Source organism: Phyllopteryx taeniolatus, chromosome 10 (assembly GCF_024500385.1).
Source record: "Phyllopteryx taeniolatus isolate TA_2022b chromosome 10, UOR_Ptae_1.2, whole genome shotgun sequence".
In the NCBI taxonomy this organism is placed as follows: Eukaryota; Metazoa; Chordata; class Actinopteri; order Syngnathiformes; family Syngnathidae; genus Phyllopteryx; species Phyllopteryx taeniolatus.
This window is the reverse complement of record NC_084511.1, coordinates 29,168,821-29,224,714: the sequence shown is the minus strand read 5'-3', so window position 1 is coordinate 29,224,714 and position 55,894 is coordinate 29,168,821. Positions and strand designations below refer to the sequence as shown.

Sequence of the window (55,894 nt, the reverse complement as noted above, 5' to 3'; positions counted from 1 at the left end):
TATTACTCGGCGATTTCATGTCGGGCCCGTCGAGAAAAACTGCAGCTGCTGGTCTCCGAATGTTGCATTTTGGTTTGTGTTTAAAACGATGATTCTCACCATTGGGATTCTAATCGTGACTTTAAGCTCGCCGCGTCACTATTTTTGGGCAGAATTCTTTTCAGCGGGCCCAAATACTTTCATCCAAGATAACGTTGCAACATTGAATTCCCACCCAAAAAAAACATCTACGTTACCAAGACTAACAATGTCTTCCCATCCTTTTAGGACACAGTGAGAACCACTCAACGAGTGCACAGTTTTGCCTCACTAATATCATATCATATCAAAAGTGGACCAAACGTGTACATGGACCAAAAGTTTCAGGTAATCAAAGCTGTTTGAGCAATAGCCTTGCTAGCCAGCTTAAGGTTGAACTAGTAGGCCAAGAGTGGCACTAGTAGGACACTAGTGCGCTGAGTTTTTCTCACCAGTGAGGACAAAGAGCGTACTAATAACGACTATGAAGGATATTGAATAAATGAAGAAACGAATTGCCATACGACTACCACTAGTAGTACAACGACAAATGTATCCGGTGTGCCGAAGCTTCGCATATGGCGACGCCGCGTTCAAGAGTGAGCTGTTCTCCAATTTTGAGGTTTCGGCGATGAAAGCGTCGCGCAGTCACTAAAAGCTGCGTGTTGCCTTGCTCCCCGCGAGGAAAACATGGCCCATCGTGTTTGACTCGCTTCTCCTCTCAGCGAGCCCCCTGTCGCCCTCCCCTTCCTTCCATATCGTAGCGGGAGGTCATTGAAGAGATGTTGCTGCCAAATGACCCAAATGGCGCTGGCGGACACAAACGGCTGACTCAGCGCGCCGGAGGATTCCTCTCGCGAGGCAACAGGAATCGGCGTCGAGGCCGACGAGGACGCGGGATCAAGAGGGGCCGCTCGTTCGTTCGGGGGAACGTTGCTCCAGCTGCACTCGGGAAAATGATGGAAATATTTCGCCGAGCCAAACCCGAGTGCGGAAGGTGTATGGTAATGGCGTCGAGGAAGGAATGTCAAATATGCGTGTGAGAACGGTGCAGTGACCTGAGAGCTGCAGGAATTACGGGCCAAAATCCCACAGACCCAGCAGACGCGCGCACACGCACAGATCAGATACCAAACACATGTTACACATAACATGCTCCCAGAATTTGAAACATTCCAAATCAAGAAAAAACACATTCCCAAACAAACTCCACCCTCTTCAATGAACAATACGTAGCCACGTTCTTGTACCAAGTCTTTGCTTCCAGCGCCCTGTTGTATTTATTCAAACATGCATTCTTCTCTAAGTTATACAAGATGGTGTGTGCGGCCTCCTGTAACAGGTTGTTTCTGACCTCACTGTGGCAAATGAGCGACTTTATATTGCCATCTAGTGGACATTTTCCTCCCCCGCGTTCCAACCGCGGTTGTGGTTGCAAATCGTCCCAATGACCTCAAACTGAGTCATTTAATATCGTCGCCGATTGACCCACGAGGAACGTTTTTATCCTGTCACGGCGGCGGAAAAATCTCAACCCGAATTGAAAATGCTAAAGGGATTTCCCAAACGCAATTTTGGTGGACCGCCGCTAAATCCACGTGCCCGAAATCCGGCACAGCAAAAATTCAAAGAAAATGGCATTTTCGAAACATACTAATGGCGTTTTGAACGATGAACGTTTCCTTCCGCCTTCGTGACGGAAAATCCCAAATCAAATGAATTCATGACATGAAATCTTGTTTTGCCACGAGTTGGGCTTGCGTCGGCCTTTGAACCAGTGGCGAGTGCGCAAAGTGCCCCGAGACAACAAATGCAAATAAACGCATTCTTCTATCATTTGAATCAACAATAACCCAGAAATGCATCATGGGATATGTTGCGTTTCTCGTGACCGTCGTTGTCGGCTCCCTTTCCAGATGCATTGTGGGATACATCGACTAGCGAAAAATAGCACCTTGTTGTAGACTACATCATGGTGTAAATATGAAAGCATGACATAAGCCACATCACGCGCACGCCCCTGAAAGACGTGCACGCGGGCGCAAGTGAACTCCACAAGCAACAATTGACCCCCAAAACGTTTGTAAATCCATTTTAACGTCGCTAACGTCGTTTTTCTTCCTTCAATAAGGGAGAAAATCAAACGTGCATAAACCTCCAAATGATTCCCCCCCCCCCCCCCCCCACCCCCTCAAAAAAAAAAAAGCACGAAATGAGATGAAACCGCTGAAGAAATGAAACCTTGACGATCTACTTCAAGTTTGTAGCAAGTCTCAATTCAAAATACAACTACACCGACTCAAGTTAAGCCATTTTCATTCACACTCATCTTCATCTTCATCCCAGTCAAAGGGCACAAAAGCCTCCGGGGCGTGTTTGTCACGTGTCACCGCCTCTTGAATTAACTTTGCACGTTTGCAAACGAGACGATGGAAATAATTTGGATCAAGGTAAAGACTGCACAAGAAATGAAGAAAGGCCGCAGGATGACGAGCCCTGCAACGTTTTGCAATGCCGAGTAGTTAAAAAAAAAAAAAAAAAAAGACGAGAAAATACGTACACAGATCCAATTTCCAACTTCTGATCAGAGACCTCCAAGTTGGCTTGAGATGGAACGAGGAAGTTGAAGCATTGCAATCACGCACTGGAAGAAGAAGAAGAAAAAAAAACAAAAAAAAACAAAACACTTCATTTTCGATTGCACACGATTAAAATGCGATAAATTGATGATGACATTTTCCAATTTCCTCCCAAAATGTATTCATTCTCATTTGACTTTGGATGTTTTTCAGTGTTGTTTTGCACACACACATATATATATATATATATATATATATATATATATTTGCGTCTGATCAGGCAGCTGGAGCACACACAGACCACATAAAAGCTCGAGCACAATGGAGCCCTTCATGAAAAAAAAAAATGGGCCATTTCTGATGCAGCCGTTCAACGTTATTTAAAATAAAAGGCGTCTCTGCCATGTGTGTGTGTGTGTAGCGGAGCAGCTGTTGTGAACAATGTTACGAGCGATGCTCAGCTTCGACTTCATTCAAGGTCATTCAAGGACGCAGCCCTCTGATCCTTACTGCCGCTTCATTTCTACATCAAGTGCATCTGAACTTTGACCTCGGGGGTCTTTTCTGCCGTCGTGCTATGTGACGAAGCGCAAAGTGTGGGGGCGGCGTCCAGCAGTCACGTGATCCCTTTCCCAAAAGTGAGGCACGCATGTATGCGCCTCCTGTAACATTCAAGAAACATTGTTGTCCGGGAAGAGAACATATCCATCCATCCATCCATCCATCTTCTCAGCCGCTTATCCTTACAAGGGTCGAGGGAGTTCTGGAGCCTATCCCGGCTGTCACCGGGCAGGGGGCGGGGTACACCCTGAACTGGTTGCCAGCCAATCGCAGGGCACATACAAACAAACAACCATTCGCACTCACATTCACACCTACGGGCAATTTTAAGAGTCTTCAATTAACCTGCCATGCATGTTTTTGGGATGCGGGAGAAAACCGGAGTGCTCGGCGAAAACCCACGCAGGCTCGGGGAGAACATGCAAACTCCACACAGGCGGGGCCGGGGATTGAAGCCGGGTCCTCAGAACTGTGAGGCAGATGTGCTAACCAGTCGGTCACCGTGCCGCAAGAATGTATTGTAAAGGATTTTTTTTTTAAATCTCAATGAGGCTTTCCTAGTTCAATAATTAATATAATATATATATATATATATAACTTTGAGACAAGTGGTTAAGAATGCGGCCCAATGACCGCAAGGCATCAAGGTTTGATTCCCCAACCAAAGGCTGCTTCAAATTAGCTTGTCACGCACGGCTCCATCTTGTGGACATATCTAGTATTGCTCACTCTGCTGACTTCAATAATGATATTGCAAATTAAATATATTTTGGACCGAAATAAATGTTTGAAAAAGCTTTAAAAGACTCAATGCAAATGTATTCCACTCAAAAGTATTTTTTTTAAACAAATGAATTTGAGCTTGAACAAACAACTACTGTAACAATTCTTTCACCTATCACATTTTGAGAATCACTGGGTTAGTCCTAACGTCATACAATTCTAAAAAATAAAATAAAAAAAATTCGTTGCATGTATTACAACAGTTTTACTTAAATTGTGAAATATTTTTTCCATTACTTTATATTTTAAAATATTTTTATTTTGTTGAAAAAATACAATTGCTCTTTAACATCATCTTGTTTAGCAACATTTAGCTCTTTGATAAGTGTTATTTCCAACTTAAAGTCACAATGACCTAATATAATTTCAGTTTAACTCACTATAAAAATACTTTTGGACTTAGTGGAAGATCAAAACATGTACTTCTATTTAACTGAAAATTATTATTGAAAAGACCTTTTTAAATTGTCTACCATTTTTACAGTGACTTGTTTAAACAAACAAGTCACAAGTCAGATTGTGCAAGTATTGACAGCTGAATTGGCCAAAATATAAGTGCAAGTATAAAATTGTTTGCACTAACTTCTCAGCATGTTCTGATACATCTCCATTTATAGTTATGAACACTCAATGTTTTTGCAGGTTTCCAACAATAGTAAAAACTAAAGACTTGGCTGGCTAATATGTTGTCTCGTGCAATGTTTTCGTCAGATATAATTTTTCCCCCCCTCAGCTTGAGAAATAAGGTAAGCAAAGAACTTCTCTCCCCTCGGCTAGAAAAGAACTTATACATTTTATTTAGTCCTATAAAAGCAGAGGACAAATCTGCCATCACTGTTGCAACCAACCAAACATAACAATAGACAATCATCCGTGTTAGTTGGCTCAACGCTCACTGTCAAGTACTTTATTCACAATAAGGTCATTTTTCTTCTTTAAAAAAATCATTTTAATATACAACACAATTTCAGACAAAACAAGTCCGTTTACAACTAAATTTGAACAAATTCCAGCTTCTCTCGTAAGCAAACAAGCTCAATGATGGAGTGAGAGGGACAGATGAAGCAAAGATGTGAGGCCAGAAGAAAGAATGACGACAGACAGCAAAAAGGGGAGAGAACTAGGATGAATTTTGTACTAAGAACCAAAACATACTGAAATAAAATTAGAAAACAACAATTTTATATCTATATATATATATATATATATATAAATATAAAACAGTAAGAAAAGAAGAGTTAAAGAGAAAAAAAATAGCTCATTGGTGCCAGGACGCTGTATCCGCGGCAACCTCACATGCATGTCTGACGCTTTTGCTCTGTCCTGCCAAGTCCATGTAAGCGCACACACTCACTTCTGTGTGTGCCCCCATATTCCGAGCTAGTGTGCATTTCTGGGGGGGGGGGGGGGGGGGGGGGGGACATGAAGCAGGAAGGGATGGGCAGATATTGATAAACAGAGGAGGTGAGAGGGGAGCGTGCAGACGTGCACACACGCCTCACCCTCGTGCACTCCCTCCATCTTTCCCATCCTTCCCCTCCTTTTCCTGGAGCTGAGTAAAGAGTCTCTTTCTCCTGCGTCATAGCTCCGGCCATCCTCTGTCCAGCTGCGCCACTCGTTGTGCATTTGCATGGATGTATATGTGATATATAAATAGAAGTAGAAGCAATTCCTTATCTGTAGAGACTGTTTTGGCAGGGGACGGGGGGTGGAAACTGAGGAGCAGAAGCTTCGTAAATTTGGGGGCGGGAGAAGGGAACTTTGTAACGTATATAAGGTCTGTTAATACTGTCATTAGTGTACAAAAGATAAATTAGTAGAAGGTGAGCTTCCTGGGGAAAATGGCGTCGGTTGCCGTGCATCCTCAGCGCTGGTAGAAAACGGGCACATGTTTACAGGTCCGTTCAGAGTTGGGCGGAACGGACGGAAAGGAGGTGCGAGCGGGCCGGGGTGGGGGTGGACAGAGTGATGACGAAGAGGAAGGTGAAGAGATGGGCTCCGGTCCATGATTGACGCAGCCATCGGCCGAATCCGCCCGGGGCTCCGTCAAGACGGGCTGCGGGAGATGGAGCCACCTGGGGGAAAGAAAACACGCTTATGGTCTGCTTAGTGGCCATATACACCTGCTGAAAAAAAAAAAAAGAGTCAACGTAAAGTGTGTACGCAGGGCCAGCGTTTGCAACAGGTGCAGCCACAATTTGTTGTTTTGTTTTTTTCAACAGACTTTGGTTCTTGCAGCCAATTGTTTTCTTCTAGGGCTCTGGGAGGGGCATGTGGCCATTTTTTCTTGTGTGACAATGGAGAAAAATAAGAATACGGTGAACTACAGTTCAAAAGTTGCATTCGGGCGCAGCGCCGCAGTGATGACAGCCGGCGCGTCCAATGGGAGGGGTGCTGGAGGAGTGACTACATCAAGAGATTTTGTAACTGTACATCCAAACAGGCAGCAAAAACTACCGGGCTACTTCCTGTAGCTTAGCACCCAGTGCCAAATACGGACATGCTTGCACTGTGCCGTCGTCGTCATCGTCCCTGCGCCCTATCCCGTGCTGGCACCGTGAGAACAAAGTAGAATGAGTAAGCGCCTTAAGGCAACCTGAGGAAGTTAGCATGGATTGGCTGTCGCTTGACTTCCTATAGTTGATGTCATGTTTTTATTTCAGGGCGCAAACTAGTTGAGAAAGAATCAATAGCGCCTCAGCTGGTGGTCACCAAGTAGCGCACTCAATTTGGTATTCATTGCATCAAGACACCTTCCACACAAATCAACGCAATTCTTACCAATACAGTAAGCAGTTATTAAGCAAAGCCTTCGAAATGGATGCACGGGAAAACAAAGTCACTTGACATCCCGACAGATGTGGCAACATTCCTACATTGCTGTTGATTTGTAACAGTGAGCACAGATGGAAAAAGCTGTTCACGCTGCGGAGGGCCAGATGCGCGTGGGACGAAGCGCACACTGTGGAATCATTCATTGACGGGCACAATTGTATGGAAACAGAACATTTGAGACACTTGAACGAAATCAGCATTTCAAAGTTGGCAAAACCTCTATACACTGAAAAAAAATACAATAATAAATCACATTACTAGAAGTAGTACGGAGAGCTCTCCTGAGGCCAGAGACTTAAAGCTGATCGCACAGTGTGGAAGGTATGCTTATGCATCTTTTCACCCAATCGGCATAAAAACACATCTCGAAGACACAAAGTGGAAGGCAGGAATTTTTGTGGAGCGCGCGCGTGCTTGCGTACCTGCTATCTAGAAATGTAAGTGTAGGTGCGGGAGGGAGACCGCCCCTCTGACTGGCCGTTAGTGGAGACGTTGAGAAAGTCCCAGATCAGAATGGTGTCGTCGTGAGAGCTGCTGATGATCTGGAACTCATCAAACTGCAGACGGAACACGCGGCCAGAATGCTCCTACAAACAGAAAGGAGGACAACTGTCACAATATGAAAAAGGGTTAGTGGCGCACCGATGCCAGTATCAGGTATCAGTACCTCTGCACAGTATCTATACAAAATTATCCGATACGGTACGCGCCGATACCACATCACCGGCCTGACATATACCTCCCAGGTTGTCCGCACAAATGTCTCCTTTCTTGCTCACTTCGCAGTCCCCGCCGTTGTTGTTACTACGTTCACATCGCACAGTGTTCTTACTCTCTTTTAAAAATGAAAAATCAATCGTTTGCCCCCTAGTCCTTGAGGGCGTGCGCTTATTGTGTCGCCTAGAAGCCACGTCATCCGGCCAGCAGCGTCTTCGTTTTGGTCGCCGGGCCTACTTGCCGCAAAAGTCCGTCTTTACGGTGGACAATCAAGTCACCCCAGAACGTGCGGCAACGTCTGGCCTGCTTTATTGGGATCACATCCGGCTTACAAAGTTGCAGCTTAAATAAACAACGAACCCATAAACACGTGAACCCAAAACGTTACATTGTGTAATATAAAACAGAGCTACTGCTTTTCCATTTGGTAGTATCTTTGCATTATTTTGTCGCTTTGTGACCTTTAAATGTAAAAAATAAAAAAGAAATAACCTATCGTTTTCAGCGGAAAATCGCGCGATCGGGCCCGATTACCGATTCGTGCTGGGATCGGGACGACCCTATAGCAGACATAAACAGAAACTGAACTGCAGGTGTGAACACGCACCACTAGAGTGCGCAGGCATAGCGTGCTCGCTGGGGCTCGTGGGTCCAAGGCTGCCTGCAAGTCCCACACCTTGATTTTCCTGCAGAGAGAAAAGCGCCACCACATAAGCCACAAATAGTGGGCGCTACGCTACATAAGAAAGCAGAGCGCTTGTTGAAGTGGAGACTCACCCGTCATAAGCGCCACTGACGATCCTCTTGTTATCAAAGCGGATGCAACGCACCAGCTCTTCATGGCCCTCCAGCACTCGCAAACATGCCCCGCACTCGATGTCCCATAACCTGGAAAAGGGATTGTTCACTGTTAAATGGCTAAATAGTTCCAGTTTTCAGATGGAGCCAGTCGTCACAGCTGCTGACAATTCTATTGTTCAACGAGAAATACTGGAATTTTAAATTGGGCTCGGAATGGAGAACCGTTTTAAACTTGGCTTAACACAGAGTGAAAGTAGGACAATGGCACAATTTTTGAATGACTAGTACTCAAATTCTAACATGCTAACAACAGGTAGAATGCTGACATAAAGCTAGAAAGCCTCCTTTGGGATACGGTCAATCAAAAATATCCAGGTCCCCATAAAGGTTGAGAACCACCATTTAAGAGTGGAGAACGTGTTTATAAAGAGTATGCGAGAGGTTAATAGGAGTATGGGGAAGATTACCAAGAGTCTGGGAGGTTCATTCACTCTAAAAAATATGTGGATCGCTACTTTGTATACTTCATAACATTCCTTTTTTATTACTTTTCGTGGTAAAGAGCCAGCAGGATTATATTTGTCTTCAATTTGTCTGTTAACATTTAGGCCAGGAAGACTTGTTCAGTCTGAGAGTATTAAATGTACCTAATTGTGTTATCAGATGAGCCGCTGACAACCAGTCGATCCCGGTATTGTAGACAGGCAATGCCCCGCTTGTGACCGTTTAGAGTGCGGACAAATTCACAGGTGCTGGTGCTCCATACCTGCACAATTCGACAGATCAAACGGGTAAAATGATTCGCACAGATTACATCTGTCAGGAAAGCAATTTTAAAAATAGTCTGAGTCAGATTCTGCTTTGACTTGAAATGAAAAGGTCTCATCAGGCAAGCTTTGACAGGAGAATGTAAAGATAAAAAGGCTGTCTGCTCCAATGTTATCAGGTAAATAGCATTTAATTAACCCTACCCGGCGGCAACAACATATGAAAAATACATCCATTCACATCGTTACCTTGATGGTGCGGTCCCCTGAGGCTGACACAATATATTTGTCGTCGAAGTCGACCACGTTGACAGCCGCCCGGTGTCCCACGAGGACGCGCCGTAAGCTAATGTCGGTTGGAGAGGCCATGTCCCACACGGCGATCGAGCGGTCCTTGGAACACGTGACCATGAGGCCGTTGGCGAAGCGTAAATGAAGAACGGCCTCGTTGTGGTGGATCAGCGTGTTCAGTACCTCGCCCGTCGTCACCTCCCACACCCTGCAGAGGAAACGGGAGCAAAGAGATGGAGATGGCAGGAGGGCAGAAGGTTTAACATTGGAATTGGCCAGGAAAGGACAGCAATGCGGTCATGTTTTACACTGAGCACTTAAACTCATGCAACGGAACTGTACAAACCCCAATTCCAATCAAGCTGGGACATTGTGTAAAATGTCATTAAAAACAGAATACAAAAGTTTGCAAATCCCTTTTGACCTACATTCAAATGAATACACTACAAAGACAAGATATTTCATGTTCAAACTGATTTTTTAATGTTTTTTTTGCTTAACTACTCGCTTATTTTGAATTTGATACGTGCTTCAAAAAAATCTGTGACAAGGGGGCAGCAAAACACTGGGAAGGTTGAGGAATGGTCAAAAAACACTTGTCTGGAACATTCCACAGGTGACCAGGTGAATTGGAAACAGTTGAGCGTCTCGATTGAGTATAAAAGGAGCATCCCCGAAAGGCTCAGTTGAGCAAACAACATTTCTCAGCATACAACTGCAAGGAATTTCATCATCTACGTTCCATAATATCATGAAAAGATTCGGAGAATGTGGAGAAATCTCTGCACGCAAGCAGCAAGGCCGAAAAACAACTTTGAATGCCCGTGACCTGCGATCTGCATTCAAAAAAAAACGGCATCATTGTGTAAAGGGTATCGCCACGTGGGCTCCGGAACACTTCACAAAACCATCGTCAGTTAACACAAACTCCTCGGACAATTATTTGCATCGTCCAAACAACATGCTGTGATACACAAAGTAACAAAATAAGAGTCATACCTAACAGTTGAGTCAGATGACCCAGTGACGATGACCCTTTCATCATACTGGAGGCACAACACCGAACCTGTGTGACCAGTCAGAATCTTCAGACACTCCAGTGACTGTTTATCCCATATCTGCAGGTAGAAATAACACATAAGGAACGGAATCTATTTGTGATTCTTGAATGGGCACAGATTTAGGTCATGCAAAGAAAGGCCATTTGTCATTGTGATGCTCATGTTCTGTTCACGCCCCATTTCCCCACTGCTGAGGCGAGCTGGAGAAAAATTTAGAGCAGTCCTGGGTGCGCGCCAGCCCTCCTGGAGAACAATAAGATGACAAATCCGCTTCTCTCCCACGATTCCTCTCCTTTTCTTTTTTTTTTTTTTCCAGGCCAGACATACGAGTGGGATATAGAACTGCACTGTCGTTACTTCAGCAGGGCAATTTACAGTCTTCAATTAACCTACCGTGCATGTTTTTGGGATGTGGGAGGAAACCGGAGTGCCCGGAGAAAACCCACACAGGCACGGGGAGAACATGCACACACAGGCGGGACCGGGGATTGAACCCCGGTCCTCAGAACTGTGAGGCAGACGCTCTGACCAGTCGTCCACCGTGCCTTGGGGGAACCCATTCTCCGTTATTCTTTGAAAATCTTGTCCATTTGCTGTTTTTGTGCTCAGATCGAAGCAATAAAATGAATACTTTGGAGCCATCCGGTGGAATCTTTGTGTGTTGTTCGGTATCATTGATTCAAACATTGGCACTACAATTGGACTGCATTGGCCAACATTTATTACTGCGTGAATGCCAAATGCTGAGTTTAATGACTTAAACACTGTTTGCTAGTGTGCATATTTGTTTGCCCGTGTGTGATGTCAAATCACTTGGAGCTAGCGGGTAGTATGCTAGCTAATACTACTGACGAGTCTCACGTGAGGGTGGTTGTGTTTGTGTCGAGTAATTTAACAACTGAATGTTGTTTATGTAACATGGGTTAATGGCTGCGTAAACGCATGCCGTCGGTGCATTGAGATCCTCTGCGTTTTAAGTGCTTGGCTGCCATCTTGTTTATTCGTCCATAGTAATACACAACCTCGTCTCTTTCGAAACACAACAACCGGTTCTTTATCCTGTAATGCAGATTTCTGGTGATGGCTATGGAATACACTGCTGTGCAACAGTTTAAATGCTATCAGTTGTTATTCTAATTTTTGGTTCAAACTTATGATTGACACAACATTCACATAAAGAAACTCAACTTTGCACATCAAAAAAAATGGTCCTAATTCGAAACCTGCAGCATTAACAGCAGAGATGTAGCAAGTCACGTACAAATCCTAAAGGCTTCATACAAGCATATTTTCACAAAGGCACACACACCTTGATGGAATTGTCCCTAAGGCCACTGATGATCTTGTCGTCATCGTACTGGAGACAATAAACCCCTTTACTATTTTCTGAGCGGCATTGAATCCTTTGCAAATTGTGTCTGCCACACCGCCAATTAGCCTCAATTGTCTGAAGGAAAAAGAGAGAAGCAATGAGAAATACATTTCTCAAGACTAAAAACAGGACCAAAAAAAGAAAAAACGGACAAAACCGCTCTTTTGGTAAGAGCATGTACAAAGACAAGTCATTTAAAAACAGGCAAAATAAAAACGTGAATAAAAGGAGGACTTTGTATCAAATGTTTTGTTGGCAGTGTAGAAAATATGATTGCTAAACAATGACCTTTGCTTTTGCATTCGCTTACCTCTATGTCTTGGATGATTTTGGGATAAAGGGAGTGATAATAAGAGTTGGGCGGGACTTCAGACGTGCGATTTTTGAACAGATACTTCTCCCTAGGAGGGAAAGAACATTTTTATGAGGCAGTAATATAATCCACCTGCCCATTAATGTGAATGACAAACACTATAAATCAAACAAGCTAGACTTTTTTTTTTTTTTTCATGTTTTCTTTAAGTAGACACCGTGAAGTACTTGGACTAAATTAGATGAGTGCGTTTCCAAAGTACAGCTTTGGGGGCCTTCCTCACCACTGATGTCTTTCGGACAGTCCTTTCCACAGTGGGTCAGTGCGGACCATGCGTTCTATGAGCTTCTTCCATAGCATGCCCTCAGAGATGACCCTCTGCCACTCCTTACACACCAGCTCTGCTGCACAAAGCGAACGCGCATCCAGGAAAGACAAGATGTTTTCTGCTATGTGATCTAAGCCTTGGGCTGAAGGAAGGAAGAAAGGAGAGGGGGGGTTACATACACCATGTTGCAAAGTGAGAAGAAAATAATTGTTCAGTATTTGACCTTGTAACAATAACATCTGTCAAATTTCTCGGAATGTCTTTTAAACCGGGTATCTGCAGCCAATTTAAAATGGGTTAAACCTTCTATCACAATATTTTAACGGGAGCGTTTGCAGTTTTTCGTTTACGAAACCACCACGCCTGAGGAAGTACAACGTATGGACAAAAAGCCTGACCGACATGATGTCATTCATTTGCCGTGCACCTGTGGGCACACCCCTCGCAGCCTCGGCCTGACTTGTTTCCTTGGGCTTCAGGAGCTTTGTTTTGGAATTTGGTGGCATACCATCAAACAGGTAACCGGCCCATGCCTAGAGGTGGGTAGGGACTAGTGAAGTGAGGCTACATTTAAATCTTGATACCAGTTTTAAAACTGCAAACTTAATAGAGCATTACAAGGTCATTTACTGAAATCCAAAGCTATTTTAATCAAAAAACATTTTTACACGTCAAGTTAACATTTTAACATAGGACCCCTTATTTGATAGCAGTTAGCAGCTTCACAATTCTTACGCCAACAAAACCTTTTTTTTCTTCAAAGAGTTTCTGCTTCAATATCTTTGCAGAATGTCAGAATAACCTCCTAAAGCTTCTGTTTGGATGTGAACCGCCTCCCTGCCTCATAAATCTTCTGGCTTGAGGATGCTTCAAAGGTTCTCAACAGGGTTAAGGGCAGGGAAGGAGAGGGGCCACACCACGGGTTTTATGTTAAAATGCAACTTGACCTGTGAAGACGTTTTTGATTGAAATAGCTTTTGATTTCAGTAAATGACCTCCTAATCCTGCAAATTCAGCATACGAGTATTCTCAGTTTTTTTTTTTCAACCTATAAAATGATTTGAAATTGTTGCGCACAATAATTTGGAACAGCGCATTTAAAGTTTTGAATTTTTTAAAGGATACTGTTATCATGGGGGGGGGGGGGGGGGGGGGTTGTTCAAAAATATTCCAATTATGCTCAATCAGTTGATAACTTGGACATTGCTAATTAGCGCTGACCATTTCAATAATTTCAAGTGCAACGTAATTTGTGTTGATATATTTATTGTGGGCATTACAGAGCACAAGAGCTTAGCCCGCGCTGAACAGTTCCGAGGTTTGGGGTTTGAAATCTCGCCGTAGAGCACAGTTGTCAAACTCGAGGCCCGGGGGCCAAATCTGGCCCGCCAACTCCTTTTATGTGGCCCGCGAAAGCAAATCATCTTGCTCAAATTCTCCTATATAATAAATTGTATTGTTGAGCTATTGCAAGTTACTGTTACTGTTTACAGTAACTAAGTTGAACAAACTATTACACTGATTTCAAAACTAGGTATCCATCAATTTGTTGTGTGTATGTAATAGTATTATGAAATGACTAAACAGTTATATGGTTTCACAGTCAACGGCCCGCTGAGGGAAACCGTGACTACAATGTGGCCCGCGACAAAAATTTGTTTGACACACCTGCCGTAGAGATTACACCTTCTCCCGTTGCTTGTGTGGGTTTTCTATGGGTACTCCAGCTTGTTCCCGCATTCCATGCATGTTAGGATTCTTGAGGACTTATTACTCATCCTAGTGTAACATTGTGAGTGTTATTATTATTATTTTATTTTTTTTTTACTATATGTGCCCTGCAATTAACTGACCATTCCAGGGTGTACTTTCACCCGCGGTCAACTGGTTTAGATTCCAGCCCACCTGTGGCACTAATGAAGACAATTGGTATTCAAAAAAAAATAAAATAAAAATAGATGGAAGTTTTGCCACTGTGCAGGACAGGTGTTGGTTTTCATACCTGGCAGCGCTGTGATGAAGTCTCTCTGTAGCATGGGTTTGAGGTAGGAGTTAATGTGGCCATGCTGGTAGTGGCACATTCGGGAGATCAGACGCTCGACAAACTCTACCTGGTCAGCCTCTGACCACTGGTCAAACAGGGCAATGCAGTGTTCCTTCTCTTTCTCGTAGTTCCCCTCTGACGGGCGCTTGCGGGACCCCACAACAGGACCATTACTAACCTGGGAGGCCAAGAAGACATTTCAGTGACTGGTTCAGAACAGCCTACAGTGCTTCGCAAACTTTTTACGCCAAGTACCAGATTAAAAAAAATAATAATTTACCGCCATATTGGCCAACATTACAGTCAGAAAATACACAGGCTGGGGTTTTAGTCCTAAAAAATAAATCTACTGCAGTTAAGTTCAATACAACTGAACTGTATTTAAAAAAAATTAACTTTACTAAAAACTAAAAAATACTGTAGATGAAAGGTTTATTAAAAAAAAAAAAAACAGCACTGTACTGGGTTAAAAAAAAAAGTCTAAATTAGCTGTTGTTGTGTTTTAATGTTTGATTGTATTTCATGTTGTAAATGTGAATTCTGATTGTATTAAATTCAGTGATTCTTTTGCGTACCACTATCGAGAGCCCACGTACCACGACTGGTACTTGTGAGCACACTAAGAATCATTGCTGTACAGATTATCCTAAATTTGATTATTCCGTGGGGCTGTATTAAGTGTGATTTTTCTTTCCTTCTATCTACTTGGAAAATGTCAGAGGCCGACAATCATAACTTCAAAATATGTTCAATAGTTGCGTGTTGTGGAATAGAATAAGAAAACAAGAACTGATGCCAACTCTTAGTCAAATTTCATTTATGGGTATGACTGTGTACAAACCCCACTAAAAGCAAGGCATTGCACTTGCATAAATGAATGTTAATATAATAAGAATAAGTAAATACAAAATTAAAATACTTACTGTATTTAGCAATGATAGTCCACCAACGCACAGATAGGGCTGGCCAATATGGAAAAATCTTATCAGGATATTTTTTTCTTTTCCCCCCTATCAGTCAATATCAATTTCACGATGTGAAACAAATCACATTTTTCAAAATGTTAAATATTCCCAGTTACTCTTAACATTTTGATTTAAATATCTAGATTCTGTCAAACACTGAACATTACACAACTGTGTCAGATAAATAAAGCGTATGTACTTTATGCGTCTGATGTATCCTCTGTGGATGTCTCACAGCTCCTCGACGGTGACGTATGAAAAATGGCTTGCATCAGCTGGATCGTAAACCGAGTAGAATTTCCAATTGCATAGTAAATCGTCTGTTTTGTCATTCCTTGATTATTTTAGTTTAAGCATACATATTTTGCTGAGCGCCTGTTCAATTGGGGGCAGTGTTTGATACCAAAATGACCGCTTAGCCTCACTAGGGTCGCGGGCGAGTTGGAGCCTATCCCAGCTATCTTCGGGCGAGAGGCGGGGTACACCCTGAACTGGTCGCCAGCCAATCGCTGGGCATATTAATTAAATAAATCATCAGAAAAGCCCCCGCGACGTGCACCCGATCATGGCGGGCGGGAAAGGTGACTTGACCGCTCAAGGGGGGCCAGAAAAACGTGATTATTTTACAATTAAATTTCGATGATTCGCCCAGCCCCCGTCCGTCTCTTACACTGTCATTCGCCGACTCCAATGTACATGAACAGACACACATTATATATTGTTTGCCGAGTTGTACTGTACTGTCTGTGGTTACCCAATTGATACATTTGTACGACAGTGGGAATGTTAAAGTGTGCATAAAGCTAACACGCCTTCGGAAACGTCCCCTCTCCTCACTTGTGTGTTCGTTACTTTTCAGGCATGCTTCAAAAGGGGGAGTGTAGTCATTTTATTTTAATGTAGGCTTACTATACAGCGGATATATTGTTTTTACACTTGTTTGACAGTTACGAATGCTTATGCTACAGTTTGTACAGTTAATAAAGCTTTAATGACGGCGACAGTTTGGCTCTGAAATAAGTAATTCTACATAATTCTGTCTGGGAAATGCGTTTTAAAACACACTGAAAGGTCGACTGGCGTACTGCAACACAACAGTGTGTTCAACTTTGGACGTTCCATTGTACTTTTGAACAGCTACTTGGTTTTGGATAAGAGGAAAAAAAATCAATAGGGTTCTTCCACTCAGAAAGAAAAATGGAACATATGAAAATGATGGGTTTAAAATTGTGACACAGTGGTAAAAAGGACCTTTCTCTCATTTAAACATTGACATCAGCCAACTTGTGTCATTCAATGTCGAGTGTGTTCATGCTTTGAAATGGACGATTACTGAAAGTTGGAAGACAATCAAGTTAACGTTGAGATTTGTCAGTGCTAGAGAGAAGAGTCTAAATGTGACTATGAACAAGCACTGAAAGATACCTTGAGAACCGTGTTCTTCTTTGGCGACAGGTCGTCCACTAGATTCTGTGACTCCATCCCGGACGTGTTCTGTTCAAAAGGGGACACAACAGATCAAATGTGCTGGTTAGCGCATTATTTTCTCTCTGTTTGCTAAAAGCACCGTGTTGAGCCAGGACAGCGGTGTGGTTAAAGCTGGACAAAGAAGTGCCACGAAAACAGCCAAGGAAGGGTAACCGTCATGACTACTGACAATTGCGTGCACATAAACATGTACGCACGCACGCACGGAGCGGAAAAACCTGATCACCACAACAAACATTGTCTTGCAGATGATGCCAGCGCCAAAGAAACATAGTAAATGAAACAATATTTTGTCTGTTACAGAGCAGATCTAGCGTGATAAAGAAAATAAAAATCAATCAATCATAATGACAAGTGTACAGAATTCGGAGAACTATACTAGCAGATATAGTACAGTGTTTTGAGGTAAGTTATCACAATACACTCCAATTCTTCTCTCTAATTCAATCACAATGGGAGGGGCCGCCTTCGAGGCGGAGTTATACCGGTAATACAGTGTTCAAATACATGCCTGACTGTGTGGGCAAAAATGGAAAGAAATAAAGGCTCCCTCTTGGTGCGCTTCCAAATCCCCATTTTGTAAAGCAGGCTAATTTGTTTATCAAAATCAACATTTCTCAAGGAAACCCAGAATATTCCCCCACCAAATATGTTGTGTGTATGCTGTGGGCATCAAACAAAAAGTGTCCTTGATTGACTATGACAAAAATCAAAATCGGTGTTTCCATTAGGGGTTTAAAGACTTCAGATTTTTTTTTGTAGTCGACACTTAGGTGATGATTGCAGAGTCAAAGTCGATTAATCGATGATGTCATTGATATTTCTTTCAGTTGTCAACTTTCTGTGCGTTCTTTCACCTCCCAACACAAGCTCGCTCACTCATTTTCCCCACACCCAACTCATCCAATCACGTTCAGTCGCTCATCCAATCACATTCAGATAGCTTCATAGCCTCGCAGACAGTCGGAACTTGTATAATTAACACCAATTCACTTAAAGCTGCATGGTCGCTACTCTCTACAGTATATAATCGTAGTAAATATTTCAGGAAATGCTTTGTAATAATGGCATATAATAATAATAATAATAATAGCAAAGCTGCAGTTGTGTTAAGTGGGTTGTTAGAAGAGTTCTATGAGAGCCGACTGTCTGTGAGACCATGAAGGTGTCCGAGTGTGATTTGTGTTTACTGGAATCAGGGGGATTGCTTGTGAACAACCGAGTCTTTCGGGGATGCTCCTTTTATACCCAATCGTGACACTTGTCTGCTAACAATTAACCCGTTCATCTGTGGAATGTTCCACACCGGTGTTTTTGGACCACTTCTCAACATTCTCAGGCTTTTGTTGGCCCGGTCCCACCTTTTTGGGAACATGCTGCAGGCATCAAATGTTATATGAGAATATTTCTCCCCCCAATAAAACAAAACACCAATGTTCATCGGTTTGAACATGAAATTTCTTTGTAGCGAATTCATTTGAATATAGGCTGAAAAGGATTTGCAAATCATTGTATTGTTTGATTTACATTTTACACAACGTCCCAATTTTCTTATCTTTGGGGTTGGTCGAATCGCCATTGCGCCGTGGTAACGTCAACATGTCAAGCAGTCAGTTCAACCCCTTGTAACGATTGTTGGTATTTTTAAAGAGAAGGGAAAATAAGTCTGAATGTTCTGAACTCCTGAATAGAATAAAGGTTCTCAGATGAGTTGTGTCACAGCGGAGGTCTGTGTGAATGTAGCTCAAGTCCCATAGCTAACACGTGCCTCTTCTTTAGACAGCAAACGAGTTGACACAGAATCCACAGTGCCTCTGCTGGTTTCAGACAAGTAGCGCACCTTATGTGGCCTCTACTGCTTCAAGATGTGACTATCAACAATCAATTACACACAATCAACATAAACCTTACCATTTGTCCTTCCCTACTGAATACTGAGCAAAAAGACAACCAAACTTATCGGTGGTTGCCACAAAGGTATCCTCACAAAAGAAAGAGGTGTGGTGCCAAGACCCAAGCAGAAGGGTTGAGAAGCCAAGATGGGCTTGCTGGTGTTGATGATCATGCAGAGCAGGAGAGTGAGAGAGAGAAGAAAAAGACAGACCAAGGTTGACCAGGCAGGCAGACAGGCAGGCAGGCAGGCAAGCAGGCAAGCATGTAGTCTCTCAGGGTTTGAAAGAAGACCCTCCCCACCTCAGCCCTCACACCTCCAGGCAGAAGAATGAAGGTGGCTGTTTCTTTTCACTTGAATGTGCAATAAGGAAATGGCCACTTGAGGAAGGCCTGATGCCAAATGTGTACAGTGGCCATGACCAGTTGTGTCTGACTGATTATAAAGCCCGTCAATTACAGTTTAGGATGCTTTAACTCATGTTTTAAGCAGAAAGAGGCGGGCAACACACCGGGGAGGGACCTGAGAGCAGTGTGCTTCAAATATGGACTAATGGACAACGTTGGGTAAGTAGGTCAGGGTGGGATAAGGGTTTGCATCGATGTTGAAAGAAACGTAAAAGAAGATGGCAGGGGTAGGGTGGGATTTAGGTAGAGGAGGAGTAGCAGAATTAAGAGGAGAGAGGCAGAACCTGGTTGTGAGCCCGGGTGGAGGGGATGCTCTCCAGGCACCTGAGTGCACACAAACTCTCAGCCACCGAGGAGCAGCCCAGCCAGAGAGAGCGAGGCACAGAGCACTGTGAGAGAGAGAGAGAGCGAGAGAGAGAGAGAGAGAGAGAGAGAGAGAGTGGGGGTGAGGGGGGGGGGGGGTGAGGAGGAGGGGACCCAAGTGGACAGGGTGAGGGAGGAAGAGCAAGAGAGAAATAGATGTGAAGTAAAGGAAAAGCAAAGGGACAGAAGTGATGAGAACGGGAAATGGACGGAGGAAACAGAGGAGGTGAGTGAACGGATGGATCATGGATGGATCAATCAATTGATGCGTGAATGCAATTGGTCAGGAGTTCATGTGGTGTAGTGTCAAAATGCAATACAAATGAATAAATAAATGATGTTTAGTTTAGCGGTCGATCTTCGTTCCTACCCTCACCTATGGTCATGAGCTGTGGGTCGTGACCGAAAGAACAAGATCCCGGATACAAGCGGCCGAAATGAGTTTCCTCCGCAGGGTGTCCGGGCTCTCCCTTAGAGATAGGGTGAGAAGCTCGGTCATCCGGGAGGATCTCAGAGTAGAGCCGCTGCTCCTTCGCATTGAGAGGAGCCAGATGAGGTGGCTGGGGCATCTGATTCGGATGCCTCCCGGACGCCTCCCTGGTGAGGTGTTCCGGGCATGTCCCACCGGGAGGAGACCCCGGGGATGACCCAGGACACGCTGGAGAGACTACATCCTTCGGCTGGCCTGGGAACGCCTCGGGATCCCCCCGGAAGAGCTGGATGAAGTGGCCGGGGAGAGGGAAGTCTGGGCGTCCCTGCTGAAGCTACTGCCCCCGCGACCCGACCCGGATAAGCGGTAGAGAATGGATGGATGGATGTTTAGTTTAGGAATCAGGAGGTTGTGAGTGTGTGTCCATCAAAGGTGAGGAAAAGAGTTAGGGGGGATTTGGGAAAGAGTGAAGGGGGGGGGGGGGGGGGGGGGGGACCAGTATTAGAGCTACGCACACATTCCACAATGAACGCAAGAACACACTCATTCACACACAAACTACTGACAGATACACACAGAAGCAATATTAGATGTGAACTAGTGGGTGTGTGTAGAGGAGTGGGAGGGAAATTGGGATTAACCGGTTAATCATTTTTATTTGGATGAGAACCCCACCCATCGTTTCGGGAATAATGCTGTGACAGAAATTACAACTATACCGACGAAAAAGAAAAACACCTGACCCCAAACTACACACAAAGGACAAAGTGTTGCTCAATTTAAAATATGTAATATAATACAACAGCCCAAAAGCGTAAGCATGTGTAATGTAGAATGCATCCAGGTCTCAAAAGTTCAATCTGTACTTTTAAATTGAACTTTTGGATAAATCGCATACTAAATAAGGATCACTTTTATATACCACCGAGACTGGCCTAACACTGTAGATGTGGGCATCGACATCATTTCCTTTTTCAATAGTGTTAACAGTTTGTGTTGGTTGAACTTTTAGCCACTCATCGGCATATGTTGAGAGGGTAATGCACTGACAATACATAATAGATAAGTACAGTTGCTGTTGCACTACTGCCCGAACATTCCATGTGATTTAAAAGTTAATGGTACTTTCTGTTTTGATGTCTTGTCTGGAACCTCCATCAACAACAGACTTTTATTTTCAAACTGTTTCAAGTCCACAAACCAGCTACACAGACCAACCAGTAAAACGAAGGGAACCTGGATGCATCGATGATGCAGTAATAATCAAAAAGGACTATCATATCTTGAGAAATCCTTCAGTTCGATCTGTAAAATTGTAGCACTAGCTATTGTTACGCTAACGATACCCTCCCCGCCTAGCTTTTGAATTGACTAAGTAAATAGCAAATAAGCCGCACATTTATTTAGAATTGCGTTTATTAGCTATGTATAGAAAGCCACGCAGCTATTCCCGTCTCGACTAAATGTCTATTTGGATATTGAAAGGAATGTCAAGTACACTTAGCGAGCTAGCTACATTAGCAACTTGCCATCTCGCTAACGGTAATGCTATATGAATGAAAAAGCAGTGCACTTCCTTCTACGCACTTCCAAAAATATAAACAACCACGCTTGACTTTCTAATCGATTCAGCAACATTCCCAACGGCCCCGGGAACGACTGATCATGTCCGCGTATCTTTTACCCCGAGAGCTGTCGCCATACAGCAGATATGTAAATACATAAGCGTACATTGGAGTGGTGGAGTGCTAGCTGGAAGGCTAATGCCCAGACAGGGCCCAGTTCAAGTGGCGCAGCGTCACCGCAATGAACGCTTGCCCGAGAAACCTCAGCTCCCTTCGGCCGAACGCTGTGCGAACCTTGCCAACCGTAAACGAATACATAGGTTGCTCACCACCACCCGACGACATCAGGACCAAATGACAGAAATAACACTAGTTATCTGTAATATGTATCGATCATTTCAGGCCCTCCCTTCCATTCCCGGTCCCCACTTTTCTCCTCCACCTCTCCAGATCAACCGCTTCGGTTCATTCTCCCTTTCCGATCAGCGACATATTGGTCGGAGTACACTTGCTGAGTCCGCGATGCGGCATCGAAACGGATCTTACCATCAGATCCAACGTTTTGTCCTCCATCTCCGGCTCCATGTTGACGATCCCCCCCGAAACTCGCTCTGAAAATGGAAACCCAGCCCTGCGTCGGCGGCCCGCAAATGCAGACGTCATTCGCTTAGCTCGGCCTCACAGCATTGGGTAGGACAATGTGAAAGGGAGGGTGGGGGATGGAAACGCCCATGCGTCGAACCAACGCGCTGATTGAACCGTTTCTTCCTTAAGGGGCGTGGTTGCGCGATTTTATTGCTTGGTTATTGGCTCAGCGAGCTACTAAGGCTTTCCCCGGTGACTCCCCCAAACAAAAGGGCATTTGCTCAAGATGCTGTTGCTATCCTGAAGAGGAACCAGCAAAAGCCAAATCAATCGTCCACATTGCTTACTGAATGGGTGTGAAGGTACTTTAATGTCGTGGGCGATCCACGGCAATCAAATGTGGAAACTGCTTGATTTCAATTCCCTTTACTTTAACGAGCAGTCAGCAAAATCATTGTTTAGTGGGCAATATAAAAACGTTCATATCTGAAGTATTCGTCTCAACTCCAATGTACCCTTTGCAGCTGACATTAAGGGCTAAATTTGACAGATGTATATTTTTGCTCAGCGTTTAATTAGTTTTCTACCTTGGCGTTTTCACCACAAAAAAATGTTGGCAGTTCTTTCACGTGTCAGTAAAATAACTGCAAGATCTATTTCAAGCTTAATAGGTACACCAAGTCATAGTCCATTTGAAATACAAACATCTCACTAGTGGAATATATGTTGGGATTGATAGTCAAAAACAGGAGCGATTTAATGTTGGTAGTATAGCAAATCAAACGAGGAATACTTCCAAAACTTGGGATTTCTGCTGCTGGAATTTTGGAAAGACATTCATTTTCAACAAAAAAGTTGCATAATGATGATTGTAACAACTGGAATTGCTGTGGAGTCATGCATACATCACATCTGACAACAGGGAAATAAAAAAATCTTCAGACTTCTTCAAGAAGACGGGCAGGTTGACGGTAGAGGTTTGAGAGCACAGGAGATGAGGAGGTAGCAATGGTTTTCAGCAGTTCAAATTTTAATACGTTGTCTCTACAGAAACCCAGGTTTAAAAAAAAAAAAAAAAAAAAAAAAAAAATAGGAAAAGAGAAAAAAAAAAATCCCCCACGCTCATAAAATACAACAGCAGCAGTTGCCAGTAAAAAAAAATAAGCATAAAGGGGAAGCCATTGGGATGGGAGAAAATGAACAGTTTTTTTTTTTTGTGTATTTGTAGAGTCAAATGTTCATCTTCCATCTGTGTTGAGGGCAGAAAACAATCTGGAAACTTGCTGTTGTGGAGGGAAACGGGGCGCAAAAAGGAACAAAAATGAGTTGAGTCCAATCCAACTATGGGAAGGAACCAGCACTCTAAGGCAGGGATTTATTCAGGAAAGGCTTTCTCCCTCTCCGGAAGAAATGAATTTTCACTCCTCTTCAGCCTGTGTGTTGTACTTCAATGTGTGTACAGATGAAATGTATGTGCAAGGTTGTGTATTCAACAAGCAAATTGGCTGTCATTTACGTGGTCAACATAGTTGATCCCCTAACTTGCTGCGAGAGGTGGCATTTTTCTTTCATTCTTCATTCATTCCTTTGCTTTGTTTTTTTTTTTCTCTCCCAATATATCAGTCCCCGACTACCTAGTAGTCATCCAAATCAAAGAACTCGTCGTCCTCTCCTTGGTACTCCATGCCCTGGAAGTCCACCCTGTACCGCAAGATACCTGGAGGGAGAAAATGTTGACATATCACATTAACAACCAATGCGTGAACAATGTTCTTCACAGTCACATCACTTCTAGAGCAAAAGCAAAGCTGCTTAAATAATTCTAATTTACAATTGGCCTTTTGTTCATTATATACATCAGCTAATGCAAATAAGAACTATTTAGCGTGACTAACTTTTCTGATTTATCTGCATTTTTAAGAAAGTCCAATTCAAGACATTGTTATATTTGAATTTTCGGCCGCAAGTGAAAAGTGCTCACCCCCGATGCCCCCAAAGCCCTTGACAAACTGAGATCCTTCTTGACTCTTGTCCGTGACTATTTCCAGCGTGGCTCCAAATTTCTTGTAATTGTTGGCAAACCACTCTAACAGCGGCATGCTCTCAATCAGTTCGTGTTCTTGCCCCGTCTGTCAACACAAAGTCAGAGGGATTGAACACTTTAACTCAACACCATTGAGGTAAGCGTGTGCAGTCGTCACCTCCTTGTCTGTGAAATGAGACTTGTCTTTCTCCTGCTCTGGCGTCAAGTACAATGTCTTCTCATCTGGGAAATGAACAAAACACATACAGCATGAAGCTTTAGGATGCGATATTGCTGGGTTCACATTCAGGTGTCTTATGGCATATGCGGTCTGTGTGTACCATTCTCAGCTCCGTTGCTCTCGGCCCCATGCACACGTAAAATGTAACGCATGGTGTCTAAGTTCTCGTACACTATGAGGATCTCCACTGCTCCCATCTCCAAGGCTTTCAGTGTGTCCTCCACACCAAAGCAGTACTTCCCAGTGTCCTGACTGATCTCATCAAAGTATCGTCCTGGGGAGACAGAAAAGAAAGGCTTATAAGTGTGTGGCTTTTTATTTTTTTTTATTTTTTATACAAGTCAAAGATTCGGCAAATCTCACAAGCACTTATTTCTCTTGTTGAGAGCTCTAAAAGTTACTCCACCTTGCTAATAAAACCTACCTATTAGCTTCTTTTCTTGGATGAACTTGACATTGGAGAGAACCTCTGCTGAGAGCTCAATGGCCTGGTTGAAACCATTTTCTCCACCATAGGAGATGTCCACTAACTTCAGAACTTTGGCCTGTAACCTCTTTTATTTAAACACAGAAATGTCCACTTGTTAAAAAAAAAAAAACAGTGACAATGTCAATCAAAAAAATCATCCATCCATCCATCCATTTTCTTATCCTCTCTAGGGTTGGGGGCATGCTGGAACCTATCCCAGCTGACTCTGGGCAAGAGGTGGGGTACACCCTGAACTGGTCGCCAGCCAATCGCGGGGCACATATAGTCAACCATTCGCAGTCACATTCACACCTCTGGGCAATTTAGAGTCATCGATCAACCTACCATGCATGTTTTTGGAATGTGGGAGGAAACCGGAGTACCCAGAGAAAAAACACACACGCGGGGAGAACATGCAAACTCCACACGGGCGAGGCCGGCTTTGAACCCAGGTCCTCAGCGCTGTGATGCACTTGTGCTAATCAGTCACCCACTGTGCCAACCATTAATAAATCAATCAATTAAAAAGCATGTTTTCTATGTGTTGCTAATTATATTACAGTTACCTCCGACCAAGCAATGCGATTGGAAAAGATTCAGTCCATGATTGATGATGTGCAGTTGAAGAGTAATTTTCACTTCACGGGTGTTCAACCGTTATTTTGGCCCACATCAACAGTCAGTGGTTATCTAACATCACTGTGTGTCGTTAAAAAAGCTATTTCATATTTCCAGAAAAAACATGTCATTTAAAGTATGAAGGGTCATCATATGAGGACAAAGGCAAGGAAAGAATCCCGCCACAAACCTCCAGGTGTGTTCACGTCATTAAACAACATTAAATGTACAAACAGGAGCAGACACTGGGCTAATATGCTAATGCAGCTAACGAGTGCACAATCTATTTGCTTCATTTTGCATTTCCGGACTACTTTGTCTAACTTTTGATCATCGTAGAGTGCCCACTAAATGACATTAATAGGGTGACGCGAATTGATGTGAAGTTGGACTAATCCTCCAACTTGCTCGGTCAGTGAAACAGTAAAACCAACTTCATTTGTTTAATTTTGTTGTCGGTGTTGACGCAGTCACTTTGGCTGGTTAGCGTGTCACGCTAACGCCACTGTTTGCTGTTATTTATGTTGGCCGAGCCGAAAAACTGGGGTGGAACGGTGCGCAAAATCCACGGTTCACTTCGTATCTCGATTTTGGGGTCACAGTTTTCGGTTTGATACACATCGACTTCAGAAAATCATTTATGTCTTGTATAGGTAGGGTAAAATTGAAAGTACAGTGCTGTGAAAAAGTGTTGCCCCCCCCCCTTCTCAAATTCTAATATGTTTGCATAGTTTCCCCATTTTAATGTTTAAGATCAAACATGTAAATATCAGACAAATATAACCCAAGTGAATTGAAAACGCTGTTTTTAAATGGTGATTTCATTTATGAAGGAAAAAAAATTCTGTTACCTGGCCCTGTGTGAAAAATAAATTACCGCCCCCTTGTTAAATCATGAATTAATTGTGGTTAATCAGAGTTTTGGGTCATTTTTCACTGATCACCTCAATCAGTCAATCAAGACTTAAATAGAATCGGTCCCAATAAAATTAAGTCAGACAAATGATCTAAAAAAGCTGCAACCAAATAACACGATCCAAAGAAATTCCAGAACAGTCGAGAAATAAAGTAATTGATATCTATCAGTATGGAAAGGGGTACAAAAGCCATTTCTAAAGGTTTAGGATTCCACCGAACATCGTAGAGTGCCCACCAAAGCATCATTGACTAGAAATAACCAAGTAAAACTTAACATAGAGGATAATCTGAGCACATACTTACTGGGTCAAACATGTCAGACTGGCTGAGCTCAGTCTTAAAGTCAGCAGAACCAGCCAAAACCATTCCTGCCACATTGACTTTGTCGTTGGACACAAAGAGCTGGACAGCCGTTTCAGCCACTTTCCTTACGTAGTTGTGCCTCTTCTCCATTCTTAGACGAGCAAAACGCAAAGCTGACTGTCCTCCTCTGCCTGAAACAAAGATGAATGGAAAGAGTCAACGTTTCATTGAGGACAAACGAATGGGAATACAATAATCATGTCCTTGATGGGTTGTAGCAAATGTAAAAACGTCTGTTGTTTGTGCGAGCACTGTGGTGAGGTACCGTGCTTCTTAGGTAGGTCCACAGTGAACTTGTGCAGCACCTCCCTGGTGTTCCCCTGCAGTGTGCCAAACAGCGCCCCACTACCGTCAATCACAATAAAGCCAAACTTACTGTCATCCGAGAGCAGGGCTGTCAATGCCTACATTTAAAAAGGAAATATAGAAAGTAGGAGTCAGAATGGAATGGGTACAAATTCTAAATCAACCAGTACAACTGAAGTCCAATCTACACAAAAGAGCAAACACTCACCTCAGTATGGAACTTGTTGTCACAGAGGTACAGGGAAGTATTGATTGGTTTAAAAGGCTCAAAGTCGATATTAACTTTTTTCTCCTTTCCTTCGTCTGTAACAATGGTGCCGCAGTACACAACTAAGCCATTGGGTGGCACTGTGGAGCAAGTCAAATAACATTCATTCAAAATGAACTGTTTTCAGAGGAATATTAAACGTCAAATCTTGCAGAGGCTTAGCTATGCAATCATTTCACCCTTATTCAGTATCTTTGTCACATTTTCATTCAGATGGGGTGTTTCCCGTAGGGTGGAATTATTTGTATTTTTTGACATAATTTTATGGCATAGGAAATCATAGCATAGCTCTGAGTAGCATGTTGGAGTTGCTCAGTCCCTTTTGCCCCAGTTTCTCAGCACATACTCTGGCAGAACATAAACAAGTGAAGGAAGGCTTGTTGCTGACTACTCAGGAAAACAAATCTAAAGAGATTAGACCTGATATTTATGAAGGGCGAGTATTAGGAGCTTTTACTCAAAACATGAACCCTATAAGTCTACTCTGATCAATTAACCACCCTTAACCACACCTTAACTGAACGACAAAAAGTAGCATTGGCTTGATGCATCAACAAGTGTAACTGCATTTTTATCTGCTAAAAAAAACACACACACACACTGTACATATATGATTATGTTTTTGTTATCATGAATAGTCTTCAAGTGTTAAGATATTAGCAACATGACTCAATTGGGCATCATATTTATGCCCCCGCGTAAAGTTGCTCAAAGGCACTGAAACCGCCAGCGATGAATGTGCAAAAAAAAAAAAAAGTGTTTAAATTTAATTCCCAATTGAGAGTTTATAATCAGCATAATAAATTCTATTAAAATTAAAGATTGCATGGCATTACATTTGTATTTTCGGTGCAGTACTTACCTTTGTTATAGAGCTTTAGTCTTTGCTGTACAGAGGTGATGGCCCCGAGAACGGAGAGTCTGTTGACTCTACTCTTGATGTTGGAAGCCGTGCCAAACTCATCGGCCAACATTTTGGCCACTCTGGAAATCTGGTCCTTAGGTGGGATGATCAAGGAGATCATACTGGTGCCATTACTAGAAAAAGGAGGACAGGAGTATGCAGTCATACCTCGACTTACAAGTGGACCTGCCTCGAGTTTTTCGTGTTATGATTGTATTTTTGTCTTGGGCAAAAATATTAATTACGAGGGCCAGATGGCGGGAAAAAAACTTAACAAGCAGCAGTTTGGCACCTAGTGAACAATTCCTGAAAAGAGGCCAAATGCTAGCGGCAACGTGTTTATTGCCACTCCCAATTTAAGATGACTGGAATACTAAAAATAAGACAACATTTCATGTTGTGTATCTAACTAAACACTGTACAACTGTCTGACAAAAGTTCACTAGCTCAATGCTAGCACCCGAAGCAAAATGCCATATATGAGCTAACAAAACTAGCGATTTATCTTGTCCTTTAAGAAACAGATATCTGAACAAAGGGTGCAGCGACATGTATACAGACTACATAACAATCATTTATGTTATACTGTATGTTTTTATAGAGTGTAATACTGTAGAATGCCATTTTCTGATCAAATGAAAATACATTCCCAAATTTTTTGTTCTTGTTTTAATAGGGTCTGAAACAGATTAAGGGAATTCTTATTCATTTCAATGGGGAACGATGATTTGATATTTGAGTGTCAAAGTGAATTCAACTCATTAGACAAGGCACCACTGTACACGGTTTGGAACACAAATGTCACATCACTGTAATTGGGGGGTTATTAAAATGCTCCTTATACATGCCTCATTAGGAATAAACAAGATGAATCCGAATGGAATTTCATTTACATTTGGAGGGGTGGAATATTCCTTTTGCCAAACCATTCAGAAATACATTTTCATCATGAAAACGATGAGTAGGAATGGTGCCGGCCTGCGTTCTATCTGCGCGCGCTCTGTCTTGATGCACGGTGACGTCCTCGTTTACGTATGCAAATATGGCGGCTTCCAACCACAGCTCGTATGAGAGACAGATTTTTTTGGAACTACGTGCAACTACTTTTTATCAAGCCGTTGTTTTATTACGTGTCAAAACAATCCCAACTACTGTGCTAAATAGACGACGGACCTCCATCTTGATATATGACGTGACGTTTATGTCGCCGTGTGCATGTCACATATCTGTTTTGATTAACTAGCATGCACATGTATACACCAGATCGGAATACATCACGTCACATGTAAACAATTTACCAGAGATCTTCAATTGGAATGACAAAAAGGTCTGCGCGTAAACAAGGCTACCGTCTCCAACTGTGTTAGGCTATGTCCAACAGCTTTAATATATAATTACATTTGTGTTACTGGGGCAGACTATGAATGCTTCAAAAGTACCGTAGTTGGTGAGAGAGTGAAAAAGCATAGGACAGAGAAAAAGAAGACTTTTCAGTCACACAGGGGTGAGTACAGGTATGTGCCAAAAAAATAATATGAAGGGAAGGTCAATTTATTTCAATAATTTGTTTCAAAAAGTGAAACTTGTGTGTTATATTAGGTCACCACACACAGAGTGGAATAGTTCAAACCTTTAGTTGTTTCAATTTTGATGATCATGGCAGAAAGACAAAAAAAAAAAAAAAATCCAGTATTGCATAAAATTAGAATATCACGTCAAAGTCTCCCTGTGTCTCAATCTTCTCAGCTAATTATCACAAAACACCTGCAGCGGTTTTCCTCAGCCTTTAAATGGTCTCAGTCTGACTTCAGAATCACGGGTAAGACTGCTGACTTGACGGTTGTGCAGAAAACCATCATTGACACCCTCCATAAGGAGAAAATGTCTCAATAAGAAATTATAAAATCAGCTGCATGCTCACAGAGCGCTGTATCAAAGTATATGAACAAGAGTGTTAAGAGGAAGGGGAAAATGTGGCCCGGAAAAAGGACGACCGCAACCTTGCGAGGAGTGTCGAGCAACGGCGATTCAGAAATCTGGAGGCGCTTCATCAGGAGTGGACTGAGGCTGGTGTCAGTGCATCGAGAACCAGCACATACAGACGTCTGCATGACGTGGGCTACAGCTGTAGAATTCCACGTCTCAAGCCACCCCTGAACCAAAAACAGCATTAGAAGTGTCTGCGCTGGGCTAAGGAGAAAAAGTACTGTTCTGTTGCCCAGTGGTCCCAAGTCCTCTTCAGATGAAAGTCAATTTTGCATTTCATTTGGAAATTAAGGTCGCAGAGTCTGCGGGAAAACTGGAGAAGCACAGAAGCCAAGCTGCTTCAAGTCCAGTGTGAAGTTTCCGCAGTCCGTAATGTTTTGGGGAGGCACGTCATTTGCTGGCGTTGTCTTTTATCAAGTCCACAGTCGCCGCAGCTGTCTACCGGGACATTTTAGAGCACTTCATACTCCCCGCCGCTGACGAGCTTTTTGGGGACAATGATTTTATTTTCCAATACCTGGTTTAATAGCCGTGGAATAACAGTACTTGATTGGCCAGCAAACTCGTCTGATTTGAACCCCATTGAAAATTGTTGGGGTATTGTCAAGAGGAAGATGAGGGAACAGAAACCCCGAAATGCAGACGATGTGAAGGCCAATATCAAAGCAACTTGGGCTACAATCACAGCTGAACTGTGCCACAGGCTGATCACCTCCATGCCAAGCTGCCTTTATGCTGTAATTCGTGCAAAAGGAGGCCCAACAAAGTACTGAGGGCATGTTCATTTAATACACTTTTCAGATGGCCACCTGAAATATTCTAATTTTGTCAAATACTAAATATATATATATATTTTTGTCTTGCTGCCATAATCATCAAAAGTAATTTAAAAAAGGCTTGAAACATTTCACTGCGTGTGTGGCGAACTAATATAACAGTTTCACAGTTTCACTTTTCGAAAGACATTATTGAAATCAATGGACTTCCCCTCGATATTCTCATTTTTGGGCACATACCTGTAAAATAGTAAGTTCCCCCTCTCCCAAATGAACTGGCCACAAGCAGGGTGGCTACGGGGGCCAACGACCACTGTGCGCGACGGACCAACTTCGATGTAAAAGCCGCTGATTCGCTAATCTTTGCTTCCGGCCAAACAATTACGTGATATAAAAGGAGACTTGCTTCATAGGCTTGTAGGTCATAATACCCGCTTGACATCACGTACTGGAAGAAAACGTAGATTGGGTGACTAATAGATGGGAGTGTAAAATAACCCAGCTCCGATTTTCACCAACTGCCTGAGCTCTCTCGGTCAAGACATCCATGGCGGCCTCCCTCCACAAATGACGTTTATAACAGCATCGCTCTTCTCGTTCTAGCTGCCGGGTTCAACGCGTTTTAGGTTCCCTTCGTGTGTGAAAACGGCAAAGTGTAAACGTCGAGGTGGTCACAAAGTTCCAAAGGTTCTTTTCCTTTCCAGGCCGGCGAATTGCAACGACGGCACTCCTTCGCTAGCAAGCTAGCAATGCTCAGCTAACCACTCCCAAAGTCGGCCCTTCGTCGCTGATGTCCAGCTGTTGCAACGGGGCACGTCGACGCAATAACCTCAGCCGTGGAACGTCCTATTAATGACCTGCCTACGTCCATCGCGCGGACGAACACTCCACAGGGCGTCCTTACCCGCGAGCAGCTTCCAAACTTTTGATCAGCTTCTTGATTTTCCAGATCTCCACGTTCCTGTCCGCCGCGCTGGGGTCGTCCGCCATCTTTCTGCTGGGGTTGTTCAGCACCTAAAATGTAGGCAAAGGAGCATAAATACGGTAGAATGGTCGTCGCAAGCAAAAGAAAGGTTGACATACATTCACGGTCGTGGACCTCGGCAAATGAATGGGGCGGTGTTCTTTAAGACACCGGGCCAGTATTGGAAGCTCCGACTGACCGCCGACGAGAGCCTCTACCCGGGCTCTCTCGCTCAGTAAAGCGCGCGGAGAGCTAGCAGGCCTACAGTCTGCCAGGCCCTAAAGTCCACCCGATTCTTACCTCATTCGACCTACTTCTCACCCCCCGTTCCACAAGACAGCAACTGCGGTGTTGCCATTAAAGCAGCAGAAATCCAAATAAATACCGTACCTGCCTCGGACAACGCCGCTCCGCTCGCTGTTTTCTACTCTACGTCGAGTCGGTGGTCCGGGGGATGACGTCGCCTTTCCTGCCGGTTTCTCTCCTCCACACGCCGCGCGTGGTGCCGCCGCCTGGGCTCACATGTAGGAGGTGGTTCCAAGTGGCGGCGTTCACTTCCTGGAAACCGCATAGAAACCAATGGGAGGATGTGATCTGTGCGTCAATCGCAACACTCGACGCAACCATTGGATGACTCATGGCAAGCTCGCGTCATAGAGGAGCAGGCGCATTTCGCAGGGGGTTGTGGGATATGTAGTCAACTAGAACTTCTTCGTCTTCGGGGCGCATACAGAAAAATCGAAGGATGCGAGGGCACCTTTGACATTCGTCACCTTTGAATCATTGAACACGCTAAAACCGATCTATCGGTGCAGGCAAACATGCTAAGCACTCATTCAGTACATTGTTGTATACAGTATAAAGTTTGTAATATTTGCTTAATAAACTCTTAACAACCCGGCATATAAATCCTGACCCGAATAAGAAAAACAGCGTTGCAAAATTGTCCAAATCGATTGGTGACTTTTGAACAGACTTAAAAAGAAAAAACCTTAACATATACAAGATTATTACTCATACGAGAATGAGTTTAGTGCATTATTTCGAGCCATAGAAGCCAATGAAAAGTGATTATACAGTAAAAAAATAAAAATAAAAAAATACATCGAAATGCTGGACTGTAAACTAATCCTCAAATATGCACCACTAGATGTCAGCATCGATCAACGGACAAAATATACTTGGGCGTCTGAGTTGTTCTTCATTCATGAATACAGAGCTACTTATTCATTTGCATTGTTCAGTGGGGAGTTGGGGGACAGGTTGTCACGGCATACATTTAATTATACTGTATAACGTTGCCATTTGCTGAGCATTGGTGCTTTGATTATCTGCTCCATTTCCACTGTGCATAAAGCGACATTCTCGAAATCGTCCCCGCCATATTCTCAGCGCTCACCAAATGAATTCCTGTCAGTATTTACCACTTAGCAGGTTTGCTACACCAGGAGTGACATGTTAGAAAGAAATTTGTGAAAATGATTGCCTGCAACAATTGGAAGCATTTGTATGAGAGCCAATTTATCACCATCTGTCAGCCATTAGCGCTGTGATCATCTGTTGCTTGGGAATAGTTGGCCTGTGTTTGATTACAGAGGATGGCTGATCTTCTTGCACAGGAACGTTGCAACCTCGGGCATTTGGGTGATTCAACACCCGTGCTTTTCCCAGTCAAAGATTTCAACACCCACACTTTTGTCACACCCCTAAGGGGGGGAAAAAAAAACACACACACACACACACACACGTTTCCCATAGAAAGGCTACAACACACACTTTGCATGGAACTGCCGGGGGGGGGGATACTTTTCCAGTGAAAAGTGTTAACACCCACACTTTTCTTCACACCCGCTGGCACAACACCCACACTTTTCCCTGTAATTTTTTTGGGGGCATGTACTCAATAAAGACATGTTTCAGTGTGATGTTTATCATGTTTTATTTGCATGTTATGGCAACTTCTACGTGCGACTTTGTCACCAGAAGAAAAGCAGGGAGCTGTACCTGTGTGTGCGTGTGTGTGTGTGTGTGTGGCAATGCATATGGAAGCGTTATGGAGCATGTGAGTGAAGACAGCTGCCTCCAGGTTCATCCACTTCTATTTTTTCCACCTCTGGCCATCTGCTTAAGTACTGCGGAGGAGAGGGAGGGGCGAGTGAAGGTGGAATTCGGGACTGTCGGGGGTATTCAAGGACACACTCTTCGCTTGCGCCACAGAATTGCAGTGTAAACTAGAACGGAAGCATTCAAATGTTACACTTTCACACATTGACATACTTACTGTATTCCCCAAATGGGATACAGTGAACCTCTATATATTCTCAGTTTTACATTTCCAAAATTTTTGGATCTTTAACTTGATCTATTTGTTGAAAATCCCATCTATTTGCTGTTTTTGTGCTCGGGCCAAAGCAAAAAAATAAAAATAATACTTTGGCGCCATGTGGTGTAATCTTGGTGTTTTTGTTCAGTTGAATTCAATGGTAAATTTGGTGAATTTTGCCATTGGAGATGTCCGCTTTTTCTGGTGGTCCTCAAATGCACCTCGTGCACCATCAAAAGTGAAAGTCCTGATGCAGCTGCAATTTTTTCTTTTCCGCTAAATATTCGTTACTGTGATTAAATGCCAAAAGGTGAGTTTAATGACAATACCGTTTGTGTAAAGTTCTAGTGGCCGGATTTGTTTGCCCACGTGACGTCACATCAGCGCGTGCTAGTATGTTTTTTTTTTTTAGGCTAGTTATGCTAGCTACTACAACTGAGGAGGCTCATGTGAAGTTGGTTATACAGTTGTTTTCGTAACATGTAACATATATGATAGTGTGCACATGCTCAATGCACGATGTCGGTGCTTTAACATCCTCTTTGTTTTCAGGTCATTCCTCATATCTTGTGACATTTGCTCCAAAATTCTAAATCCTTTACTATTATTCACTCCACTCCACAGAGCTGTGTTCCAAGCCCCCCGTGAATAGCGGGGGTTCACTGTACATCCTCGTATAATACCCCAAATTGCGTCGAAAAGACGTGAACACACTCATGTCAACAGTTATTTGACTAAAAACCACTTGCGTCATTTTGTTGATTTTGCTGTGTCCCGACACAACAAGCTCTCCATGATCGCACTTCGCTCTAAGCGGTGCAGCTCTCAACAAGGATGAAGGAACCTTTCAGCTTCTCCGAGGGAATTAGGCAGCATTTACTCTCTGCTGACTCGCTAATCTGCGACTCACTATGCGTCTGTCTGTCGTAGTCAAAGCGAGGATCATAATCATCGGCACCTCAATAGCTCGCGTTTGACTTAAAGCAGTCTTAGCGGGATGCGCTTGAAGATGTGGGACGACGCGATTGAAACCGAGTGACAGGCGTGTGCGTCGCCGTTCTGACTCGGTATCCAAGGGGTCTTCAGATTTGGAGGAGTAGAGCTCTTTAGGCGCATGCTTCTTTGTGTTCAAATCGCACAGTTGGCATTCATGTCACATACGCTCGCTACACTACGCTGTCTCACGGCTCGGAGGAGATTTACGGATGTGCATCTCAATATTAAAAGTGGATTCATCAGGAACGGAGACCCGAGACTGTCATTAATATAAACGAGGTCTTGATGAGGACCAGGGCGAGCTATGTTTCATGTCCACGCAATTAAGCACGTTTGAAGTTCATCAACGAGGTGGATTGAGATCAATAACTTCCATTTGGTCACGTTTGCTAATGCATTGCATTGGGTTTACACCAAAAGTAACGGACCAGCTTTTCCGTCAGCATCGCTGCGTGACTCACTCGACGGACGCACAACTCAGTTTGCCAGTGGAAATTGTTGTGTCGCTTTGTTTTGGACCAATGCAACAATATAGATTCATCATTGCATCAATAGTAGAACGCTTGAATTATTTTCCCAATAAGGATAAAGTAACCTTGGTGCTCTTTGTAAGGCTTTGAAGTTTGACAGTACATTTCATTCTTCAGGGAAATCAGGATTTTACACCGATTAGTTTGGGGCATGTGGTAATCCACGTCATCACTCCTGCAGCACGGCTTCAAGATAGATTAGATCAGAGCCGCCACCATGACAATCTTGCACATACTGTAGATGGATGGGCCGAGGAAGATGGGGAAAGAGATGAAACGGGGGAGAAAGATGGTGGAAAATTGATTTTCTTGCAGTTGCATTAATCACATTTACTACTGAAAGGGCATTATCAGTTCAGTGGATTTAATACAGCGTGTTAAAGGAAGACAGAGGCGTATCTAGCGAGGCGAGCCCAGTTTGAAGGATGATGGGCGTGATCAAAGGTCGCCTGTGCTTAGATGCCCTTCTACTGGAAAGTCTCAAGAAGGACATTTATTTACAAACAACAGCTAATACTGTAAAGATCGCATGACCGATTCATCTTTTAAAATAGACTCCGCTCTGGTTTGTTGGTGTAAAAAGCAACAGACGTCTGTGACTGGGTGCCATGTGTGTGAATGCATATGTGTAGAAAACTGTCAGTCATTCCGCGCCAACCGCTGGCACATGTAGCCTGATGTCACTGACATGACCGGACTGAACAGAAAGCACCGGGCAGGAATGAATTGATTCGGACGAATGCGAAACTCACATTCAACTCAAAACATATTAGCCTTCCGCCATCCCTATGCCAAAAAAAAAACAACTTTCAGCAATTCTGTGCTTCCAACATTTTGCGGTTTTCCCGACCACTTCGGTGGCAAACAAACACATCCTGCCCGACCCGACGACAGATGCTCCGACCTTCACTGTCCATTAAGACCTGATGCAGTCTTCCCCAACAATGGAATGTACATTGATCAATAAAACCCAGAATTGTCCCCGACATGTATAATTCAATCACTCAATCGGTGTACAATTTATGCATGTGTGTCTAAATATAGTAAAGTAATTCCATTTTATCATGTGCAGAATCAAAAATGTCCTTTGTAGTGATATGTTTTGTATCCCTCTAGTGGTCCTTGCAGCGTTTTAAAAACTTATTGCCTGCCCAGCAGTTCAGTATTTGATGGTAGGACAAAATCACACGGTAGAAGGATTTTCAAATAGAAAGTTCATGGAGGAATAGACTGATACAGATCCAAAGCATGAAAAAAAAATCAACAAACAGCACAGTTTTGATATCTATCTATCTATCTATCTATCTATCTATCTATCTATCTATCTATCTATCTATCTATCTATCTATCTATCTATCTATCTATCTATCTATATGCTTGAAATTATCTATGCATTACATGTATACATAAACTGTATACATATACTGTATATAATTTCCTTCACTAATCTGATGTCTGATCATTTTAATACGTGGGTCGAGTGACTGAATTTAACAAGTGAAATTCATATTTTTGTATAATAATAATCATATGATGATGATGTTTTTGTTGTTGTTGTTAACTTTCATTGATCCGCCACGTTTTTGGAAAAGTAGCCATATTCTACATGAAAACAATCGGTACCCAAATCTGCAGCCAGAATGTTTCATGCAATCAAACGACTGAAATAAAGCAGATGAAAAGGTAACGTCCTCATAAAATAGACTTCCATGACAGAAATCGTTGGATTTATCAGAATCCCCTTTATTTCCACGGACTGGGCAATAAATACTTTCTACAAAGCGGAGAAAAGTGAAATAAGGTGTAATGCCAAGTTGTGAATTGGAGTGAGCGCCTGACTGAGCGACAAAAATGGGAAGAGAAGCTCGATGTAATGATGCCGATAAGAGGTGTGGAGATGACTGGATGGAAAGGTTGTGAGAACTGACTGCGAGGAGATGTGGAAGGGCAAAGGAGATGAAAGGCGAGAATGACAACTAAGAGTGAGGGAGATACTGTCAGAGGGGAAAGATTGATACATTTCAAACTCGAGCGGTCACAAGACGCTCGGATGCACAAATCGCTCAGCCCGTCTCCGCAATCTTTCCTCACGCTAGAAATATCAAAGTATTCTACAAAATGCCGGGAGATTACTTTGAATGGATTTGGATTTTCACACTGAGGGCAATGAATGTAGCAAAGTTGTTTTATAGACACAAGACCAACCATCGTTCACGCTCACATTCACACCTACGGACAATTGAGCATCGTCAAAGAACCTAAAATGCATGCTTTTGCAAAGTGGGACGAAGCCGGAGATATTCAACTCAATTCACAACAAGGAGCAGCAACAGATTGGGGCTTTTCCACCAAATAGCTCAGAAACTTCGAGTTCCCGGGCAGCAAAAGCTTCCTGTTTGCATTTCCACTGCACCTTAAGGTTTAGGGTATTGCGTCCAAATGAGACTGATGCCATATGTAGGAGTGTTCAATTAAACCTTGGACCTTCAGTTCATTAAGTGGTGGGAAGAGAAAAAAAATTAAAGCTACAAAAAAATTCAACAGTTGGTTTCCTAACCTTGTTGGAGGTACTGAACCACACAAGGTTCATCTGCGCATTCACGGAACCGTTTGTATTTGGAATAATAAAATATGGTTCCTTTCAAATTCAAAATTCATTGCCAGTCATTCCCACTGCAGCTGTTGCGATGGTTTCCATTTTTTTTTCTTAGCTTTTCACTGACTGTGTAAAAAATGCTGTAAAAAATGTTTTCTTATTAAAACACACACACATATATATATATATATATATATATATATATATTTGGGGGGGAGGCTGGAACAGATTACTGGAATTTCCTTTCATTTCAATGGGGAAAGATGATTTGAGATACAAATGTTTTGAGTTGCGAGTGTGGTCACGGAAGGAATAAAATTATTTCAAGGCAATACTATACTGTAAAGTTGCAGAATTACTCATTTCGAACAAAAGATGTAACAAATGTGCATGAGTATTAACACATTCTCTGGATACATAAATTGAATATATTACCATAAATCTCTATAAACTTCAAAACATGTCGTAAATATTTACTGAATGCTGTCATTTTTTATTATTTTTTTTTTATATCACATTTAAGACCTCCCCGAGGCCGAAAAAGCAACGTGGATTGAAATGGAAGCCTTTTGCATGTGATTTTTTTGCATTTCAAGACCTAATTTGATTTTAATAACATGCACATCTGATATAGTCAGGGACAAACATCAGAAACATTCACCCATCCATTTTTTTACAGCACGGTTAGCACCTATCCACATTCGAATCGTGGGTGAGTGGGAGCCAATCGCTCTGGTCGCCAGGCAATTGGAGGGCACATACTGTATGGACAAAAAAACAAAACACCCACACGCATTCAAACCATTCAAACCGCATGGGAGAACATGAAAATCACAAGCTGGAATGCCAACTCCCAACCTCAGAACTGTGAGGCAGATGCGCTCACCATTAGTACACTGTGCCGCCCATTATCAGAAAGAAAAATACAGTTTTCATTCATACGGTTTTCAACGGCAATTCGTTTTACTTGATGCTAGTAATGCATGTCTCGGGTGAAATTTGGATGGAGTCTCAACAAAATGCATTTAAATTTCACCAATTTCGTTGTATCTGTATATAAACCACGAAAAGACGTGATTATTGCAGTATCATAACTTTTACAATGTCACAAGTGGTCTGGGAAATCGCTCCCAGTGCCATATTGATGTAATTGTTTCCAAGGAGACGCCAGAGGTTCAGGTGAGCCTAAACCTTGACATCCTCTCACCGTCTTCTAACGAAAAGCTAACAATCGTACTGCCGTTCATTTGTATTTACTGAAGTAAATCTTTTACACTATTTCAAAAAAACAACAACCCAATTTATCTTTGTTTAAAATAAAGGTAGGACCACAAAAGTTTTTTCCCCCCCAATTTTGCAGGTAAATTCAACTTGGTGAGAACTCATACTAGTTTGACTTTTGACTTAATTAAAGCAAAACAGCTTGTTTGGACGCCAGTTTGGCTTCAGGCGCATGCTTTTCTCCAGGGGCCGTAAAGGGCTTTAGGGCTGGCCTCAAAACTCGCCGCAGACGCACGGCGGAATGAAAATCTCATCGTGTTTCGCTGCGTGTTTTGTGGAAGCAACCCTGGAACTTTCTGCCTAATTTATGAGTTCATAGAGGATGTACAAGAGGACAAACACAACTGTAGACTTTGCCAATGGGCTGACCTGCACTGACACTCTCTCCCAGAAACATTTATCTTCACACTTGCTGTCAGTTAATTCGTGAGTGGGTGGGCCACTTTGCTGACAATGTGTGTGACTGAGAGATTAGATGTGAATGAACTTTTCTAGCAGCCCTTGTTTTGCTTTTGACTTAAGGCCTCTTCAGACTCCTGCGGTCGCACGGCAGGAGTAGGGACCATTATTTTTGTCCATTATGGTCACCCACACTGTAGTATCTGTGACTATGAATGTGTGCCTGTTTGGTGACGTCGAATTATCTGCGCCAAGGCCAACTCTCCGCTCTCCAGTTAGCTTTGTTGGCTCAGGATAACGTTAGCCGTTAAGTGGCAATATATTTGTTTAAGACTTAGACTTTCTTCTTTGATGGCGTCGATCCACCAATCCAACGTAAGCACTCGTGACGTTTGACCCCAGTTCACCAATCAAACGGCACAAGGCAGTCACATGACCGCACACAGAGTCTCCTATTGGGCCTCCTATTGCAGCGGCGGCGTGTCCTGCCTAGAATGCAAGTGGGATGCCTGATAATGCCTCGGTGGAGGGCTTTAGCTATTTGCGTCCGTGATCCATGACTGCAACTACAAACTACATTTGCGCACATCCGCAGAAACTGTACGCCGTAAGTCAAAATGGCATCGGCCATGAACACGGGCGAAACGTTTTGAAATATTTTGTATATATATATATATTTTTTAAGTAAATGAAGTGTGGCAGCATTTGCAGATCTTGTCAGAATAAAGTAAGTAGTAGAATATTCTAAGATTTGCTGCTGGCTTTTCCACGCCCGCTCGAATCCCAATTCGACTCACCACCGATTCAGCACAACCCTAGATACGACGCGCTCTGATTTTTTGTTTGAACTTGTTAGAATTAAACAATTTCCTGCAAAGGATCAATGATACATGAATTAACAATGTATCCAAATAGCAACAGATGCAGTGCATTCTCCTTCTTTGGCATGCACAATCAAATGTCTGCTTAGGGTACAGTATTTACCTCATGTAGACAAATGTGAAATAAATTAACAAATCAACCAACATCAATTAGTCTTGGAGGAAATGTCACACGGCATTGACTTGCAATTAGGCTGTAACATTTTGTGATTCATCTGCTCTCAGCCAAACTGACAGGCGAGAAAATCTGATGCCTGGATGCCAACAAGTCAACCACCACACAAAGGAAAAAAGAAAAAAACAATTTGACCTGACTGCAATACAAACCCTTGGCTGATTGATGACCCAAGTCAACACAGTGCAGCTCAGCAATTACCAGCGAGAGACAATTACATCATTTCGAGAAGCATTTCCTTCAGTTGATTACAAGTCTAAATGTCTGTGCCAGTTTGACTCCGTTTGTGCTCCTCTGGACTGGCTGAGATAGTGCGGGAAAGTGCCTGTCTTTTTCAGATAATGCCTTTAAATCATACTGCCATAAATCTTCAGGGCAGAAAAACATACAAAAACCCGCACGCTGAAATTTCCCTCGTTGACAGCTCAGTCATTATCAGCTCCTTAGGACACCATTAGGCTCCTTTGAGGCCAGCCAGAAAAAAAAGATGCCGATTATGGAACAGGAAAGCAGTAATCACACAACAATTCAGTCATTCATTCTATATTAAAAGATGGGATGCAGTGCCATCAAATGTTATCATGGACAGAAGGAAAATACAACGTGCAAGATTTGGAGGCCATTTCTTGGGTCTCGAAGTCGCCGAAGCCTAATTCAACCTTTTTGCGGCGCACCGTGAAACAGGAACCTCAAGCGCGCCTGTCAAAAATACAAATCACAACTCTTAAAATTGCATATCCTGAAAGTAAGGTGTATGAAGGACGCCCACAAAGCCAGATAAAACCCTTTTGGTTGTATTCTTTTTTTTTTGGGGGGGGGGGGGGGATTCAAGCTGGGATTTCAAGACCTTGCTCGCAGGTCGCTGTTCCGTAGGACATCACGATGTAAACGATGACTGTTATGTCGGAGTCGACAACTTTCACACACCACACTCGCTTTGTATTTTACATAATTGTCTGATTCCAGAGTGCGTTGTTTGCTGCAACGTTAGCATTAACGTGCTAAAACCGATTCATCGGCTGTTGGGGTTTTATATAGATTCTTTTTTTTTTTTTTTTTTTTTGTTAAATGCAATTATAATGAACATCAATTATCCGCAGGATCCACTGTATCGTTCCGTGGAAAAGGGGCCCGCCGGACTGACGATCAGAATGGCGTTAGCTGAAAAGTGGCTTTATTGCGTCCTTGCATGTGACATTGTTTAAGAGCTAGTCGTTTTTTTTCACCTCGTTGTTAATAGAAACTGAAGTAAATATTGATACACGGCTGACGTTTTCATGGCAGCCACGGCGGCCGCTCCAAGCACAGATTGCCACAGTCCGTCATATCTGGCAGCAAGGACAGCCATGTGCGTGTGACGCGTCCAGTTTATGTGTGATAGCATGTTGCGTGTGGGTCAAAGCAATTATGAAAAATATAGATGATACATTTGGACATTATTAAGATACTTAGAAACCAAGATTTGCCATTTTCATCCTGTCAACGTGTTTACAGGGTTCGCTTTTCTAGGGAGTGATCCGAAATATAGCATAAAAGTGAGCTTTGCAGACATCGTTTAAAATAACTTCCCCCCCCCCCCACCAAGTCTATAGCTAGGCTTACAAAACAGGGCTGACAATATAAACTATTCAATTGAGAGGAATACTTCAAATAATCAATTTATAAATGTTAAGATAAAACTCGAGTGCCACTCGGAACTCGGAACGGAATGAAAATACGGGAACTCAAACTGGCCGGGTGGCGACAGCACTTTTTTTTTCTTTTTGTAATGAAGATTCAATATGTACGCACTCTGCTCACATTCAGCCTCATGCAAATTACAATCACGCTATGTCGATTGTCCAAATACTTTGGAATCCCTGAAAATTCAGATATGCTGTATAAACTAAAAGGAAAAAACAATAAACCTCAGCCATAATCCAAATACTTCCGGACTTAACTGTTCATCATCTGATATGATCTTAAAATAAGCTTCTTAGTTCCTTCTTAGGTTGTGTGAGATTTTGTTCACATCTAGTCATTGTTACGATCTCGCCACTGGCTCACTTCTTATTCAGCCAGTCTGACAAGTGACCTTTCCGTCACTGAAAGCCCATCAATATTTAAGTGTGCTCATCTCACAAACATTTCCAAGACTTTGGCGCAATCATTCAAACCCTGCGTAGTAATTACAAGGAAATAAAACTGTCACATTTCTTCTTCCCCCCACCCCATCGTATCCTTGTTTTATTGCAGCTTGCTATTTCCCCTCTCACAACAAATAAATTACAGAGTTTTATCTATATTTCTTCCCGCTACAGTTAAAGCGTAGCAAAGGAGGACTGTAATTTGGGATTACATTTTAGGATGTCATCAAAATGAACGATGCGTTTGCCATCCGTGCGTACGAGCACAGTGACGGGAGTGACTGAAAATGAGAAAAACTCACTCTGCTGCTGACAGAAATTAACTCCTAATACAACAATAACAATGGCCGCATTTTTGTGAAAATATGTACCGGTCTGTAAAACCCAAATGAATTAATTTAATTCAGAGGTTTCACCCCTTCCCTTTGAATATTCTTATAGAAGGGTAGAACAAAACAGCAAAAAAAAAAAAAAAAACAAACAGAATGATTTACTAATGCCATGTTTGGTACAAAAGACAGAACAAGACGCAACGGCGTGCACTGAATTGCGAGCGCCCGTGGCGAGTCTTCCACATGCTTCCCCTCACCTGTGGCCCTGGAGCAGCTCCAGCAGTCCATTATTAAGCCTCTTTTTGTTTTTTTTGTCCCACTGAGCTGTATGAAGCATGTTTACCTCTAACCTTTTTTTCCTCGAGTTTGTTTTCCAACATTTGCCTTAAGACGAGTAAACGAATGTGACAGAAAGAAAGCTGCAACTTCATAACCAGTTGGCGTCACATTCATGTTGATTTTTGCCACACTTGGTACTAAGCAATAATGCTCTTGGTTTGTTTTTTGGGGGGACAGATACAAAAACATAGACAAGTGAGAACAAGATTGGGATTAGTGTCACATGGCACAGATCTCATTGGTTACTGTGCAACCAATCAACTGCGACTTGCACTGTAGTTCAGTGTAATGACTTCCCAATGTAGTGACAGAACCTTAAGTTAAGAGAAGAATGTGCTTGCACCAGTGTGCGCCTGTGTGTGTGTTATTTATCACGTGTGGCAACGTGGAAATTAAATTGCATTAAATATTAAATATTAAACCTTGGACACTGCAACACCCAGATTTTCATTGTTTTCACCCTCGTTGTTTAAAGCACGTTGACAGAGACACAAACAGCAAAAAAACAAAACAAAAAAACCCCACAAAAAAGTAGGTTGCTGGATTCACAATCATGTTGTTTTTTTTTTGCTGTAGTCCTCAATACACAATATTAAAAAAAAAAAAAAGATTCATTAATTTAGAAGAGTTGCTGATAAAGGCTTTACCGTTTAGCTTTCCTGACAAAAATATTTTGCCAAATAGTCGGGGGATGAGCCAAGTACAAGCTCATCCACCGTGTGAATACAGTATTACAAAGACAGGCTGACAATCAATATACTTGATCAATATACTCCAAAGACCCTGTTGACAAAAACAAGATGTGAAAAGGTGGAGCCGAGGGAAATGAAACAGGTGTGGAAAGACAAAAGAAGCATCTACTAGACTGACACATCTAATACAAATTCAAAATAATAAGGTAATAAGGTAACATTGCTGAGAAAAAGTGCTCGAATAAAAGAACTTTTCTGCAATGATAAACCTCAGTGTGAAAGTAAAACGGAACTGAAATATCAGTGATGACAGCGCAACAGGAGTGTTTCTCTCTCCGGCTGGGGATCTAATCTATATTCTTGCCCACTTTCCTGTCGGCTCCGTAATGTCAACAGTTGAAGGCTGAAAGTATTTCGTTTTTTTTGGGGAGTCGGGTATCAACGAAAAGTTTGAAGCCAAAGTTGCATTAAACGAGTAATAGCTGGAGAATTTAAAAGGCAGCGGAAGTGGTGAGAATTTAGGACTGTACGTGCATGTCATTTCATAAATTGATCAAACTGAGGGTGGGAATAATATGAGAAGAAAATGAGGCGATAAAGACAATAACTTATGGTTATGCTTGAAGGTACGTCAGTTGTAGCCAAAGTCAAGCTACAAACTTGGGAACAATGATCGCAAGAGATTTGGACGGCCCGCCACTGCTCTCTACCAAGAAGGTCGTCCATCCATCCATCCATCCATTTTTCTACCGCTTAACCACAATGCTCCTCCTGAATCTGGGATTCAACTTCCCGACGGACCCTCCTCTCCAGCACCCCTGAATAGACCTTACCAGGGAGGCTGAGGATTGTGATCCCACGGTAGTTCTTAAAAAGGGGGACCACCACCCCAGTCTGGCAATCCATAGGCACTGTCCCCGATGTCCACGCGATTTTGCAGAGGCGCGTCAACCAGGACAGCCCCACAACATGCAGAGCCTCGAGGAACTCCGGGCGAATCTCATCCACCCCCGGGGCCTTGCCACCGAGGAGCTTTTTAACCACCTCGGTGCCCTCAACCCCAGAGATAGGAGAGCCCGCCTCAGAGAACCCAGACTCTGCTTCCTCATGGGAAGGCGTGTCGGTGGAATTGAGGAGGTCTTCGAAGTAGTCTCCCCGCCGCCTCACAACGTCCCGAGTCGAGGTCAGCAGCGCCCCATCCCCACTTCCCCCTACTGAGACGTCGGATGATGGAATAAGGTAATGGAGATACTACTACTACTACTACTACTACTACTACTAATAATAATAATAATCCCCAGCAGGAGCCTCGTTGGGCACAGTGGAGACGGCCACGAAGGTTAATTGCTCGAAGAGCATCCTGTCGTTAGCGCCAGCATTTTCGCTGTGAGCAGGTTTTTACCGTGCTTAGTTCATTTGCTGCAATGCTTCCGTAATCTTTCAATGATGTGCGCCAAAGCTACATATCTGTCATATCATTCCCCCATCTGTCCAACTAAGCTCATTTAGTTCCACTCAAATCTGCAACTGACAGATGCTCCGTTAGCAAGGTATGAATCTTTAGATTCGATTTATAAGACCGTGAGGAGAGCCTCAGATGTATTTATGTATGTATGTATTTATTTATTTCCTCAACTATAAGGATAAGACAAACAATAGTCATTTAGTCTTTATGTTTCGCCGTAAACCTAAACAGTAAGGACACCTATACAGTACATATACAGGTACTGCATATCTCCATATTTAACACTTGTCAGTATGTAATTTAAAGGGTGGAAATAAATAGTTAGTTAACTATACAGGAATCTAAACAAATCACATTTGTGCGATTTGCTGAAAAGAATATTTATATTTTTAAAGAAGATATATACGTGAGTTGAATGATTTCCCTCTATATATGGCTTCTGAAAATCATCCCTGCACTCGCTGTGACACAATGCCAATCGTGACAACGCCTGCTTAACATTGGATTGCAGCTCCCCCCGTCACTATCACACGGGCTTTAGATGAGACCATTCCAATTTAAATACGTTTAGCGGCATATTGTTGTCGTGAAAATGAGACCTGGGGATGAAAGCTGAAGAGGCCTGAGAGTGTTTGTGCAGTCAGAGCTTGAAGAAAAAAAAAACAAATGGACGCGCGGCGGCCGACATGAAAGGAATTCGAATGAGTCCTCGTATTAGGAAAGATGCACAAACCAAATCGTTTCTTTTACTGATCAGATTCTAAGCACCTTACATTGAAACTTGGACTTCTTTTCTCTCATTATACCCACGACACAGTGAAACGATTTTTTAAGGGGATAATTCTCAGTATGAACGATCATATTGAGTATCCATGTTCAAAGGTTGAAAATGTTTGCTGTTCCCTATTATCTTGAAATGATTATCCTGTCAGAATGTCAAAGATGTGTCCAGTGTTGAGCGCTTTAAGAAGAAGAAGTGACTCTTGGCTTTATGCAATTTCATAAAAGAGGGAAACTATTTTGTGTGCAGACACTTTTTTCCCCCCCATAAGTTATCAAAATGGGTTTTGGGTACAATTCACAGAAAAAAATCCTTTTAACTTTTGTACTTAAGTACATTTCAGAGTCTGTACTACTGAACTAAATGTGTTGAAACAGTACTTCTACTTTATATATATATATATCTGTACTTCTACTTAAATTCCGAGTACATGTACTTTTGATGTGACTTACATAACTCCAACGAGATTTCAGTAAATGCTATTTCAAATCAGTGATTAAAAAAAAATTGCGTGTATTACCGTAAATACTTAACGATATGAGAAATGACTGTTCTTCATATTACTCAGGGAAATGTGTCTTATGTGTGTCCTTGTCAAAAAAAAAAGAAACCATTCATCAATATGACAGGAAGCAAGCCGGACCACCGCTGTCCATCAATCACGCCGCTGGCCGGCTGTCCAATGGAAAGCCGAGTGATAGTGATGATCCCACCCACGCGGTTAACTAGGCGACCTTCAACTTGACATGACAAGGTGATGGATAACATGTGCCGCAAGCGACACGCGGAATGTTTATGTGAATTCAGAAAGGCTGTACTGGTTAAAAAAAAAAAAAAAGTCAGGAACACTGACACATATTCTATGTGACAGAAAACATTATCTGGCACTTCAAAACGACTGACTTTTTAAAACAGTAATATTAGCAAAAAAAGACATTTCAAAACACTCAATCTGACAAAATTTCCATGAGAAAATACTTTTCCTGCAGTCTAAAAACAGTTGGACCTTGACTTACTATTGCCCCAGTTTGCGATTTCTTTCGAGTTATACACCGTTGCTCGCTGGATTTTCCGCTTTGTGTTGCAAGCCGAAATTTGAGTTCCGAGTGAGCTTCATATACGCCGCTGCTCGAGCGAAGGGGGCAAAACGCACACGCCAACGCAAAATGAAAACACTCGCGAAGAACATGGATGGACAATCATTTCAGGGTGTAACCCACCCCTCACGCCAACGTCAACTAGGACTCCAGCTTCCGTCTCATCCTGAACAGGACAACCTGGAGAAAATCAATGGATGGATGGATGGAAAAACAGGCACAGACTAAAAGCATGTGTTTTTGCTGGTTCGGAGTTGGTCCTCACACCGCAGTGGGCGACAATCACTCCCCACTGGCGCAAGCAACAGCCCGGCAACGTCCACACGTTTGGTGAGAAAACGTGTTTTTCTTCACTTTTGAAAAAGGATACTGCCACTTGGTCGGAGTTTGCATACGCCAACGTTCACGCTTAGTTTGTAATGTGTGCTTCAGCCTGTGACTGGATGTCCCATAAATGCTGCAAATTGCCTTCGGGTTCAATTTATTCATACTTATTAATACCCAGGTGCCTCAGATTACGCTGTTTTCACCAAATAATTGTCTATACAGTAGCTCAAAGCAAGCCGAGAATCACACCAATTACGGAAAGCTTTCCAATAGCAACTGAATGTGTGAAGTCGAGTGGAGTAAGAACATAAATAAATGAAAATATAAATTAATAAAGGAGTTTGTTGACAGCCTTGTATTTATATTTCCACCTATGCACTGATTAAAGATTCTTGCAGCTCCTCTTTGTAATGTTTTTTTTGTGTTTGTTTTTTTTTGTATGACTACACTGCCTGCTGAGCAAATGAATGAATTTGACTTTTGTTTTTGAACGGAGTTTTCAGACTATATAAAGACAACGTGGTAATTGGGTTATGTGCAATAGTTACACATTGTACACACAAAAAAAGACTATTTCCTCAGGTCCTTTTTATTTTTTATATTGTACTTCAACTATTAATCTGTCTTACTATTTACTAGCAGTATATTACACTTGAGATGTTTTGTTACTATCTGTGCATCATATCTAATGTGGATACTCGAACTTTCCTAGTTTTTATTATTTGTAAGGCAGTGAGAATCATGCTTTTTATGACCCTAGTCTATTTGAAATTAATCTCTTACCATTTCATTTTTTAGTATATGTGTAAGACTTTGTGCTATATTCCTAAACTGCTTCAGCTTACCCGAAGCGGGTTATACGTTATCAGTTCGGTTGCCGAACTCTCAAACAACGCTCATTAACATCGGCGTATCTTTCATTGAGATGCTTTGCCTCGTTCAAATGCAAGCAAGATGACGACTACCCAATCTCCTTCAAATGTATCTTTTTGAAAAACAACAAAGATTATGACAAGGTCAATGAAAAGTGCATGACAAGATCTCTTTGTATGGCAACTTTAGAGACATTTAAAATGATGATTACTGTATAATGATAGCATGGTTGAAGTAAAGCCGCATTCAAAATGATCCAGGGTCACATTGCTCATGGAGAAGATCTTCGGGGCAAACTTTGCTTGTCCAGATGAAATGTCAAAATCGCTTCTATGGAGGAGTATTTGAGGAAAAAGTTGGATTTCGCTGGCAATATTCCTGCCATTTTTGGGTCAACCCACCAAACATAAATCATTTTTACCATTTCTTATTTTTCTATTTTTTTTTTGTGCATTTCTCCACATCAATATTCCGAGTACCCTTGACCACTGCGTTCACCTACACTCCAGAACACTTATTTTTTTTTTTTTTTTTTTTTTTGCACACTGCCTCGCTCTCCCAGTTTCTTGAGGCAACATTTTTTTTTTAATCATACTTATCGCCACTAAACCTTTCCTCCTCCCTTAGCGCCACTCAAATCCGTACACATGAACAGTGCTCACCTCTGCTTAGTCTAAAAGAATAATCCCCCTTTTCACATGACACCATACAACATTATTTATCTTCATGTAGAAGACACGCATGAATATCATACTCATACACATTTATTTTAATTATTTAAAAAAAAAAAAACATGCTCGGGGAGTTTTGTCAAATTGTCAGTCTTTGGCACTTGATCTGTTCAATGCTTCGTTTGTTGCTCCTGAAAAGATCAGTAGCCGTCAACTGTGGATTAATATCATTATAAAGGGCCTTATTTATGTACTGTCTGGGTCAGTACATAAATATATATGCCATACAGTCAAAAAAAAAAAAATTCATCATGGTTTTCAAGTACATAACATTTACTGTAAATTAAAATTTCTCCATTCACAAAAAAAAAAAAAAACAAACAAACGAAAAACAGGTCTTAAAAAGCCTTAAGTTGTACTTAAACTACACACAAAAAAAAGAAGTAGTTGTGTGCCCAAAGACTCAAAATGCATGTGAAAGACCGCCGTGGAGAAGTCTGGTAGTAACATCATCTTCCTGCACAGACAGGTTGACATTTCTACTGAGACACGGCGGTTTTTGTGTGCGCACAAGAGCCCCCGCGGCGGGCGCGGACGGATAACATTTGAGAATCTTCCTCATTTCCGCGGGGCTGACACACACGGGCAGAAAAAGCAGCAGGATCCCACCAGTAGGACAATATCTTCCTCCACCTCCTGGATATGATTCTGCCTTCAGGCTCAAGTGGCTCCACTGCTTCTTTGGCCTTTTGCAAATACAAACCTCCATTATCCCATTTCATCTTCTCTCTGTCTTTGTGTTTGTCATTCCTCTATTGCTTTTTAATGGATTTATTTCTCCCCACTTACTTTGTCTATTCCCTGCGACTGACAGGCGACCAGTCCAGGGTGGAGTCCGCTGGGATAGGCTCCAGCGACCCTAACCAGGATAAGCGGTGTTGAAAATGGATGGATGGATAGTTTGTCTAATCACCGTCCCTCTGGTTTGACTGTCAATCTGGCGCTCATTAATAATGGCGGCGCGTTGCACTCGATCTTGAGCCATAACTATCATTTCTCTCATTTCTCTCGTGTGATTGCATTTCTCCTATCCCGCATTCACTTATTATCACTGTTGCTACAATCCAATTCCGCTTCTCGCAACTCTCACCAATCGTTGCTTTTGACCCCATGGGGAGAAAATCGTTCCTGTAAAACTGCCCGAGGAATGTGTACTTCTTCTCACAACCCAGTTAATTTGCCATAACTCCGTCCTCACTTGTCAATCACTTGCGTGTTCTTAACAAAACTGTTCTGACACCTTTTCTGCTCCTACAGCCCCCTGAGATTTTTGCAATTAACGCCCCCACCATGTGATCTCACCTGTTGTGCTCATCATTTTCACAGCTTGCAACAATGCTGTGCTTGTTTAAAATCCGTTAATTGATAAAATCGGGGGGGGGGGGGGGAACATCCCTGAAATGACTTGGTGGGAAATGAGAGAGGAGAGGCAAACAGGTGAGATTATCATTGTGCCTATATAGATTATTCTGCTCCCACGGTCAGGATAAATAATGTCATCTTTGCACACAAAGGAAACCTTTGAGGATTTGCACTCACCGTAATTTCTCGTGTATAATGCGCACCCATGTATAATACACATCCCAAAAGTTGACCTCAAAATTCTGGAAAACCTTTCTACCTATATAGAATGCATTTTTACAATCCATGATTTTGCTTCTACCCATCTGATGAAAACAAAATATTATCTGCATTTTGTTAGTTTTTTTCAAAGAATTATTCTGACGTTAAGCACTTTATTTCAACACATACTTTATTTACTTGCTCTTATTTTGAAATTCAAAGCCCTACTTTTACGACCCCAATTCCAATCAAGTTGGGACATTGTGTTAAACATAAATCAAAACAGAATACAATGATTTGCAAATCATGTTCAACCTATATTTAATTGAATGCACTACAAAAACAAGATATTTAATGTTCAAAGTGATAAACTTTATTGTTTTTACATCCGTAAGTGCAATTTGAAACTCTATTATGCAAAGCAAAAGTCATTGATCAACAACACCCGGAAACGCTGCCGGCTTCTCTGGGCCTGAGCTCCTCTAAGATGGACTGATGCAAAGTGGAAAAGTGTTCTGTGGTCCGACGAATCCACATTTCAAATTGTTTTTGGAACTTGTGGACGTCGTGTCCTCCGGCCCAAAGAGGAAAAGAACCATCCGGACTGTTATGGACGCAAAGTTCAAAAGCCAGCATCTGTGCTGGTATGGGGCCAATGGTAACTTAGACATCTGTAAAGGCACCATTAATGCTAAAAGGTACATACAGGTTTTGGAGAAACATATGCTGCCATCCAAGCGACGTCTTTTTTTACGGACGCCCCTGCTTATTTCAGCAAGACAATGCCAAACTAAATTCTGCACGTGTTACAACAGCATGGCTTCGTAGTAAAAGAGTGCGGGTACTAGACTAGCCTGCCTGCAGTCCAGATCTGTCTCCCATTGAAAATGTGTGGTGCATTATGAAGCGTAAAATACGACAACGGAGACCCCAGACTGTTGCACAGCTGAAGCTGTACATCGAGCAAGAATGGGAAAGAATTCCACCTACAAAGCTTCAACAATTCGTGTCCTCAGTTCCCAAACATTTATTGAATGTTATTAAAAGAAAAGGTGATGTAACACAGCGGTGAACATGACCCTGTCCCAGCTTTTTTGGAACCTGTTACAGCCATAAAATTCTAAGTTCATGATTATTTGTTAAAAACCATCAAGTTGATCAGTTTGAATATTAAATATCTTGTCTTTGTAGTGGATTCAATTAAATATAGGTTGAACATGATTTGCAAATCATTGTATTCTGTTTTTTATTTATGTTTAACACGACGTCCCAACTGCATTTTATTTTTTTTGTTTGTACTCTACAGGTTTGAGTTTTCAACCAATTCCACCGAGAGGAGGGGCACATTATTTTTCAACTTTCTGTCATCCTCTTTGTTCACTTTAGTTTAGAGAACATCTTTATAGCAGTCAGGAGGCAGCCTTTCATTCTTTTTGTCTGTTTCTCTCATCGCAAGCTATCAATCCGATGCAGGTCACATAAAACGAAGTGATTTTTATTATTTTTCCCCCCCCCCTCTTGTATACCCATTCTCCTCCCAGACTCCCTTGCTTCTCGTTTCTTTCACATCGCTTGTCTGGGATCGATAGTCTGGTGGGGCATAAACTTGATAATCCATGAAAAAACATCATCGTCCTCTGTCAATTTGGTGGATACACAAGCATAGAGACTGTATGTACAAACAACATATCGGTAAACATGGCTCGTTGAGACACTTTTCTAGTTCAACACCAACTGATCTGCGTCCAGCATGGTTTTTTCTTTGTTTTCCTTTATGCCTTAGTACAACCAATTATTCCTGTTAATAGCTTCTCACATGTTTTTGTTTCAACATGCACATCGTGTTTTACTTTTGATGTCCTTTCAAAGTGAGTATTTTCTTTTTGTTTCCAATGTCCGCCCGTTTCATGCTTCATTCCAGCCTTTTGTTGCTTTGTTTGATTGCTCACTGAACCTTGCTCGCCTTCAGGTTATTCAGAAGTGCAAACAAAAAGAATAGGAAAATTAAGTAAGTCCTTTGGTTTAATATGTAGTAAGGGCTAATGTATATGGACCATGATTTCCACTTCAGACACAACACAATGGATCGTGAAGGAAACAATCCTGATGTGACTGAAGCGTAGACTTGAACATAAAAGTACGAATCAGAATCAGGATCATCTTTATTTTGCCAAGTATGTCAAAAAACACACAAGGAATTTGTCTCTGATAGTTGGAGGCGCTCTAGTATGACAACAGGCAGTCAATTGACAGAGAATACTTTGGAGACATCAAGACATGGAGAAAGACGGTCACTGATGCTACACTACAAGATGCAAACCACCCGAGAGAGCAAAATAGTCAGGCATATGCCCAAATAGCACATTGACGAGCCTAAAAACACATTTTTCTGGGACAAAGATGAAGCTATCTATCTATCTATCTATCAGAAAAAACACTAGTGTGCTGGTGGGAGCAGTACATGAATGAAAGTGCATGTCTGAAAGATTTCATCCATTAGCAGCGACTTAATGGGGTTAGAGGGAGTGAATGTTGAAAGTAATTAGGGAGAATGTTGTGACTAAAGTATGGATCCTAAAGGGAGATTTTAGAAAGACAAAAGAAACCGAAAATTGCTTTGACTTCAATGGTTCATTTCTGCTCGCTGAGCTGATCTGAATATCGATTCTGACTTTTTCTGCTAATATTTGACTGCTGCTTCAGAAACATCAACCGACGCCCCTGAGAATGGAGGTGCTGTACAGCACTTTTGAAAAAAACATGGCGGCAATTCCGTAATAGTAAATGGCATGTTTTTGTGAATGTGTTTCAATTAAAGCTGCATGGCTACATGTCGATTACATCTTAAAGATTATGTCATGTGAATTCAGAGATTTGTTTCTAGATACTGCACGCACGTTTTGAAGATAATTACTGAAACAAGTACAATGACTGAGAACTATGTAATACTCAATTGTGGAGATAGAGTTAAACTGTTTTTTTACCATTTTCAGTTTCCCCGAATTAATATTTTTTTTTTTGGGGGGGGGGGGGGGGGTATAAAACAGGGCCCAGTGACACATTTGGGCCCCTCCCCCACTCTGTAAGAGCTTGAGTGCCTTCATTCGCATCATTAATTGTGACATGCAGATAGGTAGTCAGCTATGACTACACGCCGAAAGTGCATCTTCCCTTTGTATAGTCCACTGACGTGGCCACATTGGAGTGCCTCGTTGTCAGCCATGAGTGTGTGCATGTCACACAGAGTAAGAAGGAAAAGCGAGGGAATAAAAATAAGAAAATCCGACTTGACAGCCAGCTTGTGGATAGGGGCTTTGTGTTGGCGTTCCCGCTTTAGAGTGCCTCATTGTTGCGGCGTGTAAAAGACCCAGGAGAGCCCTGTGGGATAGCTTTAAGCCGATATTACATGTAGATTTGTGTATACATAAGAAAGATGATAGACAGTATGACACGTATGATCCATTTTTCCAAGTTGTAGTAACGGTATCAGCGAACATGCCCAGTGTGTTTGAGATCCGGAGAGAATGGCATGATTTTTTCACGACTTTGAAGCCTCATGCCAGAATACACTTGCCGATTTTAAAATTCAAAATTCAAACGGTTGTTAACAACCTTCTTCGCTGTGCTGTGTCAAATTCCGAAGACATATTTATGTTCACTTTTCAGGGATTTGAAGTCACCTTGTGCCAAATATCATTCAATGAAAAGAGAGCTTGCTCTGATACTGGACAAAAAAACCTGAGATGTTCCAGCAGTAGAGCTGAAAAGAACCTCCAGAAATCCAGTGGATGTGGGGGGCCAAACGACTTTATTAGCCCTGAGGCAACTTCGCTTAGTGTGCTACTTGTCCTATTCGATAGCATTCTCCCGTTGCAAACTCAGGCCAGGCGCTTTCCATCGTGTACATTATTCCCTAAGAACACAAAGTGCCTCCATTTGCTATTTTCAGCGCTGTCACCGCCACTTGGCTGGGGTCTCTAAAAACTTACAACAACACTTAAACGAACACTGCGTTCCATTCTTTGGGTGAATGTGCAACAAAGCAAATTGAATGACTACAAATTGCAATTTTATAGCTTCACTCTAAACCGACATGAGCATGTTGTAAGATTGTTTGGTGGTGGGGGGGGGGGGGGAGTGATCCAATTTGTCTTTTCTTCCAAGACTGGAAATACGAAGGTTGTGTAAACAATAACCGATGCGATGTCGCAGTGATGAGAAACGACGTCGGCACTCTGGGCTTTCTCTAACTTCGGAGATTTATCTTCTCCTGTTGGAATTCAAATCACTTCCATTCCTGTCACCTCCACTAATCATGCTCAGTAAAATTGTGCAGAGGAACAGCACTGACGAGCACAGTGAATTGACACTTTTTCCTCTGAGGATG

The 55,894-nt window shown here is 42.4% G+C and overlaps 2 protein-coding genes across 4 annotated transcripts; both read right to left on the bottom strand.

Moving 5' to 3' along the window:
- Nucleotides 1–4,715: 4,715 nt before the first annotated feature.
- fbxw11a (F-box and WD repeat domain containing 11a) lies at nucleotides 4,716–22,283 on the bottom strand. 2 transcript variants are annotated; one of them, XM_061787281.1, is made up of 13 exons: nucleotides 22,126–22,283; nucleotides 16,861–16,929; nucleotides 14,429–14,648; nucleotides 12,382–12,568; nucleotides 12,096–12,186; nucleotides 11,723–11,860; nucleotides 10,352–10,470; nucleotides 9,311–9,560; nucleotides 8,942–9,060; nucleotides 8,271–8,381; nucleotides 8,101–8,179; nucleotides 7,199–7,363; nucleotides 4,716–6,016 (listed from the first exon to the last, which is right to left on the bottom strand). In XM_061787281.1, the coding sequence occupies exons 1-12, from the start codon at nucleotides 22,240–22,242 to the stop codon at nucleotides 7,202–7,204; spliced, it is 1,662 nt and encodes a 553-aa protein (XP_061643265.1). In that variant the 5' UTR covers nucleotides 22,243–22,283; the 3' UTR covers nucleotides 4,716–6,016; nucleotides 7,199–7,201. The 2 variants fall into 2 exon arrangements, with proteins under 2 accessions (XP_061643265.1, XP_061643266.1); XM_061787282.1 differs by having other exon boundaries at nucleotides 14,429–14,555.
- Nucleotides 22,284–22,896: 613 nt separating this feature from the next.
- On the bottom strand, nucleotides 22,897–32,566 carry etf1a (eukaryotic translation termination factor 1a). Of its 2 annotated transcripts, none has more exons than XM_061787284.1 (11): nucleotides 32,391–32,566; nucleotides 31,941–32,050; nucleotides 28,233–28,408; nucleotides 27,311–27,450; nucleotides 27,173–27,200; nucleotides 26,737–26,927; nucleotides 24,853–24,982; nucleotides 24,529–24,702; nucleotides 24,366–24,430; nucleotides 24,146–24,293; nucleotides 22,897–23,881 (listed from the first exon to the last, which is right to left on the bottom strand). In XM_061787284.1, the coding sequence occupies exons 2-11, from the start codon at nucleotides 32,024–32,026 to the stop codon at nucleotides 23,799–23,801; spliced, it is 1,221 nt and encodes a 406-aa protein (XP_061643268.1). In that variant the 5' UTR covers nucleotides 32,027–32,050; nucleotides 32,391–32,566; the 3' UTR covers nucleotides 22,897–23,798. The 2 variants fall into 2 exon arrangements, with proteins under 2 accessions (XP_061643268.1, XP_061643267.1); XM_061787283.1 differs by having other exon boundaries at nucleotides 27,062–27,200; nucleotides 32,391–32,564.
- Nucleotides 32,567–55,894: the final 23,328 nt, after the last annotated feature.

Excerpts from the sequence above, each read along its gene's own strand:
- fbxw11a (XM_061787281.1), bottom strand. The coding sequence starts at position 22,242 with ATGACGTCTGCATTTGCGGGCCGCCGACGCAGGGCTGGGTTTCCATTT. Across the intron at positions 11,861-12,095 it reads AAATCATCCAAGACATAGAG|ACAATTGAGGCTAATTGGCG; the intron begins GTAAGCGAATGC and ends TTTTTCCTTCAG. Across the intron at positions 7,364-8,100 it reads TATGCCTGCGCACTCTAGTG|GAGCATTCTGGCCGCGTGTT; the intron begins GTGCGTGTTCAC and ends TTCTGTTTGTAG.
- etf1a (XM_061787283.1), bottom strand. The coding sequence starts at position 32,026 with ATGGCGGACGACCCCAGCGCGGCGGACAGGAACGTGGAGATCTGGAAA. Across the intron at positions 28,409-31,940 it reads AGTTTGGAAGCTGCTCGCGG|TAATGGCACCAGTATGATCT; the intron begins GTAAGGACGCCC and ends TCCTTTTTCTAG. Across the intron at positions 23,882-24,145 it reads GGGCTTTGGGGGCATCGGGG|GTATCTTGCGGTACAGGGTG; the intron begins GTGAGCACTTTT and ends TTCTCCCTCCAG.